Raw genomic sequence first — 60,948 nt, 5'->3', positions numbered from 1 at the left:
TTAAACGCTGTTGCCATATAAATATTCCTATAGACAACCTCAAACAAGAATAATGGTTTAGATTTTTCATTTTACATCATTTTGATATAGAAGTGATATGGATGTAAAGGTTTTATTGAGAATGGTCATGACAATCCAAGACTTTTGTTTTCTACAATAAGCAGACTGTTAGAGCCGAGGAGCTCTTCTGCGTGACCTTCTCAAGGCCTTAGTGAATCATTTTCTACTTACTGCGGACAAGACAAAAAATATACAGAACTATATGCGTCCCTTTATGATCACTGTGCTTAACTGCCCCAAGTGAAAAAATAAAAACAGCACATTCAATTTTTTCGTCTGCATGGCTGTACAAACAACGTCCAGGTGGCAACCCTAATGCTTCTCCATGCTTTCTCTGTGCTTTATTGAATTACATTTATTTAGAAAAAACTGAAAGAGACAAGCAGCAGGTTCCCAACTGAACAGGTTCATCCTATATCTTTTAATAGCTCCCCAGCCCCCACCCCGCAGCATGTGTGCATGCTCAGAAGCTTGGCAGGCTTGTGCAGTTGTTGGCTTTGCAACAGGTGTCTTTGCTGCATGATTTGTCTCCGCTGTGGTATCCGTCAAGGCCCTCTGTGAAAAATCACGCTTGTCTGCCATTTGACAAGGGGGGGGACGGGACTCAGCAACTTGCTCATTGCTTCTTCCCTCAGTGATTCACAGGGACAAACTCAAACACTGACACAAGGGAGCCTGTCTTGCACTCAGCGACAGCACAAACAAGACTTCTTATAATGCTTTGGGATACAGACTACAGTGTATAAAAGGTTAGAAAAAAAAGCAATTGGATACACTGTACATTTTTTCCAGCAAACAGCGGAGCTGTGAGGTAAGTGATATTAACAACTTCCTTACATTATTTAAGTGTTAATAAGAAGCAATTTCCGTCACTCACTGTGGTGCGTGAGGCGTTATGGGGAGAGCAGCAATATGCTTAAAAATGAACTTAACATGAAAATGTGTGCATTTTTATGAGTATTGAAAGTGTCCAAAGACTTTGTTTAAATGCGTTATGCGAACAAATCTGTAACGTTTTTGCCCTAAACAAACTTTATTCACAGTGTAGAAATTGTAGTAATAGCAAAATTCAATGACTATTTATCCTTCAGCAAAGAAGAATTAGGGGGGACTTGATTGAAGTTGAAAAAAAACCCGAAACCATACCCTATTTAAGCACAGGACTAATATTTAGTTTCTTCTGAAAAGACTCTGAAGTGAGGTGGGGAAGCATATTAGTGTTGCTCAATGCACTGAAGCCCATGTCCTGCGCAACAGCGATATGCTTCCCTGTCTAACGTTCTGAGAATCAGTACTCTTTATATGCTTTTTTTTAAACTTCATGTTATATTTTGGAATAAATAGTTAATATTGGTTTTATTTATTGTGTTGGCTTATTTAGACACTCCGCAATAGTACAATATTAGCATGTACTTTATGAGACACGTATGTGCCCATGGCTAAACATTTGCGGGGCACTGATGGGTTAAAGAGCTGTAGATAAAAAGAATGATTTCACCGTTTGCTGTCCATGCAGATGCAATTGATCACACTGTGCTGGGAACTGAAAAGATTTGGAGAGAAGGAACGTTTTGACCACCTGTTCTAAACTAAAAATAAACAACCCTGAATGTTCAATGAAGGGCATCTTTCTGAAGCTGTTTCGTGCTTGTATTGAACATGAGCTGGTTCAGGTTCTGGTTCAGGTTCTGGTTCAGGTTCTGGTTCAGATTCTGGTTCAGGTTCTGGTTTAGTAGCTGGTTCAGGAGCTGGTTCAGGAGCTGGTTCAGGTTCTGGTTCAGGAACTGGTTCAGGTTCTGGTTCAGGAGCTGGTTCAGGTTCTGGTTCAGGAGCTGGTTCAGGAGCTGGTTCAGGTTCTGGTTCAGGTTCTGGTTCAGGAGCTGGTTCAGGAGCTGGTTCAGGTTCTGGTTCTGGAGCTGGTTCAGGTTCTGGTTCAGGTTCTGGTTCAGGAACTGGTTCAGGTTCTGGTTCAGGAGCTGGTTCAGGAGCTGGTTCAGGTTCTGGTTCAGGTTCTGGTTCAGGAGCTGGTTCAGGAGCTGGTTCAGGTTCTGGTTCAGGAGCTGGTTCAGGAGCTGGTTCAGGAGCTGGTTGAGGTTCTGGTTCAGGAGCTGGTTCAGGTTCTGGTTCAGGAGCTGGTTGAGGTTCTGGTTCAGGAGCTGGTTCAGGAGCTGGTTCAGGTTCTGGTTCAGGAGCTGGTTCAGGAGCTGGTTCAGGAGCTGGTTCAGGTTCTGGTTCAGGAGCTGGTTCAGGTTCTGGTTCAGTAGCTGGTTCAGGAGCTGGTTCAGGTTCTGGTTCAGGAGCTGTTTCAGGTTCTGGTTCTGGAGCTGGTTCAGGTTCTGGTTCAGGTTCTGGTTTAGTAGCTGATTCAGGTTCTGGTTTAGTAGCTGATTCAGGTTCTGGTTTAGTAGCTGGTTCAGGAGCTGGTTCACTGGTTCAGGAGCTGGTTCAGGAGCTGGTTCACTGGTTCAAGAGCTGGTTCAGGAGCTGGTTCACTGGTTCAGGAGCTGGTTTGCTGGTTCAGGAGCTGGTTCAGGAGCTGGTTCGCTGGTTCAGGTTCTGGTTCAGGTTCTGGTTCAGGAGCTGGTTCGCTGGTTCAGGAGCTGGTTCAGGAGCTGGTTCGCTGGTTCAGGTTCTGGTTCAGGAGCTGGTTCAGGAGCTGGTTCGCTGGTTCAGGTTCTGGTTCAGGAGCTGGTTCAGGAGCTGGTTCGCTGGTTCAGGTTCTGGTTCAGGAGCTGGTTCAGGAGCTGGTTCGCTGGTTCAGGAGCTGGTTCATTGGTTCAGGAGCTGGTTCGCTGGTTCAGGAGCTGGTTCATTGGTTCAGGAGCTGGTTCGCTGGTTCAGGAGCTGGTTCATTGGTTCAGGAGCTGGTTCAGGAGCTGGTTCGCTGGTTCAGGTTCTGGTTCAGGAGCTGGTTCAGGAGCTGGTTCACTGGTTCAGGAGCTGGTTCATTGGTTCAGGAGCTGGTTCAGGTTTTTTCCTTTCACAAAAAAAAAATAATAATAAAACTTGCTAATTAAGAAACTTATCATCTGGTATTTTCCTCCAGTAGGTGAGATACAGACAAGATTAAACTAGAATTTATCTACAAACACCAAAAACCTCTTCTCCAGGTGTGAGTGGACATTTAAAGTACTGGAAAATATTCCATTCTTATGGTAACTGAATTGAAAACTGGCATAAGAGCAGCAGTGATGACAGGGAATGAAGGGGGAGCATTTTCATAAATTAGTGGGATAGACAACCATTGTCTCAGTTTAGTCTGGTGCTGTTGGATTCAACTCAGCTGAATCATTTGAAGTGTTATGGAATGCCCTGCAGAATGTATAAGAAACGCATTACACTACCTTTGCTGTGTCCCGCGTTGTCCGTATCTCAGCTATATATTTTTAAACACGTTGCCCGTTTTTAATCACACATGGGCTATAAATCTTCTGGGGATTATCCAAACCACGTAGCTTTAACAGATTTTTGATAGACTGAGTTTTTGTATCTGTCTGTTATCTATGGTGGAATCCCTGAAACTAGGATTGTGGCTGGATAATATGAATGAACATCTGAGTGTTATTGGAATTCAGCCAGGACATTGGAAGTGCATCCCTGGCTCTCCTTCGTCATGTCCACAGTAGACCAAGTTTAAGATCTGCAGGAAGGCACGTTGCCTCCAAAGCCCTTTCTTCTAGTCCTTGTTCATACTTTTTTTCAGCAACCCGACTGTGGCAGAGAGCTCTGCCCATGTATATTTATTGATGTTTGGTGGTGGTTGGCAGGGATGGGATTAATCGCTAATTATTGATTTCACATCCCATAAAAGGAGAGCCCAGGTCTCCATTTGGAGAGAGGAGTTTGGTGAGTGAAGCTGTGTTGTTTTTGTGTCTTTAAAAGGTCAGTGAAGGCTCTGCCCAGCCTGAACAGTTTTTGCATGCCTGTTTAAACCTTTATTTTGCCCTTGTGCCTTTTTGTTTGTACTTTTGTGTTATTTTTGTTCATTAAACTGTGCTTGTAAAGCAGTTTCCTGGCTTCTGAGCCTCTGTCTCGCCGCTACCCTGTCACACCAACCCTCTCCCTTGCCGTTTTCCTACATTAGCAGCTGCTATTTCAGGCACTGGGTACCATATGCTGTCGGAAAGGCTTGACTAAATTTAGCTTGCTCTATTTCTACTGTCCCACCCCCTACCACCGCCACCCCATTTAAAGCCCAGGGTCCGAATCCTGTAAGTAGAAGAAAGGTCAAATGGAGACAGCAAGGACAGCTGATCGACTCATCAGTGGCCGCTAGCACGCAAGCATGATCTAGGGTCGATATTGACTAGACAAGCTTAGCTAACTTAGTGTTACAGGACTCCTAGCCTTCGCTGTAGCCTGTGCTGTCCACATCATAGCAATATTAGTTAGTTTTGATATTTTCTTATTCACACATCATAGGTAAATAAATTAGGGGCTTATTTTTACTCTGGTATGTTCACCAGGAGAGAGAGGTTTCTTTTCTGCACATTTATCTTGTTCATGCTCCTTCCTGCAACAATGCTGGGGATTGAAATGTATTGTGGGACCAAAGAACCAGCACTGTTACAAGAGGGAGTGTAAAATGTGTTTTATAGATCAGCTTAGCAAAGCGCAATAAAGCAGAAAGCATGGTAAAGCATAGGGAAGCTTTGTAAAGCTCAAGAGGTATGGTAAAGCATGTTAACTATGATAGATGTACAGTATAGTATAATCATGGGAAAAGCATGTAAAAACTGCAAAATTACCGTGCAAATTTACTGTAGTAAACCTTTCTAAAGATTTCTAAGGGATATACTATTGTTTAAGAGTGAATTAAGTCAGCATGCGATTGCAACATAGTGCAAAAATACATCGGGGATAAAATGATACAGATTTGTCTACTGCTTAATGTTAGTTTATAGTTTATGGGTTTTATAAGCGTTTATTACTAGTTAACTAAACTGAGGCATTCACACCTTTAAAGGTGGCAGCCTTAATCACAGTGCATTCAGATCATGCTCCCTGATCTGGATACACTGCGATCCTTAGGAGATATTTTTTTTCTCCTGGTGAGCGCGTTGAAAAATGTATTGTCCAGTCAACGGACGGCACAGGAGTGTGGTAATATAATATAATATAATATAATATAGGGCTGCAGTGTGGAGTAGTGGTTAGGGCTCTGGACTCTTGACTGGAGGGTCGTGGGTTCAATCCCAGGTGGGGGGACACTGCTGCTGTACCCTTGAGCAAGGTACTTTACCTAGATTGCTCCAGTAAAAACCCAGGCTGTGTGGTCCAGTGGTTAAAGAAAAGAGCTTGTAACCAGGAGGTCCCCGGTTCAAATCCCACCTCAGCCACTGACTCATTGTGTGACCCTGAGCAAGTCACTTAACCTCCTTGTGCTCCGTCTTTCGGGTGAGACATAACTGTAAGTGACTCTGCAGCTGATGCATAGTTCACACACCCTAGTCTCTGTAAATCGCCTTGGATAAAGGCGTCTGCTAAATAAACAAATAATAATAATAATAATAAATGGGTAATTGTATGTAAAAATAATGTGATATCTTGTAACAATTGTAAGTCGCCCTGGATAAGGGCGTCTGCTAAGAAATAAATAATAATATAATATAAAAAATGGGCATCTTAGTAATCAAAGCCCTTCATACATGTGTTATGCAGTGGGCCATTTGCTTTCATTTTGCACACAGTGGAAATACAGGCCAACGTGTCAAAGATGTATTTGGTTTCTCTTGACAGAGATGTGAGGGTGGTGCACTGTAATCACGTCTCTATAAGACAGATTGCACATGCGAAATGGTTTTTGTCTATATAAATATAGCGTCTTGAGTGGATTGCACGTTTCACTACACAGCCTGGCCACCCTTTTGCATTGTCATTGTTTGCGCTTGCATGACCTGTCTCTTTGTACAGCAAACACTGTACTATAGATTGCAACACTCTCACCTCACCCCACAGAATGACAACTAGATCTCCATTTTTTGTTGAAAGATCAGTGTGTTGGATTTCTATAATCTATAGTGAGAACAGGTCTAAACGGGGCTGACTGGGGTTCTTCTGCGTGGATAATCTGATTACTGGGGAAGGCTGGGTTCCAGTTACATTAGTATAAACTGGCAGAAGTCAGAAGTGATGGACTTTTTCACAGGCCAAAAAAACCACAGTGGTTGGAACGCGTGACGTTGCAGTGCTGGCACAGCAGGTATGGAAATATTTTCCTTTTAATAAGAAATCTTTCAAGAATGATGTTCTCAAAGCCTCCTGGATTATTTCACAGGGTCATATTTCCAATGTGATTACTCCAGTCTGCTTTACCCTTCTGCTTTTAGAAGTGCTGCTTGAAATGTATTCTGTGGCACAAAATGACTATGTTCGTTTTCGTTCATATTGCAGAATTTTGAAATGACTGTTTCCAACAATCTAAATGATATCATGAAAAGGAAACTGAAGCATGTATGACAGCTGAAATAAATTCACATACTTTCTGCTGTAAAGATGTTGCTCTGCTTTGTAAGAGATAATATGATGGTGGCTTGTTTTTACTGTAATACGTTAGGATTTCTGCTTTTTCCTGCTAATTCAAAATTCAAAGAATATCTCAACATTTATTTTACATTTTTAAAAAATATTTGAACATGAAAAACCATTATTAATGTAATGAATCTCCTTCTAGTGTCATCGCCTCTAATTCCTTCCACAGCCTATGGGAATTGGTTCAGACTTCCTTTCTCTGTAAAAGTGATCTGCTCTGAGACAGATTTTTTTTTTCTTTAACTTAAATTTAAAATCATAGTATGTTTTTTTAATATCATCGCTATGTTGTGGAAGAGATGAAACAACATTACGTTATCTTGGGACTAAAACAGCAAAAACAAATGTCTTGAAATGTATACCACACGATTCCTCAGCCTCTATATATTAAGAACCTTTTTATCATTAAATGAGTTTATACTTCTTTCATTGTGTATTATAATTAGACTTTTCTCATTGATTTAGTGTCCCGTCTGGACAGGGTTGTCTTAGTCCCCGGAGTATTTTGATTGATTAAAAAACATTGCAATTATAATTCTTTTTTAATATATAAATTATAGTGATGGAGTAATCGTGGTGTAGGTTTTCATACATTTTTCATTGTTTAGTGCTAAATCTTATTTTTCTCATCCTTGGATTTCTTGTCTTCATTGTCAGCTATTATTATAATCTCCTCTTCAGTACAGGTGACAATTCTGTGATTTTGAACACTATGAGCCATTGTTCCGGGGTGAATCTTGCACATTTTTTCAATCGCAAGTGTTTTTTCCTCACCTCTGGAGGAGTTGTGAAGTCCACCTACAAGTGCGAAATTCAACAAATATGTATGATGTAGAAGGACTGGGTGTGTGGTGCTCTTCTCTGGGTGTGTGGTGCTCTTCTTTGGGTGTGTGGTGCTCCTCCCTGGGTGTGTGGTGCTCTTCTCTGGGTGTGGGGTGTTCTTCTCTGGGTGTGTGGTGCTCTTCTCTGGGTGTGTGGTGCTCTTCTCTGGGTGTGTGGTGCTCCTCTCTGGGTGTGTGGTGCTCTTCTTTGGGTGTGTGGTGCTCCTCTCTGGGTGTGTGGTGCTCTTCTCTGGGTGTGTGGTGCTCCTCTCTGGGTGTGTGGTGTTCTTCTCTGGGTGTGGGGTGCTCTTCTCTGGGTGTGTGGTGCTCTTCTTTGGGTGTGTGGTGCTCTTCTCTGGGTGTGTGGTGCTCCTCTCTGGGTGTGTGTGGTGCTCCTCTCTGGGTGTGTGATGCTCCTCTCTGGGTGTGTGTGGTGTTCTTCTCTGGGTGTGTGTGGTTCTCTTCTCTGGGTGTGTGGTGCTCTTCTCTGGGTGTGTGGTGCTCCTCTCTGGGTGTGTGGTGCTCTTCTCTGGGTGTGTGTGGTGCTCTTCTCTGGGTGTGTGGTGCTCCTCTCTGGGTGTGTGTGGTGTTCTTCTCTGGGTGTGTGGTGCTCCTCTCTGGGTGTGTGGTGCTCTTCTCTGGGTAGTGTGTATGCTGTTGAAGTTCTGGGATGTTAGGTCAGTGTATGGCCACTGCGACTCCAGTGATGTGAGAATGCAGCATTGACAAATCAATCAGCGATTCTTCTGACTTTCTATCATAAAAAAATAGTGGCCACTAAAAATGCGGCGTATGTAAAGAATGTTTTTCACCTGGCGTTCTGCACCCGCTATCGAATTAGCACTTTGCCATCATTAATCCATTTAAATGATATTGAAATGCATTCAAGTGAAGAAAAGAGCATGGAAATGGGCGGGGATCTGGAATACTAGGAGGGCGCCAACATTCTAATGAGATGCAAGGATTGTGCCTTGCACTTAAGCAATTGCTGAATCTCCAAAAACTTTGCACCTCCTCTTAAAAGGTGCAAATCATCGCAGAAGCGAGTCATTAAGAGCTGTATAAAACCACACACCTTGTCCTGTCATTGGCCTCAGGATGGTTGCTGTGGTACACTTCCTGATGCGGTGACGCTTGGCTCTTTTGAGGACAGACTGGGAAAACCTTCAGAGGAGAAGGACAAGACAGAGAAGACTGCATATTCAAACCCAGGGTCGCTTTGGGATGCCAGAGGATGCGGTGGTAAGGTGTTATCATCTCACTCTGCAGGTCATCCTAGACCTAATAGCTGAAGAGGACCATATGGCCTCTTTGGTAGCTTAACTGATGTTGGCTGAGGAGTAATTTGCACTGGTCTCAAGCTTACATCGGCTGCAGGGCAAAATAATTGCCTGGTTGCTAAGCAATTTGGATTTTGCAGCCACAACTGTTTGCACAACGCCTATCCTTACATCAGCCCCATAGTGTTTAAATTGCAGAGCAAATTGCTCAATGAACCAAAACCTTATCTGGAGCTCTGGTTGTAGCAAATATATCTCAGTTATGCATTATGTAGCCACTAAATTAAATGTATGGCCCGCCAAAGGTATTGTGTCCCTCTGCTACCTCAAAGTTGCCCATTCCTGCTGTGTATGGTAGAATGAATTCTGTGGACCTTGTGTTTTTGAGGCAGTGTGAGCTGAGCAGCGCTGGCAGAGCAGTGGCAGACGCGGAGCTACTGATTCCTGCATGGATTGGAATGGGGAAGGCATCTGCCTGCAATAACAACACACTGCAAACCAAGAGAAGCTCAGTGGTCTGGAGACTGCTGCTCACCCTCCTCTTCGTCAAGCAAGGCATGTGGCTACAAACGAATACGTTAAAGCATTAGAGCAGTTAGAGGTTACTCAAAGTATAACCCATTGAAGGGTAGCCTTTTCATGACGACTGTAAAGTTGCTGAGATATGAAGTTTTATTAATGTCCACTGGGAACGCGAGTTGATACACTCAATCATGCTTAACATCTGTTCTGTTAATATCACATATTAATGTCATCAAATTGAAATTCTCACTGTTGGCGTCACTATGATAAGTGCCGTTCAAATGATTCTGAGGCACTATCTGATCCCTAAACGAAGCCCTCTCTCTTGTGCTCTGCAGCGTCAGCCCAGTGCAGGATCCTGCGATGTAACTCAGAGTTTGTTGCCGCCACGCTGGACCTGGGCGACGGGGCGGGGGGCAACGCCCGCTACTGCAGTGCCCTGCGTTCGTACGCCCTCTGTACCCGCCGCACCTCCCGTGCCTGCCGGGGAGACCTAGCCTACCACTCTGCAGTGCAGGGCATTGAGGACCTCATGATCCAGCAGCGCTGCCCCAAGACAGGGCCCACCTCCCGTCCAAGGCCCCAGGCTCCGCTTTCCAGCCACGATGGGCGCCCAGCGGGGGACACCTGCAATTACAACAGGAGCTTCTACTTCCGGGAGGGTCGGCTACCTTCCTATTTCCACTGCGGGGTCTTTGGAGACCCCCATATCAGGACCTTTCAGGATGACTTTCAGACCTGCAGAGTCAAGGGTGCCTGGCCCCTCATAGACAACAACTATCTGTATGTGCAGGTCACCAGTACCCATGTGGCAAAGGGGTCCAATGCCACGGCGCTCACTAAGGTAAGAGGGGGTGTAATGGGATGCTATAACAAGCCAATCCGAAGGCCAATTTAGGGACTGGTCAGCTGGTGTTCATGGCAGGGGCCCTGGCAGTAGCTTCAGTGACACCGGCCACAGGCACTGTGAATCATATCTCAGATCAATCCTAAACACCCTGCCATCCAGTCCTAGGCCTCTCTTAATTTAAAGACAATGACGTGGCAGTTGTTTGGAGATGTTGGTTATATTAATGTCAGCTGGAGGCTAGTTTATTTATTCTGTTCTATTGGTTTTGTTCTGCTTCAAACTAGAGCCCTGAATGTTAACTTGAAAAACGAATGACATACTCAGTGTTTTGTTTGTTTGTTATTGGAGTTTATTCAAAGTTATCCATTAGTAGTTTTAGAAATCAAGAGAAGGATGAATAGTCACCTTTTCACAATTTCTCAAAGCTTACGTGTACAACACAAATCTAGAGCATTGTTTTCTCTCTGTAGACTAATGTCTAGTTGATGCACTTCACACGTCAACATCTATACTAAGCGAAAGATGAAAGCCTGACCTTTGCTAGTTATCTGCAAAAACTCAAGTATTAACTAGTTCCTGGAGGTGACACAGGTAGGGAAAGTCACTTACAGAATTTGTGGAAAAAACTTTTAACCTCTAGGTCAATCCTCTGTTTTCATGAGTGTGGTTGAATTGATCCAATATGAATAAACGTTTGTATAAATACACAAGATAGGTATGTATTTATCTTCCTATCTGTTACAGGTGTGTGTTTTTTAAAATGCAGATGCTATGATGATGTAATTCTGCATGATGCAATGGCTGCAGTTACCAGAATACACAGTTTCTGTTTAGTTTTAAACCATTTTAAAATGTATTTTATGTGTATTTTTTTTTTACCTGGAAGTGAAAGGGGTGAGAAAAAATTATCCATCAAGTATATAACGTTATGTTGTTGAAGCTGACACCCTGGGATCCTTCAAGAAGCTGCTTGATGAGATTCTGGGGTCAATAAGCTACTAACAACCAAACGAGCAAGATGGGCTGAATGGCCTCCTCTCGTTTGTAAACTTTCTTATGTTCTTATGTTCTTATGTTATCTGCATGGGCTTCGCCTGAGTAAAAAATTAAGTCTGGAAACAAGCATCATGTGAGAATGGTTATTGTGCTAAAGAGATGTTAGAAACCACAGCTGCACTCATAACCTTCCTCTCCCTTTGTGGGTTCCAGATCACCATCATCTTCAAGAACTTTAAGGAGTGCATCGACCAGCGGATCTACCAGGCGGAGATAAACAATGTCCCTGCCGCCTTTAGCGATGGATCGACCAACGGCGGCAAGCGAAGGGGGGGAAACAGCCTGACCATTGGGGGTCAACCGTCCGGACAACACATTGAGATCCATGCGGTCTACATCGGGACCACCATCATAGTGCGACAGAGTGGGGACTTCCTCGCCTTCTCCATCCGCACGCCCCAGGAGGTAGCCAACTCCTTCTCTGAGGAACAGGACCTGCAGCTCTGCTTGAGCGGCTGTCCCTCTTCCCACAGGCTTCCCCCGCTGGTGTCTTCTGCGTCAAGCCTGCAGACGGCCAAGCTGAAGTGTGGGAGCGAACTGCCCAAAGAGGATATTTATTTCCAGGCGTGCGTTTTCGACGTGGTGACCACTGGGGACACAAATGTAACGAGGGCTTTGGCCGAAGCTTTGGAGGATGCAAGAACATTGATCCCAGACGTGGAGCGTTTGCACCTTCATGCAAGTTCTGCAAGCACAAACCCCATCGCTCTCCCCGCGCTTTGGTTAATCTTCCTCTTAGTCACAGCACAACTTTAACTGGAATTATTTAATAGCACACCGTTCCTCCAGGATGTTGGCATGGATGTAACGCAGAGACAGTACTTAGTGTGCGACTCATAATGTCCCCTCAAAATAATGTGCCTGGGGGTCCCCGAGTGGCTGACCTGGGAAAAGCATGACTATGTGGGGTGTGGGTTCACATCCCGGCTGCGCAGTTGCCGATCTTCACTGGGGATCCCGGAGGGAGAGTCGCACGGGCGTGCCCGTGGGTTAGGGAGACAAAACCGGAAGGCAATGTTTCTCCTCATCTCGCTAACCCAGCTGGCCAGGCGCCTCGTAAACTCAACCAGAAACCTGCAGGGCTGGCCTTTGTCCTCCAGAGGGTGGTAGCTCGCTGACAGTTCCTGGGTGTGGAAGAGGAAGCTGGCTCGGTCGTGGGGTCGGAGGACGCCCGCTGAACCTTCGGTTCTCCTGAGCAGCTGTGTGGGGAATCGCTGCGCTGAGAACAAAATAATCGGACATTTAAAACTGGGGAGAACATGGAGGGTAATATAATTGGGCACTTTAAAAAAAAAAAAAAACAATGTGCCTAAAGTGTGTCCTGGAGGGTCTGTAAGAAGAAGAAACTGATTTGAATACTCATACTGCCAGCAAATGTGCCGACATCCACCAGGTCCAATGGGAGTTTCAGAGGATGGAGGCCTCTCTCACCCCAATTCCAATGGTGTTCTTGGAATGACCTGTCTTATAAGTTGTTATGTACAGCTAAACTCAGCTCATCTCCAGCTAATGGGACCGCTCTGAACTCAGACTTAAATACCTATTCAGACTGGTACCAATATACAAAGTAGCCAGTACAGCGAGGTGCCACTGTAAACACTGCCAGGAATATAACTCTCTGAGTTTGTAAGAGGCTGTCCATATCTGTCTTGTGGAATCTCCATTTCAGACCCACGTCACCGTCAGCTGTACTAGTCTGTGGGCACTGTGATTTACAAACTCAGTGTTGATATGAGGAAGAATCTGAACCTGGGTTGTGCTGTACGTGCGACATGTAGCTCTGGATCTCAGGGGCTGGGTTCAGATTCTAGAGCCGACACAAAATGTGTATCATGTGCTCCGGTCCTTATTGGGTGAATCTTAAGCCTCTAGATGACACAATTTGTTATATAAACATGCCATTCAAATTGAAGGTGAATGTACATATTTTTTTTTGACATGTGACTTTTTTCCTCAGGCCTAATTTGTAAATAAGAACGGATTTTATTTTAAATGATTGAATATAGGGAGGCTGAGCAGTAAACAGTCCAGGACTGGAAAAGAGAAATGGGATATTGCTGTTAATGTAGAAACATTGCACGGGCTTATAGCAAGCGTAGATTCCCATAGAGAAATATTTTCATGCTATGCTAAAAAAGCCTTTAGCAAATAGTACGTAGCGCTACGTAATTATTTCATTAGCTATTACCCCTTTAAATACATAATTAAACACAATGCATGGTACACCTGTATAGCTGTTAAGCAGGGCATACCTTTAGTTACTATGCTTTACTACACCCTGAAGTATTCCATGCAATGTCATAATTGGGCACTAGAGGGTGCTACAGTACCATTCTTCCGGTTATTATTATTATTATTATTATTATTATTTATTTCTTAGCAGACGCCCTTATCCAGGGCGACTTACAATTGTTATAAGATATCACATTATACATTATTTCACATTATACAGATATCACATTATTTTTACATACAATTACCATTTATACAGTTGGGTTTTTACTGGAGCAATCTAGGTAAAGTACCTTGCTCAAGGGTACAACAGCAGTGTCCCCCACTGGGGATTGAACCCACAACCCTCCGGTCAAGAGTCCAGAGCCCTAACCACTACTCCACACTGCTGCCCCGGTTACCTGGCAACGCAATGCTCACCCCTGAATAAGAACACCTGTCCGTCTCCGCTGTTTGTTGTCTGTTGGTTATCCCTGGTGCACTGAGGCCCATGCAGGTGATAAAAATGAAACGTATTTCAATTTTACAAATGTAATATTTCATGTATTCTAAATGTTTTCAAAATGTTCACATACATGAAAGAAAATGAACGATAAAAACGAAGAAAAGGCACAGAAAATGTCTTTCCCGTGAGTTTCCAGTTCTCATGTGAAGAAGAGAGTGTTGGGGGTCTCTAAAGCTACCTGCATGTCCAGCTCATCCTTATTAAATACACAAAGAAACACTAGCCTGCTCTCTGTTTATTCAACTGAGAAAATGTTAAGAAGCACTTAATAGAGTTAGAGGATGGGGTTTGTCGGTGTATTGGTAATATCGAAACATGGCAAACCTGGGTAAACAATGGTACATGCAGAGTATAACCATGGGAAAAGCATGGAGGGAAACGGCACAATTATACAGAAACACACGCTGTGCCATCCTGCTACCTTACTCTGACTGTGGGACAGTTCAGGGAACGTGTTCAATATTGGGGTGTCCAGCACAGAGACTCTAATATCTGTAGCGTCCCTCTTCCCTCTGACGTTGTAGCTTCAAAGGTGTTTCAAAGGGAAGAAAAAACCTATTCGAAATGAAAATTGTATTTCAAGCTTATTAAAATCAATTCCTTGCATCTTATTAGCTTTATTAACATTAGTCCCATTTCTTGGTTGTTATTATTTCTTAGCAGATGCCCTTATCTAGGACAACTTACAAGATAACACATTATTTTTACATACAATTATCCATTTACAGAGTTGGGTTTTTACTGGAGCAATCTAGGTAAAGTACCTTGCTCAAGGGTACAGCAGCAGTGTCCCCCACCTGGGATTGAACCCAAGAGTACAGAGCCCCTAACAACTACTCCACACTGCTGCCACATTTCTTTCATAGATGAAATGGTAGTCCAGAGATTACAGACAAGGAGAAGGAGAGGTGATACCTTTCATTGGACTAACTAAATAATTAATCAAGACCTCAAAGGTCTCTTCATCAGGTGAAAACAGGAAAGAGAGATTCATGTTTACATTCAAGGGGACTGACAATGAGCGAGACTTTATCAGGAATTCACCAAATAATCTGTCAAATCAAGCATTAAAACACACAGGTATTGAGACAACACATATGCCAGTTTTTCTGTAACTCAAATATAGTACTAAGCATTGCATTGTTAACAATTCTGTTCATTATTACAATTTATTTTCAATATACAGAACATTTAAAACACATTTAAGAATTAAAAACATACATTAAAATCTAATCTTGTGCTTTTATTTCTCAAAAGTTGGGTGGAAATCATGTATGATTGATAAATGTGATTGAGATTAACCAATAACAATAGCTGTAATGTTTTTGGGAGCTTGTCCCTATTGACTCTATATTCAGACAGGAATGTTTCAATATGCAGAGTGGGACATTAACAGGAGTGATAGTGAGTGAATATATAAACTGAAAGCCTGATGTTGCACTCAGCTCTAAGTATTTTATTTTAAAGCTCAACTCAAGGTTATAGCTACACTGCCTAGTATTGGGACAGGACAACGCAGCTCTGGGCAGCTTACAGGCTAGCCCACAGGTGCCCGGCCAGTCTATAGGGGTCGCTAGTGTGCGGTGAGCCGAGGACACCCTGGCCGACCTAAGCCCTCTCCCCCGGGCGGTGCTTGGCCAATTGTGTGCCACTTGGGAGTCCTATAGGCAAATATTTTAATGAGAAGGTAGCAGTGCTCCAAAATGCTATCCCTTGTCTAGGAATACAGCACGACTCGGGGTGGAATGGTTATTGTAGATCAATCCCACTCAGACCCCTACAAAATATTTTGGAATCCCAGAATAGATAATCGCCCCCTTTAAGTAAATTGGTGTCAGATTATAATAAGTGAGGTGGCATTTGCTACCAATGGGATCCTTTTCCTTCTTTAAACATCACAAAACTGAGTTTCTGCAACCCGTCTGCTCCGCAATTCAGTGTGATCGCTGTCCTCCTGACAGACACCATTACAGAAATGAAGAATGTTCCACCCAGTTATTCTGCATTGGTAGTAAATGAACCCTCATTTTTGCACATTTTTGGAGGCAGTGTGGTCCAGGGTTTGTAACCAGGAGGTCACCGGTTCAAATCCCACCTCTGCCACTGACTGACTCACTGTGTGACCCTGAGCAAGTCACTTAACCTCCTTGTGCTCCGTCCTGCGGATGAGATGTTAAATCAATGTCCTATTGGAAGTGACTGCATATAACGCACAGTTCACAGCCTGCCTCTGTAAAGCGCTTTGTGATGGTGGTCCACTATGAAAGGCACTATATAAAAATAAAGATATTATTATTATTATTATTATTATTATTATTATTATTATTATTATTATTATTATTATATCTAGAGAACCACATATCCAATTGTCATGAAACTTGATAGAAACCTTGTTCAGTTTAAGTTGAAGATCTAGTGTGTATCTGTCTGTATGTATACTTTTAGCAGGACAGTGCAGAGCTTGAACTGGGAACTATGAGCTCAAACCTGTTCAGTAAAAGAAACACTACACCATAAATGGTCAATTTCAGTTTCCATTGTCGCGTGCCAGGATGTATCATTTTCCTTTACATAACGGCTCATTTATTTTGCCCAGAATAGCTTCACAGAACACTCAAGATTTCAAACCAGCAGGTTAAAGACAGAAAAGCCTTTCACGGACAGAATAAACTCATTGAAATGGTGGCTTTTTATGAACAGTATATGATAAATGAAAACTCTTTACAGAGGGTCATTTGTAAGAACAGTTTAACACACTGGCAGAACAAACTCAGTGTTATGCCATATTACACCACAAGAGGGTAGCAAATACAAGAGACATGCTTTTTGCACTGCAGGAGTAATGCTTTGGTACAGACTGGTAATCCCCTCTGTAGAAAAGTACCTTGCTGGCCTCTTTGAGAGTGTTTCTTGTAAATGCTATGCTTATGATAACACTGTGTCTGACTAAGGGAACCGCTTATCCAGTTGTGATGAAATTTGATAAGGACTATGGATAATACAATGTAGAAATAATTCTAGTGCTTCTGTCTGTCTATAAAAGGAGTGCTAACTATGATTTCACCAAACTGCTTTCATTTGGCAACCATTTAATACCCCACTTCACTTAAAGATCTTTGGGTTCTTTGCTTGAATTTTATATTCTAATTTGAGACAACAGACAATACATTAAAAGGCTGCAGCTGGTTCCTGGTCACTATGTTGTGTAATTAACCACTGGACCATTCTTGCAGGAGTTACATTTTTGCAGTGGCTTGTTACCAGGAGGTTCCAGGTTCAAGCCCAGCCACTGACTCACTGTGTGTGACCCTGAGCAACTCACTTAACCTCCTGGTGCTCCGTCCTTCGGATGAGACGTAAAACCAAGGTCCTATTGTAAGTGACTCTGCAGCGGCTGTTGTTGATGCATAGTTCAACCCCTAGTCTCTGTAAGTTGCTATGGATAAAACTGCCTGCTAAACGACTGATTGAAAATCATACCAATGGTCTCGCTGTACTTAGATCATGTGACGTCAACTAACAAGATGCAGCAGTTTATCTAAAGCATTGTATTGGAAGCATATCCTGAATTAACGTATTTGAAGAACCAGTGGTTAAAGAAAAGGGCTTGTAACCAGGAGGTCCCCGGTTCAAATCCCACCTCAGCCACTGACTCATTGTGTGACCCTGAGCAAGTCACTTAACCTCCTTGTGCTCCGTCTTTCGGGTGAGACGTTATTGTAAGTGACTCTGCAGCTGATGCATAGTTCACACACCCTAGTCTCTGTAAGTCGCCTTGGATAAAGGCGTCTGCTAAATAAACAAATAATAATAATCTAGACAGCAGTATCAGTTTATACCATATTTGTCCTGGCTTGGGAAGGGGCAGATATAACCAGTAAAGGACCTTTCTTTTATTTTTTTAACAATGAACAGCAGAATGTGACCATGCTATCACATGTGTTCCGGGTTTAACCTCTGCATGTGTTTCTGTTGTCTGAAATGAACAGGAGAATTGCTTGGTCTGAATGCATGCTTTTCAGATTTGATCTCTATGGATGCCTATCAGGTTCAGGGCTGTATGTGCTGGGAGCTGTCGTGAATGAACTGTGGTCTGAATACTTGTTGCATATTTTTTGACCTCTGTTATGTCATGGAAACAATCCAGGGCAGTTTAGCATGTACTGTACTGCACTAAAATTACTGCGACTCATACATACCATACTCTAAAATTACCAGGGCATCGTATTGTCAACAATATAACATACGTGCACAGAGCCACCAACAACTCTTATGATAATTATCCAAAGGTTTACTAATATCAAATGCAAATTGAATAAATAGTTAACGAGGTACAATATTAGAATTTATGTAACTGTGTCATTACACAGAGCTCTCCTTATCCAACATAACCACACTGATCTGCCATTGTTTTCTGTGGAGGTATCTCATTCATACTTGTCATTACACATGGGGCAGCAGTGTGGAGTAGTGGTTAGGGCTCTGGACTCTTGACTGGAGGGTCGTGGGTTCAATCCCAGGTGGGGGGACACTGCTGCTGTACCCTTGAGCAAGGTACTTTACCTAGATTGCTCCAGTAAAAACCCAACTGTATAAATGGGTAATTGTATGTAAAAATAATGTGATATCTGTATAATGTGAAATAATGTGATATCTTGTAACAATTGTAAGTCGCCCTGGATAAGGGCGTCTGCTAAGAAATAAATAATAATAATAATAATAATAATAATACGTTATAACATGACCCAGCAATGCCATTATCACTATATTCAAAATATATAAACTGCAACTTTTACTTCAAAAGCGTTCATGTCATTTCACTTATACCAGAAAATATCTATTTACTCTACTGCATCAGAAAACAGACTTTGCTGGCTTTTGCAAAATGCTCTTATAACTGCTGCAACAGGAGGTTATGAATGACATCATAAAAATGATTTCATACAAAAACCAGCGGCTGATCTTCTGAAAGCCCTCAATCAGCTATCTAGCTCCCCTTGTTCCTCTTGCTGCTGGGTCTTTGACCTATCAACCTCCTCCTCCCCATCCATCACCTTGCTGTGCAGCCCGAGTCTACTGTGAGAGGCTCAGCGACCAATCTTCTGAAGGCCTTGTCCTGACATTCTAGAGTGGCGCTTCCTGTGAAGGAAAAGGCTGAGGACAAAGTCACGTGTATTACCAGATAAAGAACTGCAATCTGTCACGTGGCCAGTCTATCGTTCTGGAAAATGGTTTCAGTTTCACAGATAGTATTTTACAGAAAACACGTACGCAAATTCGGGCTAGCGTAGGCCTACGCGTTTTCAAATCCTTGTAGTGAACATCCTGTCCACTCTAGCCAACTGTAAATAAAACAAGATAAATAAATACATGCATAATCTTAGATGACTTCAAACAAGGTCACTGGTGTTTAGTTATGTATCACTTCCAGGAAAGCTGGTGAAACAAATCTATTAAAACTCCCTTTACTGGAAAGTTTTTCAGGCAGCTGTTTGTTGTCTACACTCCTTAATCTTGTTGCTGTAGATCTTGTCTGTATTGACACATACCTGCTGGCTGCCTGCAGGCTTTGATATATATGTTTCAATTCCTAGCTGCTCATCAGCAAGTGCTAGGATTTTCAACAGGGTATTAAGAGTCATGTTATTTAATAATGAACAAAAACATTCAGAAAATCTAATCGGATAATTAACATTAAAACACACAGCAAAAATTATTATTTATTTCTTAGGAGACGACCTTATCCAGGGCGACTTACAGTTGTTACAAGATATCACATTATTTTTACATACAGTTACCCATTTATACAGTTGGGTTTTTACTGGAGCAATCTAGGTAAAGTACCTTGCTCAAGGGTACAGCAGCAGTGTCCCCCCCACCTGGGATTGAACCCACGACCCTCCGGTCAAGAGTCCAGAGCTCTAACCACTTCTCCACACTGCTGCCCCAAAAATGTTGTACTATTATATTGTACAATATAAACACCTGAGAACGAATTCATTACATGAATGTATACGAGAAAATAAATATATTATTTAGGCCTATAAGGACAAAACGATTGCTCAAATTTTTACATTTTTAAATATTTGCACGTTTTTTTTTAAATCAATGAATAATTCATTGCTAGTAGTGCTTGTGAATGAAGTCTGGTCTGAAGTCTTGTTGTATATTTTTGACCTCTATGCAGTGGGAAGTCATGAGGTTTTAATAAGCTACATAGTAGAGTCTTGCATGCATTTCACCAGTCAGAGCCCTGGGGCGCGTTCAGCACTGCTTTCCAGGAATTAACAACCCTGCCCCAAGCTGGAACCTGCATTAACCATGGACTAAAATTAGCCAACGGGACAACAACAACCCGTACTCTTGGTCTCCCAGTTGGTGGCTCTGTCATTGACAGCGTGTGTCTGGTTATACCGTCTCGCCAGGTTTGAAATTGCTGGCTGTGAGCACCCAAGACGGCGAGACACAGTATGGAAGGACTGCGGAGGGTCCTGTTGAACAGCCGTCCCAGGTGTGATTACTGTGCTGCCGTCTGGACAGAATCTCGTCTCATCTCGTCTCCTCGCCTCTATTCCTTCTTCTCTTTAAATAGCTGTACACTACAATACATTAAAACTGTGAACACTCACTGTATCACCGAGTCAAGTTATAATACAAACACACGACTAAAAAAAAAGTATTCAGATTATTCGTAAACGTATGTGTGCCCATGAAAATAATATTAGTAATTCGTTAAAAAACACACGTTCCTTTTGTGAAAACAAAAATTAACTTTAAACAAGTCTATCCTATAGGGGGCGCCAAACACTTGAAAAGGCGGCACTTCCATGAGGACATTAAATGTTATTTGTCTGTACTGTGGAATGTGTGATGGATAAATAGGATTGTGTGTTTTATTAAACGGGGTACGTCATGATGAGGTCTGGTCAATTAATACAAAAACGAGTATTAATAAACGTCAACATTGTTTAAATTGTAAACGCCCGGAAGCATTTCTTGATCTGATGGTCAGAACTGCACAAAACACCAAATAAGACGACTGCGTTACATACAGCAGACTCCCATATTCATGTGAAATGTCTTTGTATCAGATAGTTTCATGTAAATAACATAACACTGATATTAGCTACAGTGTTATGTTATTGTTATATTACTGCGTGTTGGAGGTATCATATAGTGCTATGAATCATTATTAAGATATTACAATATCAACGGCCATTATTTTACACTAAATCATCACAATTACTTCACAAACGGGTAACACGGTGCAGGCCTGAAGTATCTCTGTGCATTTTCTATATATTTAAGTGAAAATGATAAATGACCTAGAATTCACTCTAAATAACAATACAGTTAAATATATCTAGGCAGCAACAATAACACAGAACTATAAATGATGTATTTTTGTTACATGTCTCAAATAGCATTTATATCCGCTTCGGTCACGATTTTTTTTAATTAATATTTTTAGAAATGTTAAAAGAGTTTGTGAGAACTCTTATGGAATTGGAGACGATGCAAAACAAAACTAAAAAGCGTTATAAAATAGATACCTAGATAAGAAACTTAAGAATTATACAGGCAGTGACTGAAGGGGATCTGCAATGCTAAATATAAATACTAATTCTCTGTAGAATTATGGGGTGTCTTAAAATGTATGCGTTGTTAAAATAAAGTGTAGCATGCACAACGCACAAAGGTGTATAATTAACACGTACATCGACTAAAATATTTCAGAACTCCTTCTAACGTCTAGAAACATAATGTATTCATATAGAATATGGTCGGTTAAACTTTGCGGTAGAATTTAGCGGGTTGAAAACGTGCAGAAAGTGCGTTTGCCAGACTGCAACGAGAACATTTGACCGCACCTCCCAGCAACAAAGCAACTGGAACAGAACGTACACCTTTAATTGTATCTTAACATTGGACGCGGACTTCGGGGTGCAAAACAAGGCTGCCTGAGGCTTTGTTAGGATGACTTGATTGGCTGTCTGGGTTTTCAATCAACCTCTAAAGCCACACCCCCTTCTCTCCCGGCCCCCGCCCCCTCAGCGAGCACTCGCTTTGCTGTTATTATCCATGAGCTGTCCACGCGTCGGCTTTAGTAGCTGATTGGCTGAAGGCGACGCAAACAAGCCGGTTTGGCCAATGGGAGGGCTGTACACGCGGTGAACCCTGTTGAGCATTCTAGTAGCACATGGACACTGAAACTGATCAACAAGGTCTGTGAGTCACGGCAAAGGGTAGGGATATAAAAGCAAGGCTTCCTGGGTTTGTTTATAGCGCTTAGGTTACAAACAGCAGACAGAAAAGAGCGAGCAGGCAATTGAAATAAGCACTTTGCGAGCGAGGTGCATGGTCGAAAACGCATAACGATATTTTGTTTTGTTCGACATTGCATTCGCGTTAAATTCGGGAAACGAAACAGAAGCCAAAATGGTTGTGATGACAAAGAAGATGAAGAACTTTGAGGTGGTTTTCAGCGACCCCAGCAAGACTTACTCGAGTGGAGATAAAGTAGCGGGACGCATTTTGGTGGAGGTAGCCGAGGTGACCAAGGTGTCGGCGGTGAGAGTCATCGGCATCGGATGCGCCAAAGTGGAATATGCCAAGGGGAAACAGCGCTGCCGGGAGGACATCGACTATCTCCGCTACGAAGACACGGTCACTCTGGATGACCAGCCAGCAGGTAGGAAACGAGACTCAAAGCATCAGACATCACTACATAGAATGGTGTTATACAGTACAATGCTTGATCAGTTACACAGCACACTTAGAGACCATGCAAAGGGATTCTATACAGTACTGGAATTGAAAAACCTTTTAAAACTGCTCGACAATTTAATTGGCAATTTTTCCTGCGGGTTTCATGATAGCTTTTAGATGGGATCAATTTGAAACAGCTGCGGCGTGCAATGAATTGTTCCCATCAGTTCGTCATTAGCTGAGCCATTTATCTCTTCTGGGCTGCTAAAATTACTGTAATTCCCCTGGCTGGCGAGAGGGGGCGCTGTTGAGGACGCGCTAATGGGGTATTCCCATGCTCTTGAGAGCAATGGCTGGCAGGCAGCACGGGATGTGTATTAGGGAGGGGTTTCCCTCGAGATAACAGGGGTGTGCTGCTTGAGAGCCTAGATAATGTTAAACCAATAGCGAGCAGCAATAGGTCTGTGACATCACATTAGTCATTGTACTGCACTGTACTGCACAAGAACTAACCGATAATGTTTTAATTTTTATTTTTTAGATGCGGATGGTTCAGTGATACTGAGACCTGGAAAAAAATACGAGTACAAGTTCGGGTTTGAGCTTCCACAACAAGGGTATGTGTCTGAAGCACTGTGCTTTTTCAGCATATAGATGACCTTTTTGAAAATGAAGCTTAACTGATGCGCCCTCTGCAAAGTGCTAAGAAAAATGTTAATTTTGTGTTTCACAGGCAGTTGGTCTCGTCCTACAAGGGGAAGTTTGGCAGCGTACAGTACTACGTTAAAGCATTTCTTGAGCGTCCCAGTCAGCCGTTACTGGAAACCAGCACCAACTTTGAAGTGGTGGAGCCCATTGACGTCAACACACCAGACCTGATGGTAAGGGGATTCATATATAATACAAAATCTATCTATCTATCTATCTATCTATCTATCTATCTATCTATCTTTATTTTATATAGCGCCTTTCATAGTGGACCACCATCACAAAGCGCTTTACAATAGTCGAAATACAAAAGTCAAAATACAGAATTGAACAGAAAGCTTATTTTCTTTTGGCACTAGTTAAGAGCTTGAAAGAATGATGGGCTTTTAGTAAAGCATTGCCAAAGCTGCAATCTGCTAAAATGGATAGCAGCTGGAATCTCTTACAGCTCGTATCTCCAGTTCAAGTCTAGAGATTCAGTATATCAAGTTAATTTAAGAGACACATTACCTGGATTTGTGTTAGGCCAAGGTCACTTAAGCCATTGTGACTGACAACACAGGGTTGGTCGATTCTGTCCCGCTACAGTGAGCACACAGTAGTAGCACCGAAGCATATCTCATTAAGAAACAGTCATGCCTTTATGAGGCTTTATGACTGTGGTGGGCAATTAGTGGTTAATGATTAACTCACCTGGTACAGTAACTCACTCAGTAACTCAAGTGCATGTGCATTGAAAATAACTAACCTAGCTTCAATCGACATTAATGTTTCCTTTCTGCCTATTTGCAGTCACCCGCTGCTGGGACGAAAGAAAAGAAAGTGACTTGCATGTTCATTTCGGACGGACAGGTGTCACTCAATGCCAGAATCGACAGGAGAGGCTTTTGTCAAGGTAAGCTTTCTGATAGATACAAGTACGTTGGTGTGCCCGTGTCTCTGGTTATTATCGCCTGAAGATTGATGATCGCTAACATTGCCTTTTCCTTGTGTCACCAGGAGAGGAGATCACGATCGACGCAGACTTTGAAAACTCCTGCTCTCGCATCGTGGTGCCCAAAGCAGCCATCATTGCCAAGCACACCTACCAGGCCAACGGCCGCACCAAAGTCTTCCAGCAGAAGCTGTCCTCCGTCCGGGGTAACCACATCATCTCCGGCATGTGCGAAACCTGGAGGGGCAAGACCATTCGCGTACCCAAGATCAAGCCCTCTATCCTGGCCTGCAACATCATCCGGGTGGAGTACTTCCTAATGGTGAGTTCAACATGCTTGACAGCCTTTAGTTCAGAGTTCTACAAAGTAGATAACTACACCCCCTCTGTTTTTGGGTGAGCGAGTAGGGATTAGCAGGCAAAAGAGGTATCTTCTCCTGCAAGATCTTGGACAAGGCCTGCAATGGGATTCAGTCCCCCTAATCCAGATAGTTGAACACGCTACAAACCAACAAAGACATTTAACGTTCCTTTTTTTTCCCTTCTCACAGATCTACGTCCACATCCCTGGCTCTAACAAGCTGGTCCTGGAGCTGCCTCTGGTAATCGGCACTATCCCCTACAGTGGTTGCAGCAGCCGCACCAATAGCATGAGCAGCCAGGAGGGCAGCAGCGCAAACAACAGTTGGGTGTCTCTTCGCCTCCCCGAAGCACCCCCAAGTTACTGTGACGTCTCCAGAGACTGCCGCATGGAGAGCCCTACCACGCCGCTGCTGGACGACTATGATGGCAGCGACAGCCCTCTGTTCATGACAGCACCCAAGTTCCAGTTCTGTCCACCCCCAGCCTACACTGAGGTAACGACCCCTTCTTTCCCTCTTAAACTTGACCTCATTCAACCACCAGGATTGTTTTAAAGTATGTGTTAGTTCCTAAATCTAATAAGCTTTTCTTTTTTGTCTTTTTTCAGGTTGACGAAGAATGCAATGGCAACGCTTTGTAGATTTGCTAATTAAGGGGGTCGCTTAGCAACTTTCTACTGCGGGGTTTGCTCAACCTTCCTCAGCACTTTTCCTGGGATTCCGACAACTAGGTGTAAAAGCACAAGTCTGGAGGTGACAGAAGGCCAGTGCCTTGGTCTTGAGAAGCAGGCTGGCTTTTTTGAGGAATGGAGGAGAAAGAGGGCTCGGCCTGCTTGACGTCACCTGTGTGCCGACACTTCAGGCCCTGTAAATGCAAAGAAAAATAAGTCCATAAACTTTTCTCAGCCAGGTCTATTTGGTGCTTTGAAAAAAAAAACGATGCTTCTTTCGATAAGCTGTTCTTCCTACTGAAAAAAATGGAAACGAAAGGCGACCGTTTTCTTTTTATTTAAACATACCATTTCACATCTATTTTGTTAGTAAAGAAATCTAGCAACAAAATTACATGGAAGAATTGTAGAATGTAGTACTGAAGGCTGAGGCATCGGGCCCGAAGCCCCAGTCTGGATTTATTGGCTCTGCGCTCTGTTTGCTGCTTTCTTGGGGTTAGCTGGCCATGCGAATCTTTGTAGTCATTCCAGTAATCCTGTTTTTGCAGAGGACGTGTAGTTAATGGCCATGAGGGGGTAGAGAGGAGAAATCCAGAACCGATGGCATCTGAGCATTTCCTAGTCAAGAAAGCAGCAACGTTCATTTTGTTTCTACAAGAAAAATAAAAATATTTCAATTTTGTATTCAATAAGAATATCAGCCACATGGTTTCCTCTGGCATCAGTCAGAGGAATGGAGATCTATTACTTGGTCTTCCAAAGAGATTGTAAATCAGTGTTTTTCTTCCTTTTTTTTTTTACTGTATTACAGCACTTTCTAAGAATGCAAATTGCTCTATAACTGCCTGTGAGGAAAGTGATGAATTCCACTATTTGTCTTCCGGATTTTGTTACTGTTTTAAAAACAATGTATAAACAGAGAGTTTAATTATGTGTTTGAAGACGTTTCCTTGATTGTCAGAGCATATGGGTTGCACACATAAAAGATATGGGGCGGGGCGGGGCGGGGGGGATGTGAGTTAATTCCCTCTGCCCCAGAATACTTTTAATAGCAAAGCAAAATCTAAGGGAAACTATTTAGGCAAAGTGTAATAAAAGCCCAAACTTAAGACACTTTCAGTGCCAAATTTGAAACTCGGTTTAAAACAGCATTAATTTTCTCTGACAAATCAACAAAAAAAATGCACCTTGTTCTGTTTGTATTGTTTGAGAACTGCTCTCAGCACTGCGTTTTCATTGGGTGAATCTGAACCAATGTTTTTTCTCATTTGAACCTGTAAAAAAAGAGATTTTAAAAAATGTTTTTGTATATTTTTTTTTTGTAATATTTTGGATATTTTGTTTGAAAAAGAAGTATTATATTTTGTATTGTTTTTTATAAACACTATGGGTTATTTTTTATAAATAAAAGTTTGAAAATAATAAAACTCTTCTCTCTTGTTTTCAAAACCCTTTAATTACACAGGTCGTCATTTGTAAAGGTTTTGTAGTTAATAGATTTGAAATCTCACCAAGAATAAATAACCAACAGATTACAATATAAAATGACCAAACTAATGGTCAGATAGGAGTCACATACAAGTTAGCCCGTGTCCTGCTTGATAACTTTAAAATCCCTCATCAGCCCATCAAAACATACAGATCTCGATACTACCTGTTACAGGAGACATTGTATGTAAAGGTATTGGATGACTCAAAGGTTAGCCACTCACTGTGATAGATTTCAACTAAAGCCCTTTGCAATGCTATTGTTTCTCCTTCAAACACAATGCTGTTATTGTCAGCATTCGCATCCATTTTTCTTTAGATTCGTATGTTAGAATTACTTTGTCAAAGCGATCAGCTAACAAAACAATAGTATAAATCTCACCTGCTGTGCACGTCCGTGTGTTATATGGGTCTCAAATGAGAGAAGCACATGTTCTATACTTTAAAACATGATACCTAGGACTACACTTGGTTAAAGACTTCTCTGTTGCAAGCCACTCTTTCACCAAAGTGAGTGAGCCGAGTGTAGGTGGGCCGAATGGAATTTCCTCGTTCTGGAATTTCCTCGTTCTGGAATTTCTGATGTTCTGATGTTCTTATATACCCGAAGATTCTGATTTTTAAGTTTCATCATAACCGGTTAAGCAGTTTTCAAGATCTATGTAAAAAGTATGACCTACAGACAGACAGCCTCTGTTTACTCCCGTATCCGGAAACAATTAAAAAATGTGTGCAAAATAATGTCCTTTGAAAGTTTCATCACAATGGGACAAATGGTTCTGTAGATATCTGCAAAACTTAAAAGGAGTGACGTCTGCACTCTCTCACAATTACCAGGGAAATGCATGGTGCGATGGAATAATAAATTCCTTTTTAGTACTTCTATCGGCATACTGTTCGACCCCAGGCTGAATTGCATGTTCAATGAAGCTGGTTATGCAAAGACAAACTAAAGCACTTCCATATCTCCCAAGGGATTATTCAAAGATGTTGCATATTTCAAGCCCTTGTGTCATTATCTTTATAGGTAATCCGTTACAGGGTGCAATTTGTCTAATTTCCAGTGCCGTCCTGCAGGAGAAATGCAGTTATTATTTTTATGGCTATCAAAAGGCAGTAACAAAAACTACCTACACTTACAGCAACTAAAATAATGTTAAAACGCACTCATGACAAGTGCTTGCATTATTGCACATAACCTCACTGATAACTACACAGAGTGTAACAAATGGAACATAATACACGTATTTGAACAGTTTAATCTGCAGGAGTTCATTGTTGTTAATCTTGGTCTGTTTTTCCACTCTGCTCAGCGGGTGACTCGTGGGGTAAAACTTCCAGTCTTTGGCTCTGGGGCTGTTTAAAAAAAGCTACTAGGGATTTTCAGTGTCCTGATGATCAGCTATGGAAAACACGCTTGCTAGCTCCAGGGAAAGTTTCTGAACAAAGTCAGCCACCTGTTAATGGGACATTCCTGCCTGAGAGCCCTGGATGAGACGCTCTATGTGCTGCTTGTCCTGCAGGCTGTTTGTCCATCTAGGCGCGTCTCTTGCCAGCACACTTAGCAAAGCTGCATGTTTAAATCCATTTAGGAAAACGTGAGATCTAAGATGGTGGTAACACTAGATTTTATTTTGTTAGCTGTACTTGAGTAGAAGAGACTTCTTGAAACAGTAAAACTGACATTATATAAACTGACATTCTGTATGATCTGGCCTCGTTTTTGGGTCTGAAACAAATCCTTACAGTTTTTATGCATGTGGCCATTCCCCAGTTAGCACTCAATAAGCCAATTGGGGAATGGCCACCACTTGGCAGGGATGCCATCAACAAGATTTGGGACAGATGAAATGCAGTGTGACTGGAAGGGTGGCATAATATTGCATTATACAGACAGACGTTTAGACAAACCCCATTTATCCCATTCATTGAATCAACCCTTTATGGGGGGTAAAATGAAGAACCAATCACTCGCCCAGTCCCGTTCTGAATTGTTAGTAAATGGAAAATATTTTGTCACATGAATGAGGACGTCTCTTCAGCACTAGGCAGTTAGGATTTTCCAGACAAACTCACAGGCCTCAGCTGTCAAGCCTAACTGTGTGCGTGTGTGTAAAATTGGCTTCAGATTCCTGCCTTTGTCTTTCTAAGGCTGGGATTCAGGTAGGAAATTGTGATCACTGCTTGTTGTTGATGTTTTCCACACTGTGTGTGTTTTTTATGTTAGCTCCCTGGGCAGTGAGTGGCCTCTCTTTCAGTTTTCAGAAGCCAGAAACATCACTTGTGTTTACTGAATAAACACACAGTCTGTTTGAAAAAGCAAGGAAGGAGAACTTCCTGATAAAGAGCACTTCCTTATCTCAAAGACTGGCTTCCTGTCCACGTTGCTTGGCAACAGTAAAGGAGAAGGGCAGCAGGGGAGATTGTAAGTTTTGTCTCCGTCAAACTCCTGCTTTTAAAAAAGGAGGTGTCTAGTTTAAGTGTATACAATTAAAATGCATATATAATGCTGACCCAAGTCACTGTTTCAGCTCAGTAGACTAGGCCGGGGGAACAGGAGGTAAGCAGTGTTTGAGGAAGTTTAACTGGATAGCTGGAGCACCTTTTGTAAATAACAAGCTTTTCAAGATGGCTTAATGAGCTCAGAAAGAACCCTCAGTAAGACCAGAAAGGGTTTGTTTTGTGAAGAGAAATGTGGAGCAGTGTGGAGTAGTGGTTAGGGCTCTGGACTCTTGACTGGAGAGTTGTGTGTTCAATCCCAGGTGGGGGACACTGCTGCTGTACCCTTGAGCAAGGTGCTTTACCTAGATTGCTCCAGTAAAAACCCAACTGTATAAATGGGTAATTGTATGTAAAAATAATGTGTAAAAAATAATGTACTTGTATGTAAAAATAATGTGATATCTTGTAACTATTGTAAGTCATCCTGGATAAGGGCGTCTACTAAGAAATAATGTAAAAAGGCTTCTAGCTTTTAATAATAACATATTTCTCAATGGCTAGATTGTATTACTATGTATAATAATATGCACATGTATGTTTTCAGTTGTATTTTGCAAAGACGCATTTGTTCTTGGTTTTTAATTCTTGAAATGTGCCATGAGAGCTTCCCCTCACAGCTCTGCAGTCAAGACCCTCAGTCCTGACCTATCACCCCAGCACGCCATTCAGTCTTGCCTCTCTCAAGCAGAGAAAGACAGTCCTGCTGAACTGCTGTGGACAAAGTTGAAAAAAAAGCATTTCCTTGTGACTTTTCCAACTTTCACAATGGTATAAACTATCCAATACATACTGGGGATCCGTTGCTCTAGAGACCGGCCAATGTTCTACAGTATCGGGACCACTGGATAATATTTTTTGTTTTTGTAAATTTATTGTGATGATCTTGCTGCTAAAGTTGTTTCTCCAAGGTCATAGATTTATGATGTCTTTGCGTTTTCAAGTTTGCTTCCTGGGCTGCAGGCTGATGATAGAAAAGGACTTCTGAAGGCACTATAACAGATAGGAAATGGCTGCTTCCTGTCCTGTTTCACATAGACTAGAGCAGCCAGCAGGCATAGGGTGACAAGCAAGGGATCAAATCTCACCAGCACTAAATCAAACCCCATTACAATGGTGTAAATCAAATTAAAACAGACTTGTAACAAGCATGACGTCTGAACACTATGGTGTGCAGATCCAAATTGGCAAAGAGTATGGAAGTATGTGCCTGCCTGTTTATATTATTTATTAGGGGTGATCCTCAGTGGTCATCGCTCCAGTTAGTAATGTGTTGTTTCCAGTGGGATTGTACACAGCGCTACAGAAGGGGTAGCACAGAGACACAGGGGGTCATTTCATTCCTCACCCCCTCTCGCGGCTACACCACCTCCAGATCACATGGCCAGGGACTCAGTAGCTTTGGGAATCTCCTGAGAAGTTGTGGGGAGTTGCTGTGGTGAGGGAGCGTAACTGGAGTAAAATAATACATTTAAACTCAATAAAGTATTATAAAAAAATAATAAAAAATAAAAAAAAAACATGGCATTGAACATACAGTATAGCTTGCATTCCTAAATTCTTTATAAACATTTGTACCTTGCCCTGCTACTTGCCTGTACTTGCTCCAGAAGGTCTGAAATTCCTGTTTTAAACATGTGGTCCGAAACTGATTCAATGATTATACACACCACCCTGTGATAGGCAGAGGAATGAGGGAAACCACTCCTCAGCAGAAAAGGCAAAGTGAAAAATATTGGAAGGTTTTAGATTTCGTCATGTCACCCCCTCCCTGGCAGCAGTGAAGCAACAGCACTCGAAAAAGAGGGCGTTGCAATGCATTACCCAATTTGGTAAATCCAGTCTAGTCAGTAATCAGGTAACTCATAATGTGAAGAGTCTTGTGCCATGTTTCCAGCCCCACCATGAAGCAGTCTATAAACCTCATTCCAGTATCAAACTAGGGCTGCTTGTCTAAGGCGCGAACCAGTGATCCTGCACACCTCAAGTGAGCGCCTTAACCACTATGCAAAAGAGTCTCATTTGCATTCATGGTTATAAAGCTTTTAACCTTATGTCATTGACAGTGGACAGGATCACAGCAGTGCTTCATACAACACAGCCAGTTCCCCTCTTTCCCCTCTAATTGTATCCAATGCTTTGCAAACCTGGAAACTCCTGCACATCAATGTCCCATCAGTCAGGAGTATATTTTCCAACACAGTTAACAGAATGCAGGTGAGAACCTACCGTGCAAGCGGTGGTGACACAGCCAGTAGCAAATGCAGAGCCTGGCAACCCACTTCCATACAGTCTGAACACAGAAAATCAAGCATGCTCCTGCGGACAGTGTGGTGCAGTACGTGCATTTGATCTGTCTAGTACACAATACACTTGCACAGATCATGTAGCTAAGAGCTTACATAAGCACATCAACACATTTTGCAAACACTGCTGTGTTATTGAGGAAGCTTATACTTTCCTAATAATAGCCTTTGCCCCAGTAAACACCTTGTAAGGACTGTGTGATACTCTATAGTCGCCTGGCTTGGACTGTGATACCAAGCTTGGACACCATTAATAACTGCATTGGGATGTGATTCCGTATACAAGTCTGGGTTCAAAGAATGCCTGGTTGTGATCTGGGGTATAGGACGGCATGCATCTGGGTACAAGAGAATATGCTCATGAACAGAAGTGAATACATGCAAACACTTGCCATTCAAACATTGTTTTCTGTTAACATTTATGTTACAAAATTCAAATCCGAATATTTCTAATAATAATAATAAGTGTTTATTGGGTCCACTGGCACAGAGTTGGAAGGGAATTCTGTAAAGTGGATGTGGTACTGTAGGTGACTTTGTTTTGAATTGACTTTGCATTTGAATAGAATTCCAAAAGGAGTCTAAACTATGATTCTTCAAGCAAGAGACATGATTCATGAACTGCAACTGCAGCGAGGACAAAGTTCAGTATGGTTTGGTCGATGTCGTGAATGGGGTTTGTTTGTGATATGTTGTGCCACACAAAACTCAATTGGCTGAAAGCTCCTCAGCAGTCTATAATATTAGTAGGACCAATAAATGTCCAGTTTGTAGCAAGATATAACATGCAGTTAAAATGATTTAATAGCCCATCCGGTTATTCATAACTGGAGCAAATGTGGAAATCAAAATCCATTCTAGTGGGTTCCTCAAGGCCTGATGAGAAGATTGCTCCAGATTGTATGAACACCTTTCTTTCTTAGAAACTGGTTCTATTATTAGGCTATGCCAGTGACTAAAGGCTGTTCCGTCCTTCTATTACAGTGTTTGTGAGCCCCTCCCTGCACAGTGTAGCTCAATAATACTGAAACAAAGCCATTGCACTAGAACCTGTTTTCATGCTATGTGATTACTAACGTGTGCAAAAGGACATCTTGTATAGAAAAGTTGGAAATATAATTGAATGATGATCTTTTGCTTTGAAGAGGAGACATTTATCACATCTTAAATCCCCACATTTAAAATATGCTGGTGCTTTTGTGCCAAGTTGGATTCCCAGGTGTTTTTTGGGAGTGTTTGACACAGTGGAGATTACACAGGTACCGTACCTGCCCAGCGAAGACTCATATTTATAAACAAGCAGTTTACGAATCCCAGCGCAGCAGCTGTGTCACAGAATCCAAAGCTGAGAGATGAATTCCCATTCCTATCAGCCTGTCGTACTTCAAAACCCTTCCAGGAACCCGTTCACTGGAGCACTGCCAGTGACGAGATAACCAGCCTTGATCAAAGAACTAAAACCACCAAGTAAGGTTGAGGCATGAAGCTGCAGGGGAGCTTACACAAGGAAAACAGCTATTTGCATAACTCCCTGGGATTCTGAGTGATGAAGGCATGAGTCAATGCCATTGTCAGCCCAATTTTACCTCAGTAAATATCCTTTTAACTATGCATTTACCATGTTTTACCATTCCTCTATGGGATATACAATGCTTACATATGATTTACTGTGCTTTCACTATGCTTTTTTTACACTTTGCTATGCTTTTAGTATGGGCAACCTTTATGTCTTTGGGAATTACGATGGACAGCCGTGAACCGTTCATAAATATAATTGTGATCTGTTGAATATAGTCTGGTCACTTATCCAGACAGACTGGATTTAGCATTAACGAGGTGAGGGGCATGTTGCCCTGGTGTACCTTGGATCCTTTATAAAAGCTTACCACAGTGAAGGCATAGCAAAGTTTCATACAACATAGGGAAAGCATGGTAAAGTGTGGAGTAGTGGTTAGGGCTCTGGACTCTTGACCGGAGGGTCGTGGGTTCAATCCCAGGTGGGGGACACTGCTGCTGTACCCTTGAGCAAGGTACCTAGATTGCTCCAGTAAAAACCCAACTGTATAAATGGGTAATTGTATGTAAAAATAATGTGATATCTTGTAACAATTGTAAGTTGATCTGGATAAGGGCGTCTGCTAAGAAATAAATAATACTAATAAAGCATAGGTAAGCATTGTAAAGCCCACAGAAATATATAAAGCCTATTAAAAAACATGGCAAACTATGGTAACACGCATAGTATAACCATGGAAAAACGGTATAGTTCAAATTTACCATGGTAAACTTGTATAAATACCATTGTATTATATAGTATTAATGCCACTGTAGTGTACAGTATACATGCCTCTGAATCTTGCTTGGCTGGGAATAGCCCATGATTTAGTCAGAAGAATATTTGGTACCACACCAGAAAGTCCTTGCATAGATGTGGCATGTCTCAGGGCTATGTGCTTAAGCCCACATTTACAAACCTCACTTGCTTCAAAACACTATCTGGGACAAAGGTGAGGGGATATTTCAGCTATCCAGTGACCGTCACCTAGCTTCAAGGACATGGAGAAGCCTGCCCAAGGGCTCTGGTTACTATCATTTCAAACAGCTTTCCTTGTTTACAGCCCTGCTTATGCCAGCTAATGATTTCTGCATGCTTGACACCAACTGCCTATTATACTGGCAAAAAACAAACAAGGCTGAACACGCAGATTTTTCCATCCACCTTGTTCTAACCTCTGTACCTTGATTTCCAGTTCCTCCACCCTTATATGGGGAAAGCAAGCTTATTGAAGTAAATGTATTGCAAAGCACGGGTTCATGTTTATCATGTAAAGCCTTCAATAAAGAATGATATCAATAATGTGTTGCACCCCTCTCTCTCGTAACATAGAGAGACATCAATGGTAAAACACAAACCATTTTGTGTGCAGCTACAGAATACAGATTTCCATGCCTGCAGGGGGACAGCCTACTTATTCTGTTCTTAGTGTTAGACATTTTTTCATGGTATTGCTATAAGTTTCTGTGCCCGGTACAATATGCCCTTCATAGAAAATACTCATCTGATCCTTGTAATCTGAATATCAAGCTGTAGGAGCTTTGCAAAACTCGTCTGACGAGCAAGCTCATGAGCATGGGATGGGGGAGCTCAGTTATAAATAAATCAAACTGCATCGAGTTTCACAACTCATAAATAAAAACTACAAAATCTCCAACACAAATGAAACATATCCTATTGGTAACATAACCAGGAAATGTAGTTTTCTGTCCATTGATTTAAAAGTCAATATTTACAAATCCCTCCCAATTTATTCCCTCTTGCAGTTTAGGGTTTTTATATTGAGATATTTCTCATACCAGGATCATCCTAATTCTGCTTTGTTCCCGGCTAAAGAGATTCACTTAGTTCTATCAGCCTATGTTACACTTATCCTTTCGAAAACACGACAACCAAAGCCCACTGTACTGCACGCTTTCTGGTGTTAAGTTGAGTATCCTCTTGGCACCCCAGGGTGTCTGTAGACACCTTTGATAAGATTCCCAATGTTTATTGCTACAGATCACAATTTGCAAGTAAGAGACAATGTAATCTATGGCTGAGTTGTTTATTCATGGTTTGGTAACTTTACTGGGGGAGTTTAGACAATGTGGAGTAATTTGTTAATACATGCATCTTGTCAATTATCCTCTCCCAAGCTATAAAAGGCAATGCAGCACTGACACTGCAATGACAAAGCACTCCTTGCTAAGGGGAAATAGTTACACAATGGCAATAGAATGATAAACCACAGTGATCAGAATTTGACCAATGTGCTACGCGTCAGCGATCAATCCTGTCTTTGCCGGTTCGAACCCATTACCCTGTCATTTGAAATCCTTATTTTTCTCAAACTAAAGCCTGCTTTATGGTGCAGCGGGGAGTGTTGAGTGTTAAACGCTCTCGAACCATAAATGCAGACATGCCTGTCTCTTCTGCATAGTGGTTAGGGTGTTCACTTGTGTAGTTTCCGGTTCACGCAGAGGCTCGATATTTCCTGAGCATCCCTGCCTATTTTTTCTTTAGAGCAATAATATCCAGATCAACTATTCTTGATACTGAAACCCCAATGCATCCAAGGTATTATGAGCAACTGCAAAAAATAAAAACTAATTAGCATCATTTGATTATAGTTTTTAATACCTCTAAATAGATTTGATGTTCTTGCATCACTAGGCTCTTAATGTTGGAAACAATAAATATTACAGATGACCCAGCATGGTAGTTCAATGGATTACCTGAACATATTGTTTTGGTACTTTTAGCATGTCAAACCATTAAAACTGTAGTAACTTTGTACTAATTGCTTGTTCCATTGTAGTTGCCCTTGTGTTACCATTGACCCCTAGAATAGATGCAAACGCATCTGATGCCCTTATCCAGGGCGACTTACAATTGTTACAAGATATCACATTATTTTTACATACAATTACCCATTTATATAGTTGGGTTTTTACTGGAGCAATCTAGGTAAAGTACCTTGCTCAAGGGTACAGCAGCAGTGTCCCCCACCTGGGATTGAACCCACGACCCTCCGGTCAAGATTCCAGAGCCCCTAACCACTACTCCACACTGCTGCCCCGACAGCGCTGCCTTTCTAGGGCAGAGTTGTCTAGTCTGTTTGGGTTTTATTACAAACAAGGCCAGTGGGTTCTTAAATGTATTTATAGGAAACAGACTGACTAAACAGTTGTCAAAAATAGAATAAAAAAAAATAAAAATAAAAATAAGACATTGATTTATTCATTTGTGTTGTATAAGACATCTGTTGTGTTGCATATGTATCAAAAGACTACCAATGATCCTATATGAATCTGTTCTCACCTTAAACAAGTCCCTTCCCCCTTGTTATGAAGCAGCATTTTATACAGCAGGACATTTAAAGCAGTGTGGTCATGGTTCACCTTTGCCCTGTATACCATTTCACTAGCATGTGCATCCTCATTATAAGGTTAACACAATTAGCCTCTTAACTGTGTTGCTAAGGGGAAGCACACATTCTTCAGCCAGATAAAGCCCAGAACGGTCTTTGTGGTTCTTAAGCCTTTGTTTAAATCTCACACATATGCAAGCAAAGCCAAGACGGAGCACTACAGTGGCTGACTCCGTCGCAGCTTCTGATATCATCCTCTGTGGAGTAAGAATGCTCTTTCCTGTGATTGGCCTGCAGGGCTGATCACTCGCTGTCTGATTGGACAATGCACTTGTTCACATGCACAGCACTCTCAGACTACATGCTCCAGGGCTCTTTCCTCGTGGTTTTGGCTAAGCCCTGCTGCTTCCTTCCTGTGTGTGTATATGATCTTGAGAAAAGAACAGATGTGGGTGTAATGTTATTACTGACTCATATTCATGTTTGTAGACTGATGCAAATTACATTTCATGAGAGAAACTCATAGCCGCTAGGCAATGACATTTTTTCGCAGTAATAGGTACCTGATAAATGTGTTTTGTAATAGAGTTAGGCACTGAGAGACTTTAACTCTTGGGATGAAAACATACAATGTGTTTTTTTATGAGAAGAAAATTTGTTAATCTTCAGGAATAAGAAAAAAAGAAAGATTCTGTGTGTTCCCTAATACCCCTTTACAATTTTACAACTAAAGGCAGAATAATCTGATTAAATGTATTACCACCCCCCATTTATAGAATATATAATTTATGTCACACAGTTTGGGACGGACAAACTGCTGGTTTAGGACAGAACACCAAACAGTAATTCTTAAAGCTTTTAATTACGATCACCGCTCGCATCCAGTTCAAGACTCTTGTACTTGCCTACAGATGCCTTGACCAGACTGCACCCAGCTACCTCCAGACCCTCATCTATCCCTACACCCCCACTCGACCTCTCCGCTCCTCCTGCACTAGAAGACTAGCTCTACCGCCTCTACGCTCCCCTGCATCCAGAGCCCGCTCCTTTTCCACCCTCGCCCCGCAGTGGTGGAATGACCTTCCTACAGATGTCAGGACTGCCCAGTCCCTGACCACCTTCCGGCGCCTCCTCAAGACTCACCTCTTCAGACAGCACCTGTAGAACTCCTCTTTTCCCTCTGGACACTTTATCACTCTTCCTTAATGTGCTTTACTTGCTCTTATCTGCTCCCTATTTTACTGCATTTAATACTGTACCTTAGATTACTGTAATCTGTCAAGCGTTATTTAATCTGTAGTATTTTGTATTTAATTATATCCTGATGTAACTATCACTGACACTGTTATCTGCTCCGTTATTGAATCGTATTTTGTCATATACTTGTACTTGCTAGAACCGAAGTCATTGTATTTTATCTTGCTCTTAATTGTATTAATTCTTGTACTGTGATTCTTGAAATGTATTTTTGTTTATGACTGTAAGTCGCCCTGGATAAGGGTGTCTTCTAATAAATAAATAATAATAATAATAATAATAATAATAATTATTATTTGGCTGCACAGAATCAAAAGACAGTATTTAGGAATCTCTTTGGAAACACACACAGTCTGTATTGTAACCTCTGAGTTACTAAACAAAAATTAAATATTTATGCACAGTGGTTTAGAGATAATATATAGTACAGTAAAAAAAATAAAAATCAATTATTTTCTTTTAATTTCATTTTTCTTTTTGCATTTCGGAGTCATCCTGAGTACCCCCTATGACTCTATGAATACCCCTGGTTGAAGACCCCCTTCACAGTGACTTGCGACCGTATTGGGGTAATGTGACTTTTGGGTTTCAGAGTGATGAAGACCTAAGAAATACTAAAAGCAACACAAATGCAATGAGAAATGTCTAGTAATCTAATTCAATGTCTTCAAAGTCTTCCAGTCAAATTGTTTATCATTTAATATTTGTTTAAATTTAGCATTTCTAATGCTTCGAGATACTGCCTTCATACTCGGTATACCTCTGTATTGTGTAATTCTCTGAATCAGTTTATGGGATACAAGACCTTGTGTCTCAGAAATCATTTGATGTAGTTACTTCATATATGCTGGGTTATATTAACCATGTGATCATGACTCAGATCTCTGACTAATAGATTGCCATATTAGGGGCAGTGTATGCTTTTCCTTAACAAAAATATAATAATAATGTCAAAACTATAATAAATGAAATATCTGAATTAGATTAAAACTAATGCCAGCAGGCAGGACCAGTGGCACCAGAGGCCACCTTCCCTGTAGACAAGGCACGCTGCAAGGTGGAGGGAGGGGAAGAGGGGAAGCAAACAAACGAAAAACGATAAGGGCCGTAGATGAAAGAGTGTATTTATATGGTTTCCAAAGATCCTTTCTGATGCGATGTGGTTAGCAGTATCAGTGAATATCGTGGGAGATCATTTGAATGGCAAATGGTACAGAGGGACAGCACTACATAATTACATTTCAATGCAATTCATTGTTCAATGGCAGTTTTATACTGTATACCCCCTAGTTTGCAAATACATGCACAATTCATTCAGATACATACCATAATAAGCAGTGTGGAGTAGTGGTTAGGGCTCTGGACTCTTGACTGGAGGGTTGTGGGTTCAATCCCAGGTGGGGGGACACTGCTGCTGTACCCTTGAGCAAGGTACTTTACCTAGATTGCTCCAGTAAAAAACCCAACTGTATAAATGGATAATTATATGTAAAAATAATGTGATATCTTGTAACAATTGTAGGTTGCCCTAGATAAGGGCATCGGCTAAGAAATTAATAATAATATGTCTAAAATTGGTTTCTCATACAGTGCTCCGTACTACACATAAAAGCTTCTTTTAAACTACGCTGACTCGTAAACATGGCGACATTCACGATAATCTTGCTTTCCCACCCAAAATTAATTTTTTAAAATTTTTGGCACAAAATGTAATTGTCAGGAGACACCTTCTAAAACAATATTATTATTATTTATTTTTTTAGCAGACGCCCTTATCCAGGGCGATTTACAATTGTTACAAGATATCACATTATTTTTAAATACAGTTACCCATTTATACAGTTGGGTTTTTACTGGAGCAATCTAGGTAAAGTACCTTGCTCAAGGGTACAGCAGCAGTGTCCCCCACCTGGGATTGAACTCACAACCCTCTGGTCAAGAGTCCAGAGCCCTAACCACTACTCCAATATGCCTGCCTTTTTTGGATTTCCATTGCAATCACCCCCCCATTTCTCTGATGCTACTATCCAGTTTCATTCCCCTGTTACAGCTATGTCTCGTGTAGATTTGTTACCTATTAAAATAACAAGGCAAACACCTTATCCAGCTAACCCAGAATAGTTACACAAAAGAGGCAGTGGATGAAGCAATATTTGCACTCATGATGGCTTCAGTTTACCACAGTTTGTTTCACTTCCAGTATTACAGGTATCACTGTTTCACATGCACTCCAAATGTTTTTCAGAATCTGATTGGCCAGCCTTGGCAGTATGCTCTGCGTGATTGGTGGAAGGCGTTTGTTCGCATGAGCAGTCACTCAGGGAGCTCATGCACGGCTTTGTCTTGAATTGTGGGTTTGTCTGTGGCTTGGATCTAGGTGTGGGGATTACCACAGCTACAGTGTGAGGAAACAGAATCCTAGTTCTAGTATAGCTGCCCTTGTACAGAAAGGAAATGAAGCCCTACCCATCGATTCCTGGCAACTTTCCGAACAAAAGACTCTGAAATGTGTGACTGAGGCAGGGCATTTTAATTGTAATCTAACTAATCTGTATTAAAGCGCACACATATAGTATAATTATTATATATTTTCTTACCAGATGACGTTATCCAGGGCGACTTACAGTTGTTACAAAATATCACATTATTTTTCAAGCAATTAACCATTTATACAGTTGAGTTTTTACTGGAGCAATCTAGGTAAAGTACCTTGCTCAAGAGTACAGCAGCAGTGTCCCCACCAGGGATTGAACCCACGACCCTCCTATCAAGAGTCCAGAGCCCTAACCACTACTCCACACTGCTCCCCTATATAAATCAATTATGTCTGAACAATAAATAATAATACATTAATTGGCCGTTTTGTATATTTTTATATCCAAAACATTTTTCAAAGACACAGAAGACGTATTACTTTCAGTTTCCTTATTATTTTAACAGCCATTTGGGGAAATTCTTCCAGAACATCTTGTTAATTTACCTCTTCCTCTTTTGTAAGATTTATTCATGAGACACACTACCACGTACTTCCACTCATTTACGTTTCCAAGCGCTCCATTCTATAGATTTGTCATAAGGGAAATATGTATAAAATTCGCAAGAATCAACTTCGTTGCAGGAAGGGGGAGCTCAGTTATTACACCAGATAAACTGGGGGTCCCCAAATGTCTCCCCTGGTAGAAGCTTCTCCACTTAGTGTGCAGGGTGAGTCCTACAGGGGAGTGCAGGTTCACATACCGGCTGTACCAAATAAAAAGTGCTGGAAGGTAAATCTGAATCTTAAATGTCTGAAGAACCCTGGTCTCCATATATATAATAACATATTCAGAAGAAGAGTTATTGGTTTTGAGGCAAGTTGTTAACCGTTATTAGGGAGACTGTGAAGTAGATATTTCTAAAGTTTTCTGCTGGTTTTCAAAAAAAGGGCTAGGTCACTAAGAACTGAATCTATTTAGCCTGGAACAAAGCAGAATCAGGGGGACATGATTGAAGTCTTTAAAATCTTTAAAAACCTGAACCAATACTTTAAAGCAATACAGAATCCAGGACCAGAGGACACAGCTGAGTGGAGATAGACTTAGGACAGAGGGAAGGAGACACTTCTTCACACAGAGAGAGAGAGTGTATGGAATGGGCTTCCTAGTCATGCTGTTGAGGCAAAATCAATTTAGTAAAGCTGTGGTTCAGGCAGGGAACTCACTTTTAAGATTAAAATCGCAAACATCAAGCATAGTAGGCACTCTCATTACCAGAACGCCCGTCAGTCAAATAGCATCTCATTCGTCATTCGATAAATAGCTCGTCCAATGATCAGCTAGAAAGGGCTTTATATCCATTGGTCCCAGCTGTGCGTCGGAGTTCGCCTCCTCCTCCCCAGCCTCTACCTGTTTTTTGGCTTCGTCTAATAGGGGAGGGCGTCTATTCTGCCCCCTGCCCATGGCTTCCCTACAGTCAGCCTCTCCACTATCAGCAAACTGAATAATGGGCCCTCGAAGGGCCAGGTCAAAGGCCAAAGATGTAATGAAAATATGTAACGTAGTATTTATCATCTAAGCTTTAATAAATAATATTCTCTATCGCATGAGTTTTCCTGACTGAAATGAAATCTTAACTAGCAAGGAACGACCACCTTGAAGTAGAGACACACACACGGCAGGTTGCTGTTATTTTTTAAATTGTACCATCGTGTTTCCTCTCGACACGAGAGCTTGCTCTTCAGTTGACTGGTAAGGCGTTTGTCTTTTAACCTTTTAACTTTGTCGTTCCATGCAGTTCAATGACGTGAAAAACCCTAGCATTACAGTGGCGTCCTATGGGAAGAATCCTGACCCCTGTGGTGGAATCAGGTAATTGCATATCCGTGTATGTAATGATCACCTCTAACTTAAAAAAAAAAAGATGGTGAGTAAGTAGATTCAAGAAAATGCACAGAGTCCTTTTCTTCATTCAGTTGATAGGTTTATTGAAATATGCAGGAAGTCTGGTCCCAGGTACAGGACAAACAGAATACTCGTTCTTACAATCTTTTGCATGACATTAAATACCCTTCTGCATAGGTGTCTCTCTCCTCCTCTTTCTCTGACACTTAACCAATAGAAAAGGTACAACACATTATCCTGTTACCATATATTTCATTTAGTGTGAGTGTGTGTGTGTGGTGTGTGTGTGTGTCTGTGTGTGTAGTCTAGTGTGACGACCTCTGAACTCAGTGCATTCTTCAGACCCCTGGTGCCACAAAAAGGTCCATACATCTGGTTTTTGTCATCTTCCTTGTTCCTATCTCTCCGTTTTGCCTGAGACCCTTTGAGTCCAGTGGCATTATCTCTTATTCTCCCTGTGAACCTTTGGGTCCAACGGCAGTCCCTGGGAGCCTTTTAGCTCCTTTATGCTTTGTATTCCCAAAAGTCTTAGAGCCTGGCCCCTTCTGGTCCACAGCATTGTTATCTTGTTAGCTTGCAGTCAATGTTGGACAAGAAGCTTGTAGACGCAAGGTCTCTTATCAATTGTTAGCAGTACATGCAATTTGAACCAAACAGTCTGCTATCTGCAATATTAGTCTCTTTTCAGAAAAGAACACCAGTATAGCTCTGCCAGTCCACATGCGTAGCAAACTGCTAATCAATTCTCGATCCATGTTTTCCAACAACCTCCTAGTGGCTGATGGGTTTATAACGCTACCATCAGAATGAGACTTTCCTCTCGACTAGTCTTTTACCTGCATGCAGGTTCGCGTCCCAGTCCTGTCATTCCATGCAGTTCAATGCAGTGTAAAACCCTAGCGTTACACGTTGTTAGTATAGTAAATAAACTTCAATTCTGGGGGGGAGAGAACGACACAATTAAAAGTCGTAGATGTTTCTTTTTAGCTATTAAACAAATGAGCTTTGCTTTGGTTGAATAGAAAGTCTTTTTCATGGGTGACAAAATATTGCAGGAGCTATAGGATACATTTCCATATAAGAAGAGTTGTCAGACGGATGTGTAAATGTGGACAGTAACACTGTGTCCTTGCAAGTTTGATGCTCTGCTCCATTCCTGATGGCAAAATCTTAATTAGCAGGGAACGACCACCTTGAGGTAGAAACATACAAGTGACCCAATTACCAGGCTTGCTGTTGATTTGAACACTCCCGAGGGGAAATGGCTTCACCCTAGGGGTGGTCGATGGGACGTTTAAGTGCATACGGGTGTCTCAATGATAAATCTTCTAATCTGATCCACTCTGAGCCAGTTCAGGTCCGAGTTGTCAGTGTAAACACACCTACAGTAGAACAACGAACAGACCAAAGCCGTGGCAGAGCCCCCTTGTGGAGCAGGCCACTTTTAGGACGGCTGGACCTGGGAGTGCTACGTTTACACTACAAGTGGCAAGTGTAAAAGGGGTAAAAAGTAATTTAGGACCTTCTGAAAATTCTGCTGCTTATGTGTAATTAATACTGTGAATTCTGAAATTACCTGAAGAGGTTAATATTAAAGTCTGTGCTGCAGAGCAGGGTTTATGTGTTGATCCTGAACAGACGTTCGAGACAGCTTTTCAATGACCATAAAAGGTCAATGTGCTTTTGCTTAGAAGGCTCAGAACATCTTGGCATGTAAAAGGAAAATGTGAGGCTCTAGGGTAGAATTTAAAAAAGAAACAGTGGGACTATGCACACCTTCTAGATCAATGTATTAATTTTGAGCCACATTGCATTCTTCATTGAAACAGCATTAAAATCTGTTAATTCTGCACGAATTGTACTGGCAGAACATTTCCTGCTTTAGTTTAATCCTAATTTCTGACCATCTGAAACACAGTGTATTGGCATCTCAGCCCACTGAATTGAAAGGAAAGGTGGACGTGAACTGCAAGCCATACGGTTCAAAGAGGAGTGGCTGCAATCATTTACCAAGGGGTCATGAGTGACGGTACAAATAGGGGACGGAGCGACGTGATCTGTGCCTTCCTTTATGGTTATTATAGTTTTGAATTTGACCAGGAAGGAACCTGAAGGAATTTCCACAATTAAAAAAAGTTTGTTTGTGGTCTTCATTGTTAAAAGGACATTGGGGCAGCAGTGTGGAGTAGTCTTTAGGGCTCTGGACTCTTGACCGGAGGGTTGTGGGTTCAATCCCCAGTGGGGGACACTGCTGTTGTACCCTTGAGCAAGGTACTTTACCTAGATTGCTCCAGTAAAAACCCAACTGTATAAATGGGTAATTGTATGTAAAAATAATGTGATATCTGTATAATGTGAAATAATGTATAATGTGATATCTTGTAACAATTGTAAGTCGCCCTGGATAAGGGCATCTGCTAAGAAATAAATAATAATAATAATAATAAGAGAGTTAAGATAAGAGCAGCTAAACTAATCCCAGGCTCTGGAGTATGATTTATGAGGATAGAACAAGAGACTGGATCTGTTTAGCTTTGGAAATACAAGAATGACTTGATCATTAAAGGAATCAACAAACCCTAGTCACTATTTTCATTATGAAATGTGATGCCAAGCCAGGTTGCTATTGCTGATTCTTTGAGATCCACCTGGATGCTGCTCTAGGATCAATTATCAACCTAGAGATGGTCGAGCATTGATTGGCCAGTTGACCCCTTATAATAAATGACCATGGTAAATTGGAAGGGTCATTTTGCATGTTTTGTAGTTCCCATGGTTATATTATGCACCTGCAGTACTGTAATTTACCAGGGTTTGCAATATTTCTAAATATGCTTACCTCTTTGGACTTTACAGTGCTTACCTATTCTTTAACTTTATTACACCTTGCTATGCTTTTACTATAGGAAAAGTTTATAAGGACGCCTCATTTCATTCAAATCTTGTGTTTTTATATTAGCCCAAAAGTTTGTCTATTTGATTTGGTCTCTTATTAGTTTTATCTCAGAATGTAGGAGGAGTGTTTGGTTTGAGAGGAGACGGACGCCCCAACTTGCATAGAAAAAAAAAACACCTACTCCTCTTGCTTTAACCCAGTCATCAAAAACACTCTTACCAAAATAACTCCTTGTTACTAGCTGAGACCAAAACTTCTGATTGCCACACATCCTGAATGAGTAAATCTGCTCTGATTGGCGGTCTAGCGATCATTCACAATCTGATTGGCCTATTTTTCACATGAGCAGTCACTCGGACAGTGCATGCTTGCTGTGATTGTTTGCGGCTCTTTGCTTTTGGCAACTTTCCACCGCCTCTGCATGTCTCAGCTGGAAAGAAAAGGCTTGCTTTGATAACCACAGCCTGAGACGGTATCCGCCTTGAGAGAAATACAGGCTTCCAATGGAACAAACCCCTCCACACATTGTGAAACTGCTCTGCAGGTTAGCAGTGTAGGTCAGTGGTGACACATAGCACTGAGAACCCCGTGGGGTAGTGGAACCCAACTACAGACCTAGAGGAGACAAGCAAGTCAAACCTGGCTGGTTTAATTGTGAATTGCAGTGTGATGTTCAAAGAAGACTCAGCACAACGCACACCAGCCTTGCAGTACCACATTGTGCTCTGTCGTAACCCCACATATATGGTAGTACCCTTTAGAAAGCCGCTGTACTGTATTTGTCTCCCTTAGTAGCCTGTAGCATGCCGTAGCATTAATACTAAACAACTTTTAAAACAAACGTTTCTGTGTTCAAGTGCTTTTTAAAAATGATTGCCATTACATGAGAGTAGATACCTCATAGTACCTGGTAGTACTCCTCAGTATGTCCTAGTTCTCCTTAGTAACCTCTAGGACCTGTGAGGTTAAGCGGACATCTGCAAAGCTGACTTTTGTCCTCCGGAGCCCGCTAGGTGTAGAGACGTGATTGAACTGGCTGTGGGATCTGAGGACACCCACTGTCCGTCACCTCTCCTGAGCTGCTGTGGAGAGGTTTTAATCAGACACTGTACAATTCTATTATACAAATCTGGACCTGACATGTTCTAATAAACCTTGAAGACTGCTGTATCTGCATTCTGTTTCCGGACATTGCTTATTCCTATTATCTACTGTTCTGTTCGTGCTGTTCATATATACATCATGATCATCACATTTTTCATTATGGTTTAACTATTTTGTGGTAATTACTGGCTGGGCATTCACTTATTCCCACACCACTCACATCCTGACAAGTACACATCAGGTATTGATTGTGAGGATTATGAGGGGACATCATTTCAGCCTTAGTTTATAATTTTGTGTATAACAAATATTGCAAAAGAAAGTTATTTTCGGTTTGCCTGAAAGCACACTGCAAGCACCGTGCTAGAACTTGGACAGTGCTGGTAAAATCCTTACGTTTTGATACCGTGGATGTCTGAAACGCCAAAGGATTCCTAAAAGGAACACTCACAGGTCAGGTGTAATGGTTCAACTGAAGCCAATAAACATGTGCTTCGTGACACTGCTTGCCTCATTTGGTTCATGTAGGTCTGAACCTGCTGAAGCTTCATTCCCTTCACCACTTAACAGCATTGCTGTTTCAACATTTGCCTGATTTCCTGCCTTTCTGACTGATCTCCAAGGTCTTACACTCTGTTCACAATCTATACAAACCTGACCATATTGAGATACACCCCGATACTTTCCCAGATCACAATCCAAGTGCTGACAGAGGCCTGACCTTGCATATCTTCTGAGATCCGCTTGTATAATAACCCAAGATATACTGACAGGGGCCTGGCTCTGCTGCATCCCGTATTCCTTTGAATTTAAGACGCTCTTTTTTAATAATTTCTTGCGTCTCCAAAACATCCTGTGTCTTAAATTCGAATACAGTATAGTGATGCACGTATTAAAATCACCAACAACAGCCATGACTACCTGATTACACAAACAGCAACGCGACTGACTGCCGAAAAAAGACGTCACTGCCCGAACACACGCAGCAACGTGACTTACTGCTGAGAAAAGACGTCACAGCACAAACACACACAGCAACGTGACATACTGCCGAGAAAAGACGAACCAAAACGTTACTGCCCAATCTCGAATCATCCATGACATACAAGCAGTCATTTTCAAAGAAGAACTGAGTAATTCAAATTGCAATGTCAGCATTTCTAACAAACAGTACCAGCTTGGACAGATCGCAAATGTTGATCAGATCCCTGTATTTTTCAACATGCCAAGCAATACCACAGTTCACAAACTGGGAGAAAAGCAGGTGTGAGTAATCCCGACTGGAAATGACATACAGCCCATAACTGTAATGCTCTGTGTGAAATCAGACGACCACAAACTTATTATTATTAGTTTATTTAGCAGACGCCTTTATCCAAGGTGACTTATAGAGACTAGGGTGTGTGAACTATGCATCAGCTGCAGAGTCACTTACAACTACATCTCACCCGAAAGACGGAGCACAAGGAGGTGAAGTGACTTGCTCAGGGTCACACAATGAGTCAGTGGCTGAGGTGGGATTTGAACCGGGGACCTCCTGGTTACAAGCCCTTTTCTTTAACCACTGGACCACACAGCCTCCTATTTAAACTGCCTCCATATGCGTAATTGAGGGTGCATCTTTGTAAATGCATATTTATTTGAGGTTTTATTTTTTCCTCAAATTGAGGGTGGAAAATTTGGGCTGCGTCTTAAATTCGAGGGCATCTTAAATTTGAAGGAATGACCCCAAGATGAGGCTGCAGTTGTTTTGTGGATCAGGACCCTACATACATCTATAATGACATGTGTTCCCTTGAGAAGCTTCTGGAAAGATATACTGTGCAAGTCGTCTAACACAAACTGTTGTTTTGTCAGAGAGCCTTGGAATGTATTTATTTTAGGAAACGATGCAACAGTTTCATGGAGGACTGATGGAAATGTCCACCATCAATGCACTAGGCATATATGCAGCCCCATAAATAGTTACACTAGGGCACACACACGGAACTGTTTCAAAACGCATGTTGTTTTGCCAAGCCAAGGGCTGCATTGTACTGCTAAGCACAGTGCAAAAACCTATATAGGATAATTGATGGGTTTCAGAGAGGTGCTAGGGAGGGTTTGTGTTTTTCTTGGAATCGAGGGAGTGTGTTTGTTCACTCACAGAGCTGTGCTGGCACTGCTCCTGACAGATCTAGTACAATTGTTTCTCAAACACTAGATTTACAAAACAAATAAACGGTGTGGTTTACAGGGATGGAGATTGTTGATGCTATAGGGCTTGTTTTTGACACCAGTGGAATTTTCTGTTGGAGTTGTTTTCCAAAGAAAGTTCACGGGACAGGATTTCTATTGGTTACTGTATGTTGCAGAGCAGATCTATGCCAAATAAACCCATATAACATGAATAACAACTTCTTGGCAGCAAGCCAAAGTGTGGAGAAATGGCAGTAGTTATTTCAGTACAGAGAATCTGCAATGTGGATGATTTGAATTGCAATTGAACAGACGAATTCATGATAATAATGAATTTGTCCGGAGACCTTGTCCGTGGGTGCTGACAGCTATCTGCGACATTGGCCAGCTAGCAAAACATCATATAGTCTAGTCTAGGAAGTGGCTCATTGGACCAACTCCCCCCAAAAGACAAGGCTGCTAAACCATGACTAGAAAAGAAAATGATGAATGGTTAATGCAACAACTGCAGTGGTGCGATGCCACCTACCCCCCAGAAAAAGTCCCCTAAGAGAAAGGGTGCTCCCTCCAGTCCAGGGCAGGCTTGAGGCATGAAGACTGAACAGCCACCTCACCTCCTTAGACAGGGGTGCACACATTTGGTCTTCTAGATTTTATTAGTATCATTAAATAATTAACTGATTAAGACCTGGAAGGAAGTAAAAGTGGATCAATTAATGGGTACAGGTGGAACAAAGACCATACGGGTGGTGGTCCAAGGGTGGCCCATAGTCACAGCTTGGAATTGTGGTGGTCCAAGGGTGGCCCATAGTCACAGCTTGGAATTGTGGTGGTCCAAGGGTGGCCCATAGTCACAGCTTGGAACTGTGGTGGTCCAAGGGTGGCCCATAGTCACAGCTTGGATTGTGGTGGTCCAAGGGTGGCCCATAGTCACAGCTTGGAATTGTGGTGGTCCAAGGGTGGCCCATAGTCACAGCTTGGAACAGTGGTGGTCCAAGGGTGGCCCATAGTCACAGCTTGGAATTGTGGTGGTCCAAGGGTGGCCCATAGTCACAGCTTGGAATTGTGGTGGTCCAAGGGTGGCCCATAGTCACAGCTTGGAACTGTGGTGGTCCAAGGGTGGCCCATAGTCACAGCTTGGAATTGTGGTGGTCCAAGGGTGGCCCATAGTCACAGCTTGTTCAAGTGTGTGGGCAGGTTTACTCAAGAGTTTAAGCACACTCAAAACTAAAAGCTTCAATAACAGACATCCCATAATAAGAGGAATGCCACTTGAAAAAACATGTTCTTTGGAGCAACAGTAGCCTGCACAGGCTTGCACTAACCACTTGAGTAAACAAATGATTTGATACAGGTACAGGATGTACTGTTTGCTCTCCATGGAGATTGTATGCCCTCCTTCACAAACTGTGGGAGCTTCCGATGTACTGCCTAGTACTCCTCAAGATAATAATACCATTGAGATTATATCCGTGCAGAGATGGAAATAAGACGCCTTGCATAGCAGCTTCACCCATTCCAGGTTTTACTAAAAGCTTGATTAGCTGCAGTGTAGAGGTAACAAGCTCAGGTGTGTCTTTTTAAAGTCATAGCAAATCCAGGATAGGATCAAACTGCTATGCGATGGGATTCTTCTTTCCATCGCTGTATCTGTTGTAATATATATTTAAATATATATTTTTGCAGTGCTACTATGTCTTTCCAAAACACATGTTAAAACAAACGGAATGGAAGTGCACAAGGTAAGAATTATGGAATATTTATTATTATTAATTTATTTAGCAGACACCTTTATCCAAGACGACTTATAGAGACTAGGGTGTGTGAACTATGCATCAGCTGCAGAGTCACTTACAACGTGTCACCCGAAAGACAGAGCACAAGGAGGTTCAGTGACTTGCTCAGGGTCACACAATGAGTCAGTGGTGAGACTGTTATTGTGCATGTTCTGGCTTATATTACAAGGGACTTGCTGAAATGAAATAAGCAGCAATTCCAGAAGCAGAGAGCCTCTCCACTCTGTGGGAGATAACAGCTGACTGCAGGCTGTCAGCTTGTCTCTTTGATTACTGGAACACAGTTACTGGAGAAAAGAATTATCAGGGCTTGTCCATGCGGTAGATATCTCAAGCCACTTGTAGATTAAAGCTGCTCTCAACAAACTCATTACTGACATGGAGAAAGCATGCAAGCTGTGAAAAAATGGATTGCTTTTCATCACAGATGGAAAGTCACACTTGCTACCGCTGGTCTACTAAAATTATACTACTGTATTTTCCTACAGTAATATTTCATTACTTACCTGATATCATATTATGATTCCCAATATGTCACAAAGTAAGTGGAGTGGAGCTAACAAAGGAATGTCATCTTAGCACTTCCATTCACTATATAGGGTTAAATGTATTTTCTTTTTATTATTTATTTCTTAGCAGACGCTATCCAGAGCGACTTACAATATATCACATTATTTTTTTCATACAATTACCCATTTATACAGTTGGGTTTTTACTGGAGCAATCTAGGTAAAGTACCTTGCTCAAGGGTACAGCAGCAGTGTCCCCCACCTGGGATTGAACCCACGACCCTCCGGTCAAGAGTCCAGAGCCCTAACCACTATTCCACACAGCTGCTGGTGTTATACTGGGCTAAATAAAGTCTGTTCCCATTCCTTGCTAAGAGGTCTGCACACACACACTCTCATTCAATCAGAAGTGTCATGGGGGTCAAGGCAGGTTATTTGCTGCAGGGTGGGTCAGTCAAAAGGGGAGCTCGCTGTTTACTGACCTGTAGGGGAGGGGCAATTCCACTCTCTACAGGAAATGACCAAGACAGTTCAAGACAATCTGAAAGCAAGGCTTGCAAACAGAGATTTCTTGAACTAGTACCGAATACAGGGCCATATTTTCAGTGATTTAGTTTTTTTTTTTAAAAGAGAAGATTCCATCAAAATGATACAAAACTGAGAAGCAAATCTATGATTCAAAACGCAGTGAATTGTGGTTCTTAAGTTGTTTGGTTCTAATTTCGTGAAAATCAGCAGCTTATTTTTTCCTCCTTTAAAAAAGTTAAATAAAGACTGGGGTAAATGCTATGAAAATATAGTCTGTCATGTTTAAAAATGAAAATACATGTTTGCAAAACTGAGCTTTCTTTCAATGCTTCCCTTTTGAGACCTGCACAGTCAGTGGACGTGCTTGGGGTGGAAGACCGTACTGGAAGGACCGAGCGAGATCCCGTGTATTACTGGGAGCAGTATTTGTTTTTGTCGCTGTTAGTAATTGTCTTTTGTTTTGTAAAATCACGAGACGGCTAACACATCTCCGGAGCTGTCGCCTTGGGCCAGCACTACCCGGAACAACAACACCACAGTCACTGTTTAAATCATTATCACACACCACCAACACTGCTGCACGCACCCGGACTGGTGTATTGTATTGCATTGTGGGGCGGATAACGTGTACTATTATTTGGTTTGCAAAACCAGTTATTATTGTTTCCTGCCGTGCTCTAAACATTGGTGTGTATTGCCAGGGGATTATTATTTGGTCACCAGACCTGGATGCAATTAAAAACGGTTCCAAACTGGACTATAACTCTCTGTGTTTCATTACTGCACTGCATCACCCCTGCACCAGCACGTACCACGTACCACTTTGCCACAGTGACACAGGCGTGCTATTGAACAGGTTTGGTGTATTTTGTATGCTAGCAGTCCGAATAGGGTCAATGGAAGAACAGATCTACCCCCACCATTCGTCACAGATCTATGCAGCAATTTGCTTTCAATAGCAGATCAGACAGGAAGCTGAAAGAATGCTTTGTACAAACATTTTGCTGATCTGCGCCATAAACGAAAGTCTTGTGGGAGTCACAGGACGCTGGGTCAGTCCTGTAAAAAGTGCCTTGGCTTCAGACAGAGCCCACAGTGTGTTCATTTCTATACGGTGCTTGGGTTTCCCACATTGCACTGTTGAAACTTCCCAGTCAGTTAAACAGCCCAGTATGAAGAGGCAAGAGGTCAATCAAAGAACAAATTAATTAAACCTGTAAAGATGTTTTGTTTCTCGTTTTGTAACGTGATATTTTTTTTTCTTCTCATTAACGAATGAAGGAAACTCTTTGAAAATACGGCCCCAGCGGTATACAAATAAATCTAGGAGGAAATGTGACCCAGGCGGTGTTACAGAAAGTGTGATCATAAAGCCGTTTAGTGAGTTTACTAAATTGAATAACGGCATCGAATCGTGTAAAATAGAACCCAAAAGTGTTGCTATATTTCATCATCATCATCGGCGATCACTCGAGTCGAGTATGATTGTGCTCCATAGGGTCTTCTATTTGTGGGTCTTCAGATGGCTGTAAAGGCCGATCCGGGAGCCACATATTTTGGTGCAGTGTGGGCAGGGGTGAGTGTTGGTTGTGGTTGGTAGTTGCGCCTTCCTGGTGTTGAGTCTCTCCTTGCGAAGCTGCCGCTTGTCCTCTGCGGCACAGCGAAGATCCTTTTCCTCTAGCCGTGTCTGTTTAGTTATTGGAGGTGAGAAGGAGGTGTTATATTTACACTTAATGACAGGGTCATATACGAATCATAAGCCAATCATGTTGGATAGCTCTGTATTGCAGCGCATGCAGTTCTGCACAGACCATGAGTTCTAGACTAGAGGTCGTGTATGTTGATGCCCTGGTGAGATCTGCTGTTTGCGTGCTGGAGTGAGGAGGGGGAGGGGAGCAGGCAGGTCTGGCAGAACGTGCTGCTCATGAGTTCCTGTTTACAGTTGTGATAAAGGAACATAGAGACCCAGCTACTGTTTATGCAAAGAGCCTGTCTGCTGTTCATGTCGTGTGGAAAACATTAATAAGCAAGGAAAGTAAGAAAGACAAAAAAAAACACACAGAATAGTAAAACAAGGCAGAGAATAAAAGGAATGTAATTTTAGCATAAAAACTCTACATTATAAAAGTGTGTTTTTAATCTTGTTTTAAAAGCAGTGACACTTGGTGCTTCCCTTACAGAGCTAGGCAGATCATTCCAGAGTTTTGGGGCCCTATAGCTGAATGCTCTACCACCTTTTTTTTTTAATTTGTGGGACAGTAAGCAACCTGGCATTCTGTGATCTGAATGGGTGTCTTGGTAATAAAAGATCATTTAAATAAGATGGTGCAAGGCTATTTAATGCCTTGTAAGTTAAAAGCAACACCTTCAAATCTATCCTGAATCAGACCGGAAGCCAGCGCAGAGATGCTAGCACAGGAGTAATGTGATCTCGTCTCCTAGTCCCAGTTAAAATTCTAGCTGCAGTATTTTGTATAAGTTGCAGTCAAGATATAACATGGCTATGAGTACCAGAGAATAGAGCATTACAATAATCAATTCTAGAAGATACAAACGCATGCATCAATCTGTCAGTATCTAAGTGGGAAAGAATACTTCTCAATTTGGCGATATTTCTTAGATGTAAAAATACATTTTATTAATATTGTGTGGGTCGAAGATTTGGGTCGAAGATCACACCTAAATTTCACATTTCGTCTGCAAGTTCATAAGAGAAGCCACCAAGGAGCAAATCAGACATATTACTTTGCTGCTTCTGAGATCCCAGAATCATCACTTCGGTTTTATCTGAGTTTAGCATTAAAAAGTTATCAAACATCAATTTTTTTATGTTAGCAAGAGAGGTTCTCAAAATAGTTACAGCCGAGATGTCACCCTGTTTCAGGGATAAATATAGCTGTGCATCAACAGTGTAACTGTTTACCCTGTTTACACTAGCCACTTTTAAGACAGCGTAGGTCTTTTTTTTTGTAGTGTAAATGATTTTCGATTAGCTGTAAATTACAAATGTTTGGGGTATCACTGTACTTGTCTTACACAAATGCCTTATTACCATAGTTTGACTTTTTTTCAAACATGTTTTACCATACCTCTCTGTGCTTTACAATGCTTCCCTATGCTTTACCAGACCTCTCTGTGTTTTACAATGCTTCCTTATGCTTTACCACACCTCTCTGTGCTTTACAATGCTTCACCACACTTTCACTCTGCTTTATCACACTTTGCTGTTGTTCTACTAGTGGAAACCTTTATGAGGGAGTCTTGAGTAAGAGAGGCCCAGGACTGAATAGCAGGCAGGGGGTGTTCAGATCAGGATTGCTTCAGCCACTTCCTGTCTTCATTAACACAGCAAAATCAACAAGCATATGTTTTTTGAACAAAGGTGTGCTACTCTGTGAAAAATGTTACTATCCAGATTCCCCCTGTTAAACTTGCATGAGAGTTAAATCAGCCCTTCCTCTAGAAATTAATGTAGGCTTAAAGAAACAAAGGTTATGTAAGCATTTGACATTTTTCCACCCTGTGCTTTCATTAATGCGCTGCTATCTTGGACACAAAGGAGAAAGAAAAATAAGACTGACACCTAGTGGACAGCAACAGGAACTTCAGATTTTAAAAAACTCCCTTTTGTGGCGCAGTTTGTTATGAACTCGTTTCTTGCACTTCCTGAGCACGTGAAACGCACAACGACACAGTCTCTGTACACAGTGTTCCCCTTAAAAAAAAAAAAAAAAAACACATCAGTTTATTTTTAGCTGCGATGTCCAACTATCATCGGTTTTACACCAAACTATGACTTCTTGACTGTGTAATCCGGCACATTCTCTCACAGCTTTCCTTACTACACGCCCTTCTACACCAGAATTCAAACCCTGAGCTCCAGCTGCAGGCAAAACATTCTCCCAGTTTGACGATTTCTTTTCACCTTCGATTGCAGCTGGGTGACACAAAACACACCAAAGTAATAATAAATGGTACGCCTTCATTACATTTGGGAAAATCACAAATATGCTCCAAATATGTGTCTCAGTAACAGCAGTTATATGTTTGGAAAATTCCACTTGTTGTTAGACAGAGAAGCCCATGTATTTCAGAGATATTGACTGGCATACTTTATGCTTTGACCCAGAAGACACTGCTGGGGTGAAATGATCCATGCAAGTGCAAACAGATAGCCTAAGAATAAGGCACAGAAACGGAAAGCTTCCTTTTAACCTACAGTAATACCAAATGTTTTAAAATGAAAATGCACGTATAGCCAATGGAAATGCAAAATGGCAAATATTTAAGGATTTTTAGCTATAATTTCTTTAAGGGGCTCTAAACTGCACTGCAGTTTGAATTGCAACACCACTGGCACCCTGTTGTTTCAGACAATCAATGGCATAGCTTTGAATGCGAGAAGTACGTATTGATCAATAAATAAATCATTTTAGCAGAGATCTCATTACCTAAAAATGAGAAGACACATGTTTTCATAGAGAATGTGCTGGTTTAGCAGTTCTGCGGTTCACAGAGAACTGTGTGTTCTCAGGCACTTCCTCTGAAGATTCAGTTGCAACACTGGGCCACGTTTCTGTTCACGCTGCCTGCGGTCACCGAGACGCATATTTGGAAGATTCCACTAGTTGATACACCTGTCTGCTAGACAGAGAAGCACACGCACTTCAGAGATCAGAAGAACTGGCATTAGGTCTAAGAGTTTAAATTAAGACCAGTGTCTTTGTATAGCCATGACGCAAATCTGTGTTCTCCTGACTGACACCCCCCTGTAGTGCTTTTATCAGGTGAGCCACTCGGGGACCCCCAGAAAAGACACAATTTTGAGTTTCTTTTCCAAGCTACTTCAAGCCAATCTTCACATGACTTTGGTAAATACGATCACGTTGTGTTTGATCTATATAGAATCTTTTAGAGAGAAAGAGGAAAGCAATATTTTATTTGTCTAGTGTAACATGCATTTTTTTAATAACGAAAGGAAACTATATGAATGATATAATTAGCATGTCTTTATATATATAAAAAAATCTTTAACTAATAATCTGCTGTAATGAATTCCAAATGCATGTATTGTGTGACAGCATCTGTTTGCTGGCCCTGTTTAAACAGGTTAGTCCTGGTGTTGACGTGTCAAGAAGTCTCAGACCTAATGTAAATAAGTTCCCCATTGGCTTTCATGAGCACGTTCCCCTAAAAATGAGAAGATAGTCTTCTACTACAAGAGACATGGTCAACTGTACATATTAACCTGATATAAGTCATTTTTAAAAAGAACACAATACATTGTTAATGGCGGGGAAGGCCTGACCATTTGATGGGCTGGTTCTGGGTCCCAGAAGAGCTTTGGTATAATAATCCTGTGAAAGGGCATGGAAGCAAGGTTTGTGATGTCACTTCCCTCGGAGAACCTAGGTTATGAGAGTAACCACCGTTCTGTGAAAACAGGGAAACATCCTGCTATTAGATTACAGAAAATCCTTTGGCAATGACAACCTGAATAAAGTTTTTAACATGGGACTCATCCAAGTTGGCTCAAACATAAATTCAAAAAATGTTTTTTTAGCGAATGCCTTTCCAGTGTTTGTAGTCGACCTGAATTTGTTTGTGGATGTGCTGACTGTGTACAGTTAGTCCCCTCCTCTGAGCCAGGGAGCTTCTGGCATACCATCAACCTCCCACAACCCTGCTGCTGGGCACGTAGACAAGCAAGCTGTGACCAACACAAACTCACCGGGTCACATTGTACTGTCTGGCTTCAAAAGCTTCAACAAGCAGGTTTTCAGAAAGCATTGCTTACTTTTGGAGGAACATGTAAATGTGTGGTTGCCCTTGCCTTTGTGTGTGACAGTGAGGAACATTTGGATGACCTCAGTTCTTGCTGCAGGAGGCCTGTTGTCTGCTAGGCTAGTTAAACAGGGAAGCCCTCTGAAATGGACAGGTAATAATGACCAACTGGGGCTGTACAAAGGTCCACAGCAAACCCTTATTGACCTGTAGCATGAATAGCAAATTTTGCTCTACTTCTTTCTATAGAAAAATGATTGTTTTTTGACTAATAGTAGTGCTGGGAATTGGGTGGTGAAATCAGCAATGATGATGGGACCTTTCTCAAACACGGATGGTTAAGCTTATTTTTTCAGTGTGAATTTTCAAGGTTCTATCACATTTTTGACTTTTAGTGATAGGTATAGGACAGCTCTGTTTATGAAACTGAAAGAACAATGCAGTGAGAAACATGATAAGCCCATGATTACTCACCAAAAATGTATTCAGTCCCTGCATGACAGCTGCCAGGAAGTGGAATCCAATAGCACAGCCCCACAGAGCTGGACTTGGCTCCAGTCACCCAATTCTGTGACCTTCGGAGATCTAGGGATCCAGTAATGTGTGGCAGTGTCACACTTCAGATGATCGTAGCTAATGAAATAATTCCATACATCTTATCCGCCACGCAGATCCATTCGCTCTAGCGGTCTCTGTAACTGGGACAATGTAACACCAGCTTCTCCGACGCATGCGTGTGACTGCAGCAGACAGCTGAGGTTTGCAACAGTTTATAAAACTGTGTTCAAGACCTACTCTGGAGGCAGTCTTGAACTGGGTATTAGGTGAGAATCAGGTTAATAAAACCCGGTTCACCTGTAATCTGGACATGAAGGTGTTTGAGTTTGCAGTATCCTCTAAAATCCCATTCTGCTCTGCTGTGCTGTCCAGGCCCGAACTCCTGGGGGTGCCCTGGCTTCCTCTATAACAGGGACTATTTCGAGTGTCGCTCACAAATGCAGATTAGATAAAGGGGCATTCAGAACAGAAAATAGGAGGCACTTTTTTTACAGAGAATTATGCGAGTCTGGAACCAACTCCCCAGTAATGTTGTTGAAGCTGACACCCTGGGATCCTTCAAGAAGCTGCTTGATGAGATTCTGGGATCAATAAGCTACTAACAACCAAACGAGCAAGATGGGCCGAATGGCCTCCTCTCGTTTGTAAACTTTCTTATGTTTATACTAGGAAAGCAGTCCTGACAGAAGGATTGGAGCTAATAAAATAATTCCAAAAATCTTTACTGCCGTACATTTCCGTTCGTTATAGAGGTCTTAAAAGTGCAGTTTTGAAAGCAAACATTATCATTCTGTATAATCTGGTATCATATTTTGGGTGCCGTCCAAATCCCTATTGAAATGCATGCTGTGACACCCTCTATAATCCAGAACCTGCCCATTCTGGAATCCAGCAGGATTTGTAAATCCTGTGATTTTTTCTATTCTAAATTAATAAATAAGTATGTTGTTAATAATATATCTGACCTGCTGTATTTGTACATCTACAATAAAATAAATTACATGATGGAGAAAGTAAAATTGAAACAATCCTTGAACTACTTGTACTGTATATACTGCAATTGTTTTTTTAAAACTGTTCAAACTGTTTTTTTTTAAGGTACAGTATTAGATTTTACAGCAGCTCTGTAATCCACCGCACTGTATAATCCAACACAATTTTCCGGTCCCAAGCAATGCCAGATTAAACAGGTTTTATTGCAATAAAAAAACACTGCATGACGGCTGCCTTATGCAATCGCACAGACGACAGTACTGAGAGGTTTTGTAATTATCCTATTCTATACCATTACTCACTCTTGGGACGGTTCCTGAATTTGACAGTCCTGAATGTTGCAGTCTGAACCTGCTTGGAGAGGCAAAACAATGTCAAGCTTCTTATTAGCAGTCAAATGAGTCCCAAACCACATCGAAATCTCCTGGCCTGAATATAACAGGAGTCACTTACCATCACTTCCTAAAAGAAGCATAAGATTATAAGCATTAAAGTAACTGAAGCTTTCAAAATATTTTCTCTGCCATGCACATCCATTCATTATAGTTCTCAAATGTGCAGTTCTGAAAGAAACACATGGTTTAGCAAACATGTATTTTCATTTGAAAACATCTGGTACACCTGATAAAGTCAACTCCTCTTCTTGTCGCAATTAATGCTCAGTCTCTCTGAAGTGATATTAAAAGGGTTCGACAGTATGGCTTTGTATAAGTAGCTGCAAGTCTGTGAGACTGCAATATCTTACCCTATTGGTGAGAAATGTACAGCGTTTGCTGAATGCGGGCTTGGCACAGCACAAGCTGGGTGTAATGTAATCCTGTCTGTATAAAATGAAGTAGCTACCCTCTCCTTGGCACAACGCTTGCTTGATGTAATGTAATCCTGTCTATATAATTAAGGAGCTACCCTTTCCTGGTAACACAGAAAGCCCTACAAGTCAAACAGAAGCCATAACAAGGCTCCACAGAGTTCTTCCCTGAATAGCTGCTGCTGATGTGTTATATTAGCAGATCCATCCCAAGTGAAGCGCAGTTAACCCTGTGTTTCAAAACCGATACTGTAACCTGGTGCACTATCCCATTCATATCCCCTTAGAATAACATTACACAGAACCCAAGCAGAACATGTTACCACTGTACCATTCTACCATTGTGACTACCCTTCTGCGTGCATGGCCATTGGAATTACAACTGCTTGAAATACATTCAGTAGCAAAAATGACATGCTTTCATATTGGTTCATACAACAGAATTTATAAATGGCTGCATCAAAAAGATATCACGCATAGAAGACCAATGCATAAAACACGTCTAAATAAATAAACACACTCCACTGTACAGAAAAGTATTACTTTCCTTATATGTTAAACATTTTACATGATCATGGATCATAAATCAACATTCACTAGGAAGCGTTCACCAGAAGAAAAATATATGCCTGTGGCAGGATTGGCAGAGGGTGAGGCTCAGAGACAGTTTGAAAGTTCAAAAATAAAGTTTTTAATTCACAAAAATACAAAATAAACAGGCACAAGGGCCAAACAAAAAGGTTTCTAAACAAAACTAATAGACAATAAGCACACAAAACAAAACTTACAAAATAAGCCTTCCAGGCTGGGCGTTGCCTTCACTGGATTCAAAAAACTTACAAAAACAGCACACACAGACACACACAGACAAACACAGTTGTTGTTGCTTCTTCTCCTCTAGAACTCTCTCTCTAGCCAGGGCTTCTCCCCTGGCTTTTATGCCCTGTGGCTGGAGCCCAATTAATCAATAATTGCTGATTATTCAATTAGGGCTCCAGCCACATTCTCACATGTTTTCCTGGCAGGGAGGAATTTAACCCCCTCCCTGCCAGTCCCAACCACGTTCATAAAGACGGGGCAGTCCCCCGTCACAATGCCTTGTAAGGATTGCAGTGTACCCAGATCACTCTCCCTCCAATAAGCATGCCTCAACACACCACTCACCAGGAGGAAGCGTGATCTGGATACACTGCGATGTTAAGAAGAGAAATTCTCTTTCTCCTGGCAAGTGTTCCCAAGTAAAAAGCTGACAGAAAAAAATTCCCTAGGTTACCTTTGATGTGTGAAAAAACAAATATCGAAACAACTGGGAATATAAGAACAGGAGGCTGTGTGGTCCAGTGGTTAAAGAAAAGCGCTTGTAACCAGGAGGCCCCCTGTTCAAATCCCACCTCAGCCACTGACTCATTGTGTGACCCTGAGCAAGTCACTTAACCTCCTTGTGCTCCGTCTTTCAGGTGAGACGTAGTTGTAAGTGACTCTGCAGCTGATGCATAGTTCACACACCCTAGTCTCTGTAAGTCGCCTTGGATAAAGGCGTCTGCTAAATAAACTAATAATAATAATAATAATAACATAAGAACATAAGAAAGTTTACAAACGAGAGGAGGCCATTCAGCCCATCTTGCTCGTTTGGTTGTTAGTAGCTTATTGATCCCAGAATCTCATCAAGCAGCTTCTTGAAGGATCCCAGGGTGTCAGTTTCAACAACATTACT

General features: G+C 41.7%; 3 protein-coding genes across 6 annotated transcripts in view; 2 read left to right on the top strand and 1 right to left on the bottom strand.

The window, feature by feature from the left end:
- The first annotated feature begins 637 nt into the window (after positions 1-637).
- LOC117395560 (hemojuvelin) lies at positions 638-18,044 on the top strand. Of its 4 annotated transcripts, none has more exons than XM_059007595.1 (5): positions 638-871; positions 8,510-8,654; positions 9,085-9,247; positions 9,553-10,058; positions 11,274-18,044. In XM_059007595.1, exons 2-5 carry the CDS (start codon positions 8,637-8,639, stop codon positions 11,874-11,876), a joined length of 1,290 nt encoding a protein of 429 aa, XP_058863578.1. In that variant the 5' UTR covers positions 638-871; positions 8,510-8,636; the 3' UTR covers positions 11,877-18,044. The 4 variants fall into 4 exon arrangements, with proteins under 4 accessions (XP_058863578.1, XP_058863581.1, XP_058863580.1 ...); XM_059007598.1 differs by having other exon boundaries at positions 9,081-9,247; XM_059007597.1 differs by lacking the exon at positions 638-871 and adding an exon at positions 5,173-6,262.
- A 4,081-nt stretch (positions 18,045-22,125) lies between these two features.
- LOC117970770 (thioredoxin-interacting protein-like) lies at positions 22,126-26,668 on the top strand. Its single transcript, XM_034918551.2, has 7 exons — positions 22,126-22,549; positions 23,108-23,183; positions 23,300-23,447; positions 24,067-24,169; positions 24,274-24,530; positions 24,760-25,065; positions 25,179-26,668. The coding sequence occupies exons 1-7, from the start codon at positions 22,297-22,299 to the stop codon at positions 25,209-25,211; spliced, it is 1,176 nt and encodes a 391-aa protein (XP_034774442.1). The 5' UTR covers positions 22,126-22,296; the 3' UTR covers positions 25,212-26,668.
- Positions 26,669-58,134: 31,466 nt separating this feature from the next.
- The window catches only part of LOC131696615 (DNA-directed RNA polymerase III subunit RPC7-like), a 19,754-nt gene continuing 16,940 nt past the window's right edge, over positions 58,135-60,948 (bottom strand). The window contains exon 9 of the transcript XR_009310233.1: positions 58,135-60,948. This exon is cut by the window's right edge and continues 1,366 nt beyond it. The gene's annotated coding sequence lies outside the window, so the exon portion shown is untranslated.

The sequence above is a fragment of the Acipenser ruthenus genome, chromosome 35 (assembly GCF_902713425.1).
Source record: "Acipenser ruthenus chromosome 35, fAciRut3.2 maternal haplotype, whole genome shotgun sequence".
Taxonomy (NCBI): Eukaryota; Metazoa; Chordata; class Actinopteri; order Acipenseriformes; family Acipenseridae; genus Acipenser; species Acipenser ruthenus.
Note: the sequence above shows the minus strand (reverse complement) of the source record. Positions and strands in the feature narration are given on the sequence as shown.

What these genes read in the sequence shown, in the direction of transcription:
- LOC117395560 (XM_059007595.1), top strand. An exon ending in CCTCCTCTTCGTCAAGCAAG is followed by an intron (nt 9,248 to 9,552) that starts GCATGTGGCTAC and finishes TGTGCTCTGCAG; the next exon opens with CGTCAGCCCAGTGCAGGATC. An exon ending in ATGCCACGGCGCTCACTAAG is followed by an intron (nt 10,059 to 11,273) that starts GTAAGAGGGGGT and finishes TGTGGGTTCCAG; the next exon opens with ATCACCATCATCTTCAAGAA.
- LOC117970770 (XM_034918551.2), top strand. Translation starts at nt 22,297, where the DNA reads ATGGTTGTGATGACAAAGAAGATGAAGAACTTTGAGGTGGTTTTCAGC. An exon ending in GGGTGGAGTACTTCCTAATG is followed by an intron (nt 24,531 to 24,759) that starts GTGAGTTCAACA and finishes CCCTTCTCACAG; the next exon opens with ATCTACGTCCACATCCCTGG. An exon ending in CACCCCCAGCCTACACTGAG is followed by an intron (nt 25,066 to 25,178) that starts GTAACGACCCCT and finishes GTCTTTTTTCAG; the next exon opens with GTTGACGAAGAATGCAATGG.